The sequence below is a fragment of the Rosa chinensis genome, chromosome 5 (assembly GCF_002994745.2).
Source record: "Rosa chinensis cultivar Old Blush chromosome 5, RchiOBHm-V2, whole genome shotgun sequence".
Classification (NCBI taxonomy): Eukaryota; Viridiplantae; Streptophyta; class Magnoliopsida; order Rosales; family Rosaceae; genus Rosa; species Rosa chinensis.
This window is the reverse complement of record NC_037092.1, coordinates 25,443,377-25,514,995: the sequence shown is the minus strand read 5'-3', so window position 1 is coordinate 25,514,995 and position 71,619 is coordinate 25,443,377. Positions and strand designations below refer to the sequence as shown.

At 38.2% G+C, this 71,619-nt stretch overlaps 5 protein-coding genes, 1 long non-coding RNA gene and 1 pseudogene across 14 annotated transcripts; 1 reads left to right on the top strand and 6 right to left on the bottom strand.

Annotated features, from left to right (window-relative positions):
• The first annotated feature begins 4,101 nt into the window (after positions 1 to 4,101).
• On the top strand, positions 4,102 to 5,197 carry LOC121049176. Its single transcript, XM_040505780.1, has 2 exons — positions 4,102 to 4,879; positions 5,007 to 5,197. Exons 1-2 carry the CDS (start codon positions 4,102 to 4,104, stop codon positions 5,195 to 5,197), a joined length of 969 nt encoding a protein of 322 aa, XP_040361714.1.
• Positions 5,198 to 17,781: 12,584 nt separating this feature from the next.
• LOC112167309 (F-box/kelch-repeat protein At3g23880) lies at positions 17,782 to 24,897 on the bottom strand. Of its 6 annotated transcripts, none has more exons than XR_005810840.1 (3): positions 23,496 to 24,897; positions 18,725 to 20,638; positions 17,782 to 18,059 (listed from the first exon to the last, which is right to left on the bottom strand). XR_005810840.1 is itself a non-coding variant. In XM_040519604.1 (2 exons), the coding sequence occupies exon 1, from the start codon at positions 24,788 to 24,790 to the stop codon at positions 23,510 to 23,512; it is 1,281 nt and encodes a 426-aa protein (XP_040375538.1). In that variant the 5' UTR covers positions 24,791 to 24,897; the 3' UTR covers positions 20,716 to 21,336; positions 23,496 to 23,509. The 6 variants fall into 6 exon arrangements, 4 of the variants coding, with proteins under 4 accessions (XP_040375538.1, XP_040375537.1, XP_024160080.1 ...); XR_005810841.1 differs by having other exon boundaries at positions 17,784 to 18,059; positions 18,955 to 20,638; XM_040519604.1 differs by lacking the exons at positions 17,782 to 18,059; positions 18,725 to 20,638 and adding an exon at positions 20,716 to 21,336.
• A 4,438-nt stretch (positions 24,898 to 29,335) lies between these two features.
• On the bottom strand, positions 29,336 to 30,498 carry LOC121049175 (annotated as a pseudogene).
• A 2,695-nt stretch (positions 30,499 to 33,193) lies between these two features.
• LOC121049097 lies at positions 33,194 to 37,646 on the bottom strand. Its single transcript, XR_005799316.1, has 4 exons — positions 36,263 to 37,646; positions 35,923 to 35,978; positions 34,757 to 34,842; positions 33,194 to 33,535 (listed from the first exon to the last, which is right to left on the bottom strand). It is a non-coding gene; the product is annotated as an uncharacterized LOC121049097 (long non-coding RNA).
• Positions 37,647 to 39,870: 2,224 nt separating this feature from the next.
• LOC112167391 (F-box/kelch-repeat protein At3g23880) lies at positions 39,871 to 55,913 on the bottom strand. Of its 2 annotated transcripts, XM_040519444.1 has the most exons (3): positions 54,378 to 55,913; positions 54,321 to 54,336; positions 39,871 to 39,891 (listed from the first exon to the last, which is right to left on the bottom strand). In XM_040519444.1, exon 1 carries the CDS (start codon positions 55,644 to 55,646, stop codon positions 54,408 to 54,410), a length of 1,239 nt encoding a protein of 412 aa, XP_040375378.1. In that variant the 5' UTR covers positions 55,647 to 55,913; the 3' UTR covers positions 39,871 to 39,891; positions 54,321 to 54,336; positions 54,378 to 54,407. The 2 variants fall into 2 exon arrangements, with proteins under 2 accessions (XP_040375378.1, XP_024160175.1); XM_024304407.2 differs by lacking the exons at positions 39,871 to 39,891; positions 54,321 to 54,336 and adding an exon at positions 52,963 to 53,229 and having other exon boundaries at positions 54,395 to 55,912.
• Positions 48,732 to 51,970, bottom strand: LOC112202698 (F-box protein CPR1). The gene has a single exon (XM_024343705.2). The coding sequence runs from the start codon at positions 51,776 to 51,778 to the stop codon at positions 50,543 to 50,545; it is 1,236 nt and encodes a 411-aa protein (XP_024199473.1). The 5' UTR covers positions 51,779 to 51,970; the 3' UTR covers positions 48,732 to 50,542.
• Positions 55,914 to 57,031: 1,118 nt separating the features above from the next.
• LOC112167398 (F-box protein At4g22390) lies at positions 57,032 to 60,120 on the bottom strand. 3 transcript variants are annotated; one of them, XM_024304414.2, is made up of 3 exons: positions 60,036 to 60,120; positions 58,751 to 59,603; positions 57,032 to 57,332 (listed from the first exon to the last, which is right to left on the bottom strand). In XM_024304414.2, exons 1-2 carry the CDS (start codon positions 60,055 to 60,057, stop codon positions 58,768 to 58,770), a joined length of 858 nt encoding a protein of 285 aa, XP_024160182.1. In that variant the 5' UTR covers positions 60,058 to 60,120; the 3' UTR covers positions 57,032 to 57,332; positions 58,751 to 58,767. The 3 variants fall into 3 exon arrangements, with proteins under 3 accessions (XP_024160182.1, XP_024160181.1, XP_024160180.1); XM_024304413.2 differs by having other exon boundaries at positions 58,756 to 60,119; XM_024304412.2 differs by having other exon boundaries at positions 57,033 to 57,332; positions 58,751 to 60,119.
• Between the last annotated feature and the right edge of the window lie 11,499 nt (positions 60,121 to 71,619).

Sequence of the window (71,619 nt, the reverse complement as noted above, 5' to 3'; positions counted from 1 at the left end):
AATTATTTTCAAGAAATAGTAACATAACAAACATACCGCTGCGAATTTAAGACGGGAGAAAATTTACAATACGAGCAAAATCAGTACAATAGTCTAGGCAGCAGTATCACATTGAACAACTTCATGAATTAGAGATTAAAAATAAGAAAACAAAGAAAGTTAGCCAGATAGAAAGTTCCTAACATAGCCAAACCAAAGCAAGTCCTAAAAATCCACAGCTACAGAAAACGAATACATGAGCCTTCAACAAATTTAACTGCTCCCATTTCATATATGCACAAAGATGAATGCATGATGTTAACATTTGCGCTTTAGCAAGATGCAGGATTGTTCATAACTTATGTAGATCAAGCATACAACCGTTAATCAAAGAATGTGGGTTAGACTAAAAGACCAGGCAATGAACATTGAACATTGATATAGAGAAACATAGAAAATTGGAACTTTTAACTTTTGAAGTAATATCTATCCTCGCAATTCGGTTATATCCTGATGCCTATTCATATGTATTATGGATTTGTTTATGGTACAGATCTGCATAGTATGCAGATTGATAAAGTAGCCACATGCATGGCACATGGGGACAAATATGCAAAGACTGACTGGAATCTACCGGTTTCGTACTGTAACTAGAGTTTATTTGGATAATACCCTTATGCAGATAATCAAAATATTCTCAGAAAAGAATTAGCCTTCAACATGTGACAATTTCATCTAAAGATATTCTGTCTAAGTGATTATAATAGGACGGAATCACTGCTGTTCTTAGAAAGGTGTTGTTAAAAATTAAAATTAGGGTATAAGTCTAAAGCTGATTAATGCTAAAACATATATTTTTGTAACAGTGTAATTGGCCACAAACTAGAATTTATTTATTCAAACATAAATACATATTACAAACTCAGAGCCTCACTCTTGGGTAAATAGCTAAAAATTGTTTAGTTACTCATAACTGATTACAAGTACTTACTTGAAAGAAAATGCACACCACTTCACACAGATTTGAACATGAAGAGCACACTGCTAGCACACTACTACTTTGGCTTTCTTACTCCTTGAGAGAAAATTAATTTGCTCAATTGTCTGATGCCTTACAAACTAACTCTAAGGCTCCTTATCTAGGGAGCATAACTCAAACTGAAATTCAAAAACACATAATCTACATGATAGAAAGCTCAATTAATTTTCTACTTTTGTGAGTGCTCCAGATGATTGATGTCGATTGACAAAAACAAATTCATTCGTAATAAGGTGTTGTCACCTCTTTCTTTTTGAAAAGCAAAAGATACTCTTGTAAGCAAGTCTCATGTTTTCTTCAGTTTCTGAATTGTGGCCTAGCACGAAAGAGTTTTCATTTTCCATTATTGTTGTAGTTCCATTTTCTTCTACATTTGTGTCTTCATACATTTTGTAGTGATTGCCACTTTCTATTTTTTTGATCCACTGAAAACAGGCTAAGTAGAATCAATTTTCTTTTTCTTGAGAGATATAAAAAGATCATTGCTAATGGTCTTAGGGTGGTCATAAGCAGTTATTATTATTTTCTCTCTCTTGCTGCCAGGAATATATATTTAGTGTCTTCTTTGATGATCTTTTTGATATATTCTAAGGACAGAGCTTTCATCCAAGCAATACTAGAATTTGGTTGACCATTATATCTTTCGCATGCAGGCTGCAGATAACATCCTTGAATAATTCTCACATAGTGATATGTGGAGATATACAATCAACTTCTTTATTTTCCTTCTAGATCCACTCTGGTGGAGTAGATCTGAATCTCAGTCTGAGAATGCAATCATTTTTCCTAACATTCTTGACAGTTTTGACTATGATAGTAGGTAATCCTTTGAGATCATCATTCGTTTTTGTCAAGAGATTATGAACAAAACCATTTTCAACAAGCCAGAACTTTTGTTCTTGAGAACAAAAGAGGGTTTGGGAAAGCCAGAATTAGAATTTCCAAGGAGATTGTGAAAGTTGAACTACTCTGATTCTTTTAGTGTTAAAAGGTAATTCTTAAAAACAGTACATGACCTATCCTCCACTGAGAATTAAATTTAATAAATCTTCAAAACTACAACATAAGTACACAAACTATTTTATTAAAAAAAAAAAGTACATGAACTATTTAACCGGACCCAATTTCGATACATTTCGTTAATTACTCTATGGCGGTCGATGCCATTATTAAATAAATGAAGGGTAGAATTGTATTTTTGCCGTTTGAACTTTGGAGTCGAACTCTTTCATCTCCCTCACTAACATGTAGCCATATCCGACGGCGAGCCACCGCCAAGCTTGTCCCCAACAGAATCGAACAAGAAACTGTAAGATTTGATATGAACATCTAATGAATGCATATCAAGTGTAATAACTATTGTTTCCTAAAGAGAAAGTAATCTGAGATAATATGAGAAAACCTATTCCATGATATTCGTATTTATTTGTGAATCTAATATTTACGATTGGGAATCTAAATGGCTTGGTAACCAAGCAAAAATATATCGGATATATTTTGTTAGATACAGTAATAATGATATTAAGTAACCTATTATGGGCATGTATTCATTGTTCTGTACAATATAAATACAAGGTCCATGTGACCTCTCAAAATGCGCAAGCATACAATTCTAGCCCCATAGATAGTAGCTTTTAAGTTGAGAGGATCACAGAAGACCTTGTTGCAAGACCGATGACCTTCTCCACCACTGCGCCACTGTTGGTATGATTCATGTTCATAACCGATTATGTTATTATCTTGCTATGTTATGCTATATATATGATCTTCATCTTGTGTTTATTATTTGTGCAACTTCATGTGTAGTTTATTTTTCCGCTTACAATTGGTATCAGAGCTTTAGTTGCATGATAATAAACTGGATTAGGCTTTTTGCAATATTAAGTTTTGTGTTGCAAAATTTTCAAAAAAAATAAAAATAAAAATAAAATTCTGGAACAGGTCCAAAACTTTTTATGGCTTGCTCTTTTTATTCAAGTCTACTCATAGCCCAAGAGTGCATACGCGCGTACATCTACCCCAAAATACACCGTTAGTTGTAGAACGCTCTCTCCTCTTCAGTTTTCAGTTTTGGGGTTTTAGGTTTTGTGAGAGAAAAATTTCAATTTTTGAGAATTTGATGCTTCTGATTGAAAATTCCTTCAAGTTTCGCTACGGGTATGCCTTGATTTGATTCTATGAATGTGTATTTGTTTCAATTAACCCTCCTTTGCAGCGCAGGAGCGTCCCGGTAAGTTTTCGTTTCAAAATTGGAATTTTACATATATGCATAATTCTGATGTTGAATGAGAACCTTAGAAGCATTCCCGGCGTGCATCTAGGCTATTGTAGATGGTGACCGGATGAAATTTAAATTTTGTTTTGCTTGATCTTGAATTCTTGATTGTATTGTTGAAATTGTCTTGTGATTGAGCGATGGGTTTTGTGTTTTTCACTACTCTGTATCTTATGAATTATGTATGTATGTTGTTATGATTGAATTACTTTTGACAAGATTGTCTCCCTTAAGTGTTCAGTATCTTGTTAATTTGTAATTTGATAACAAACTGATCGTAGAGTTCAATCTTTACAATGCCAAGTTCTAAGTTTTCAGAGTAGTTTTATCGTATATGTTATAGCATCAATCTGCCATTTGATTATTTTGAGAACCATTCAGTTATAGACTTGCAACTTGTGTCTTTTATTTTTTGAATATAATTGTATCTTCAACAGAAGGATTAGACTTTTATGTTCTTGAAATTAAAACAGTGTAATATGAAATTTTAGAAACTATATTTGGTGAACTGATCTTTTCTTCTTGCTAATATGTGTTGAAAATTCAGGGATATTTTAGCTTCTAATTTTTCAGTTTTACAATTAAGAAATACAGTATATTGGATTGTCTTTGTGCCGATAGGTAAAGCCTTCCAATTGAATGTGCATTTTGGGGATCTTTTCTGTTTTCTGTGTGAAATTTTTCACTCGTTTGCTTGTTTGAATTTTCTGTGGATTGCTATGAATTTTGCATTCAAGTTTTTCAAACAAAGCCTTTAAAATTTTGAACAGAAAACTGAAAATTTTCTTTCTTTTCCTTGTTTTCAGCTATGAACTCAAGCTATTCTCTGCACAACATTGAGCCTCTTAATGGCTCAAATTTTAAAATATGGAAAGAGCGTATTGAGCTTTATCTTGGCCTCCAAGGACTTGATGTGTGTTTGAGGGAGCCTCAACCTGTTTTGAATGATACTAGTCCTGAGGCGATAATTGTGAAACACAGGGAGTGGCATAGGACCAATAGAATGGCCAAACTAATTATGAAACAAACCATGTCACCTGTGGTGAGGGGTAGTGTTGTTGAACCTAATACGGCTTTGGGATTTATGATTGCTATTGGCCTGAAGTTTAAGGAGAATGAGAAAGCAGAGATTTCAGCCTTACTAGATCAGCTTTTAGGCATGAAGTTTGACACCTCAGAGAGTGTTAGGGAGCATATAATGAAAATTAGTCACATAACCACTAGACTTGGTGAATTGGAGTTTGCATTCTCTGATGCCTTCATTGTTCACTTGGCCCTGATCCGTCTTCCTCCTAGTTTTGGCCCACTGAAGACTGCATATTTTTCACAGAAGGAAAAATGGGACTTGAATGAGCTTATAGCAATTTGTGTGCAGGAAGAAGAGCTAATTAAGAGCCATAGGACTGTGTCTGTGAATCTGGTTAACAAGCAGAAATGGAAGGGTAAGGGCAAAGCTGTAGCGTCTAGTGCTGCAAATTCTGGTGAGGGCACAAGCGGGACTAAGCCATATCAACTTAGTCCTAAGAAGGGCATCAATAAGGGAAAGAAACCTGGGATATTTAAGTGTTTTTCTGCAAGAAGGAAGGGTACATTAAAAAAACTGTAAGGGTTTTAAAGATTGGCTGGTGAAAAAGGGTAAGTCTTGGTTTCCAGTGTTTTCTATTGAAGTAAATTTAGTAAATTTTTCCCCTAGTTCCTGGTTTCTTGACACAGGCACACCCATACATATTGCAAACAATTTGCAGGGCTTCATAACAAGGAGGGCACCAAGAAAAAATGAAGTCAACATCTCTGTGGGAAATGGAATTGGAGTAGCTGTTAAAACTATAGGGACAGTTAGGCTAGTATTAGGCTCTGGAGGCATTTTTGATTTAGAGAATGTTTTTTATATCCCTTCTATGTAGAGGAATCTTATTTCAGTTTCGTGTTTAGTCAAGAAAAGATGTACTTTTTTGGATTAAATACTGTTTAGTCCTTGAACTTTTGCCCTAAAACCACTTCAGTCCCTGACCTTTTAATTTCACACGTTTAGTCCTTGTACTTCAAAATTTCGAACCAATAGGTCCTTGCCGTTACTCTCCGTCGAAATATTCCGTTAAAGCGCTGACGTGGCAGTCTCTCAGCGATAAAATGACTATTATACCCTCACATCATTTTTTTAAATTAATTAATTATTTTATTTATTATTATTTTTTTTTACGGTTGACATCATAGCACCCTCTTCTCTCTCTTCCTCCAGCACTCGTCACCGTGTTGCCACGCCGAAATCTCTTACCAAACCCTTCTCTCAATCACCACAGTCCCCTTCTTTTCCTCCTCTCTCTCTTCCTCCATCACTCGTCACCATGCTCCACTCCTACTCCTCCGTCGCCAGAATCTTAACTTCGAATTGCTCTGCATTTCCAAGCCCAGATGCAAATTGCCCATGGCTTCGGTGACAAAGCCATCGTCTCGGTCGTCGACGCCTCACCTACCTAGAGACCCAAAGCCACCAAACCAACCCGACCCGACTCACCCGCTGGTGCACCCATCACAATCCAACCCCTTCGCCGATCCCATCGATTCGCGCAGCTCCGACGACGACTTCTTCTTAGATGCCGCCTCTGATTCCCACTGTGACGTCAGCTGTTTCGATTTGTAGATCGAGATGGAAAGGCTGGGGCGCTTGGAGTCTAGGGTTTCTGATTTGGGGTTTGGTGAGGTTGAAGCAGGCGTTGAGGGAGTGGGAGCGGGCGGCATCGTGGGTTGTGGTGGGCTGAGCGGCAGCGTCGTCGTCAATGATGAGAGGGACGGTGGAGAATTGGTGGGGGAAGTTGGTGAGCTTGATTTTGCAGAAGCAGGGATAGGAGGTTTTGAGTTTTTCAGATTTGAGTTACTTTTTTTTGGGGGGGGGGGGGGGGGGGGAGTGAGAGAGAAATCGCTGGCCACGAGGCTCGAGCCAAGGGAGGGCGAGCACCGCCGAGGGCTGAGCGACGGTGATGGCGTCGCAGAAGAGGAACCCAACTTGGGGTAATTTTGGTTGTAGAGAACAGTGTGAGAGAGAGAGAGAGAAGAAAGAAAGAGAGGCCCTTGGTGAAGATCGGGAAGAAGAGAGAGAAATTTGCCTATTTCCCCGAAAAGAAGAAGAAGAAGAAGAAAAGATAAACAAAAGGAAAGAATTAATTAATTAATTAAAAAAAATGATGTGAGGGTATAATAGTCATTTTATCGCAGAGAGACTGCCACGTCAGCGCTTTAACGGAATATTTAGATGGAGAGTAACGGCAAGGACCTATTGGTTCGAAATTTTAAAGTACAAGGACTAAATATGTGAAATTAAAAGGCCAGGGACTGAAATGTTTTTAGGGCAAAAGTTCAAGGACTAAACAGTATTTAGTCCTACTTTTTTCATCAACTTATCAGGAATAAAAGTTGATTTTGGTTCAAAATCTCTTTCCTTTGCTCCTTTCATTAATGATTATTGGTTGCTTGATTGCTCTTTGCCTAAAGATGTGATGTTGATTGAAAATGGTGAATCAGACTTGAGTAAGAAAAGAAAGTTTAGTGAAAATTCTGCATTTTTATGGCATAGAAGGCTTGCTCATATTTCCAAAGAAAGATTGCAGAGAATGGAAAGCGAAAATTTGTTACCTAAGCTTGACTGGTCAGATTTTGATACTTGTATAGAATGCCTTAAGGGGAAATTTACTAAATCCAGGAATAAAACTTCAAATAGAAACACTGAACCACTTCAGTTGATCCACACTTATATTTGTGGACTATTTGCAAACACCACCATCTGTGGAAGCAGATACTTCATCACTTTCATAGATGACTTTACCCGTTTTTGCCATGTTTTCTTGTTGTCTGAAAAATCTCAAGCCTTAGAGAAATTCATTATCTTTAGAGATGAAGCAGAAAAAGAATTGGGGAAAGAGATCAAATCAGTTAGATCAGATAGAGAGGGAGAATATTACAGTAGATACACTGAGGCAGGACAACAAAAGGGGCCTTTTGCATTGTATTTAGAAAAACATGGAATCCAAGCTCAATATACTACACCCGGAACACCAGAATCCAATGGAATTTCAGAAAGGAGAAACAAGTCTCTTTTAAACATGGTTAGGAGCATGATGTGTACCTCTGGACTACCTAGATTTCTTTGGGGTGATGCACTGAAAACAAAAAATTATTTGATAAATAGAACCCCGAGTAAAGCTGTCCCAAAAACACCTTATGAACTGTGGAAGAATAAGAAGCCTAGTGTGAATCACATTCATGTTTGGGGATGCAGAGCTGAAGCTAGACCTTACAACCCTCATATTGGAAAACTAGATCCCAAAACAGTTTCAGCCTATTTTATTGTTTATCCAGAAAGATCTTTTGGTTACAGATTTTATTGCCCTGATCATAGCCCCAGAATTTTTGAGACAAATAGAGCTGTTTTCCTTGATGAAATAAACCATTCCCATGCTTTCGAAGACCTTGAGCTTGAGTTTCAAGAATTGCCTGACGATGAAACTGAAATGTCAAGCACACCACTTGACTTCAATATCCCTGCTGAACCTGTTTTGCAACCTCAACTTGAAGTTGTGCAACAAGTTCAACAACCAGCTCAAAATGTTGAACTGCCAAATCCAATAGATATTGAAGTAGAACCTCAAGTTGGTGTTGTGGGGGAGGGACAAAATGAAAATGTAGTTGCAGGAGAAGCTCAAAACGAGCTTGCTGCTGATAACCAGGTTTTAAGAAGATCAACAAGGGTTAGAAGACCAACAATTAATACTGCAGAATATGAAGTGTACCTGCAGGAGGCAGATTTGGAGTTTTCTAATGATAACGACCCTTTGGTTTACAAAACCAAGAGATGTGCAGATGGCTCCATTGAGAGACATAAGGCTATGCTAGTAGCAAAAGGCTTTACACAACAAGAAGGAATAGATTTTAATGAGACTTTTTCACCCGTTTCCACAAAAGATGCATTCAGAATTATTATGGCTTTAGTGGCACATTTCGACATGGAATTGCACCAAATGGATGTGAAGACTGCCTTCTTGAATGGAGACTTAGATGAGAGATATACATGAGATAGCCTGAAGGTTTTATTGAGCCTGGAACTGAACACTTAGTTTGTAAACTCAATAAATCAATTTATGGTTTGAAACAAGCCTCACGACAGTGGTACCTTAAGTTTGATGCATTTGTGAGTTCTTTTGGTTTCGTAGAAAATTTAGTTGATAAATGTGTGTGTATGAAAATCAGTGGCAGGAATTTTATTTTTCTTGTGCTTTATGTGGATGATATTTTATTGGCAAGCACTGATAAGGAGCTGCTGCAGGAAACCAAGTCTTTCCTTTCAAGTAATTTTGATATGAAAGACTTCGGAGAGGCTTCCTATGTTCTGGGAGTAGAAATCATTAGAGATAGAACCAAGCACTTGCTGGGACTATCCCAGCACAATTACATTTCAAAGATTTGAAGAGATTTGAAATGCATAATTGTTCTCCAGGACAAGTGCCTATGTCTAAGGGTGATAAACTGAACAAGAGTCAATGCCCCAAAAATGATATTGAGAAAGAAGACATGAAGAGCAAACCATATTCTAGGCTTGTGGGGAGCTTGATGTATGCTCAGGTCTAGTATAGACCTGATTTGGCTTTTGCAGTAAGTATGTTAGCTAGTTTTCAATCCAATCTAGGACATGAACACTAGATAGCTGGGAAGAAAATCTTAAGGTACTTGTAGAAAACCAAAAGTTATAGCTTGATTTACCGAAGAGTGAATGAGCTTGAAGTTGAGGGTTTTTCGGATGCAGACTTTGTAGGGCAATATTTTGATTATGGAAAGTCAACTTCTGGCTATGTATTCATGCTTGCTGGAGGGGAAATAGCATGGAAAAGTGTAAAGCAAACGCAGACTGCAACCTCCACTATGATGGCAGAGTACATTGCCATCTATGAAGCAACATGTCAAGGCTTGTGGCTAAAGAATTTCTTGCAGCAGACCAAGTTGGTGAATTCAATTATTTCTAAACCATTGAAAGTACACTGTGACAACTCTGCTGCAGTTTACTTTACCAAGAACAATAAAAGATCAACCAACTCTAAGCATATTGACTTGAAATATTATAGTGTTAGAAAAAGGGTAAAGCATAAGGAGCTTGATATTGTGAAGATTAGTACCCAGAATCAGTTGGCTGATCCATTCACAAAACCCTTAGCTGTTGCAGCTTTCCAAACTCACGCACGAAGTATTGGCATTCTGCCTACTTTAAATACTGAAGTTTAGTGGGAGTTAGTGGGAGTATTGCCAAATTCAGTGGCAGTTCTGTTTTTGTTTGCGCTGATTTTAAGTTTTTTGATTTATGTTTCAGTTTTGTATTTTGATTGAGTTTTTCTTAAAAACTTATCAAGTTGTATTTGACATTTGAATTTTACAAGTCAATAAAATTCAGTTTATCCATGGTTTTTAAGTTAAATATTGTTTTGCTGCAGCATTTTCTTTTGAATTATGTTTTGATCCGTTTCTAACTTTTACCATATATGTATACATTCAGCAATTAGTTATTATGGATCAAAATTTTGATAACACATTATGATCAGTTATAATCATTGACTGAGTGTTGAGGTTCTTGCACATTGAACCATTAAGAGGACCATGTACAGATGCATCAAGAGTTAAAATTCACATTCATTGGCATTGTACATATTAAGTGATAATTCTAGTGTCTCATGTGATGCATGATCATGGAGTTTTGTAATTGCAGAGGGATCAATTTTTACAATTTTGAATCTTTTCTGTGGTTCTTCAACATGGTTGTATATTGACAGAGATTTGGTTAGATCAAGGTACTTATTTTATCTCTGTGCACACTTTGGTTGATTACTATGTCTATACTGAGCAATATTCTTATTACATGGATTCACTAGATGTTCAAGTGGGAGATTGTAAGACTTGATATGAACATCTAATGAATGCAGAATGCATATCAAGTGTAATAACTATTGTTTCCTAAAGAGAAAGTAATCTGAGATAATATGAGAAAACCTATTCAATGATATTCGTATTTATTTGTGAATCTAATATTTACGATTAGGAATCTAAATGGCTTGGTAACCAAGTAAGCATATATCGGATATATTTTGTTAGATACAGTAATAATGATATTAAGTAACCTGTTATGGGCAGGTATTCATTGTTCTGTACAATATAAATACAAGGTCCCTGTGACCTCTCAAAACGCGCAAGCATACAGTTCTAGCCCCATAGATAGTAGCTTCTAAGTTGAGAGGATCATAGAAGACCTTGTTGCAAGATCGATGGCCTTCTCCACCACTACTGGTATGATTCATGTTCATAACCGATTCTGTTATTATCTTACTATGTTATGCTATATATATGATCTTCATCTTGTGTTTATTATTTGTGCAACTTCATGTGTAGTTTATTTTTCCGCTTACAGAAACAAGCCCCAATCAGGAACAAATCAAGCCCTTGGTTCTCACTCTCTCTGCTTACCAAGACGGGTCATTGGAATATTGATGGGTCTGGGTTTTGCTCAGAGACCTCGTAATCCTCGAAAGCTCTGGGCTTTGGACCTGGGCATTGCCTAAATTGGGCTTCGTTGGTGTTATTTGGAGCTCCGGCGAGGTGGGACTGGGTGCTCCGTCAGGTTTGATGACGACGACCCTCTGGTCGGTGATGATTTCTTCGGCAGAGTGGAGAAGAGATAAGCTGTCAGGTCTTCTTCCTCTTCAGCGAAGAACTCAAAGGTCTTGGTTTTGAAAGCGAGAGCGAATTTGGAAAACATTTCAGAGATTTGAGGAGGTTTAGAAGAGCCATCCATTTGCAGCATTGGAAAAAGATTCAATATTTGTTTTACCTTCTGTAAGTGTTTTGAGTAAATGGAATGCAAGAAAATGAAGCAAGAAAAACAGAGCTAGAATTCTTGGGTTCTAACTACTTCTGCTTGTGCTTGTGGGAAGTGCTTTGAATGTCCTGGAAGGAAGGTATTGTGGGTTTAGCTTGCCGCTGCAGGACTACTCTCTCTCTCTCTCTTTTTGTTATGTCTTTAATTTTCAGATTTCAAAATCATGGATGGTGGATTAATTCCATATTGGGCTCTGTTGAAAATGTTCCTTCGCTATGATTTGAATCCTGCACTCACAAAGCTCTCAAATTTTCGTTGGAAAAAATAAGAAGCAAATTCTAGGTTTGGGTTTTTGTGCTTAATTGGGTTTTGGGTTGTGTAAAGTTTCGAGCTTTTTCGGAAATGGAGGTTTCTGTGGTTCAAAGCTCTCAGGTGAAGATTGGAAGGGCTGAATTAGGGCACAGGGAGTTGGGGTTTTGTAAGTTGAGTGGTGGTTTGAGGACCGATAACGTCTCCGCTGCTGTGAGAATTGAAATGAAATGGTTTTAATTAGGACCAGGTTTGGTTGAGAGAGAGAGAGAGAAGATACTTTTTTTTGTTTTTTACTGCCCAAGGACGAAACTGCCCTTAAAATATGACAGAAAACATATAAACTAATCAGGTAGTTAACGGAATGTATCGAAATTAGGTCGGGTTAAATAATTGTTGTAGTTCTGAAAATATATTAAGTTATTAACCTTAATTCTCAATGGGCAATAGTTCATGTACTGTATCTTTTCCCTCTTTACCAAGGATTCTCCTACAACAATTGAAGACTGCTTATTAATTTGTTGGTGAATTTGGGGGGCAAGGAACAACCTAGTCTTCAACAACACTCTTGCTTCCGCAAACAGCATCTCTCTTGCTGCGACCTCTATTGGTTCAAACTTCAAAAGCATCAATCAGTCTTCTGCAAAGAAAGTCCCTTCCTCCACGACTTCTATTCATTGGAATTCTCCTCCAGCTGGTTATTTCAAGCTCAACTTTGATGGTTCGATCAAGAATCGCAACCATGCAGCTGCGAGGTACATCATCAGAGATTCTAACGGTAGCCTTCTCTTGGCGGGAGCTCGACGGCTTGGTGCTACGCCGAAGGTTGTGCGCTCAGAGATGGTTTAATGCAGGCTCTTTTGTATAACGTCTCAAGAATTCAAGTTGAAGGTGATTCTCTTCTCATTATCAACTGCATAAAAAAAAACTTGTACCCTCCTTGGAAGCTCAAGTCCCTCATCCAAGACATTTTCAATCAGGCTGCGAAGTTCCAGACCATTTCATTCTCACATGTTTTTCGCGAGGCCGACTTTGTGGCAGATGCCATTGCCTCAACGGATCATGACCTCTCTTCTGGTTTGGTTCTGTTCCTGCTGCGGCCTCGTTCGCCTTACTGCTAGATACTGTAAATCTTTGATGCCCAAGGGGCTTGGTTTTGTAATTTCCTTTTCTCCTCAAAAAAAAAAAAAAAAAAAAAAGAAGAATTTGCAAGATGTGATTGAGAACTCTCGATCAATACAATTAAAAAAAAAAAAAAATTCATGTACTGTTCTTAAAAATTTTCCGTGCTAAAATAGGGACTCTAGCAATTTTAGGATCTTCAATATATTGAATTTTAGACTTTTCAATCATGTTGGCACTTTGTTGTTCGGTATTTTCATAAAGTTCTTCAACAAAGGGTCTAGCATTCTCATGAAGTTGTTCAGCTAAGGCAAACAAAGCTGGAAGCATGAGTCCACTATTTCTTTCCTGAAAAGCAAACATATACAAGCCCATGTTAAAGAAACCTATGCCTTATTTTTTTTTTTTTTTGCCTTTTACATAAAACTCGCCCAAATATAATATAAGTATGATATAAGGATCCTTCTCTAAGTATATAGTATAGATTTTTATTTTTATTTTTTTAGAATAATTTGTCAACTTACTGGTAGAATTACACATAATAATCTATTCACGTGAAGCTGATGAAAAATAGTCTTTTTCTAAACAACTCAACCTTTTTAGAGGGGCAATGAAGCATATCCAGAACTGCCCCACATAACAAGGAGGCGTTGGTAATGTTTGTGCTTTTGGTGATATATATTAAGCTACAAGAGACGCAGACTCCATCTCCTTAAGAAGAGCGTTTCGATCGATCCCTTTTAACAAAAGAAAAATTAAAAATCACAAATTCATACCAAAAACAAGAGCCCAAACCCGACTGAAGTAGACGTACGTCAATCCAAAAAGAAGAAACTCTAGAGATATTTGCAGCCACACTCAGACTGCCGCCGCCATCAACGTTGATACTGCCACCGCCACCGCCACCAAAAGTCTACGCTGGAGGATTCAGTATGTACATAAGCTAAGTTACATTTAATAATAGTTGGGCAAGCAGTACCGGGCGGTTGTCGAACCGTCCCAGGGAACTTTTACACTACATTATGTCATTATCAGGGATATCAATGTGCTACATAAATTTTTACATATGTAAATACATGATATACTTTGAATGAGTTTAAGATAATCCTTAGTATCATAATGCGGATGCCCCTCATGAGCTAAACTAGATCCTGGTTTTTTAAGCAAACAGAACAATTAAGTGTGCATCCGATTCCCAAACGATTGAAGAATGTCCAACTCAAGAGTCATTTTAAGTTTGATCAATGTAGAAATCTCAACATGGGGGTATTGCCCCACGGAAGATGTACAATACTCTAGTATCTTGTATTCCAAGGTGAATGGAAAGGCAGCACCAAATAAAAATAATTTTGCAATGAAAAATAGCTGAAAGAAATTAAAAAAATGAAATAAAAAAATAAATTAGTTTACACATTTGCCCAACGTTGTCAATAATTTTATTTATTTCTTTTTTCTTTTTTTCGAGGAGCTCCAAAGAACCCAGACGACCTTGGGTCTAGGGTTTGAGAATTTCTTCTCGTCCGGCGGCTCTCGAGGCTGGTGCTGGTTTCGCCTCACCGCTAATGGGCTGCTACCGGACGGGTAATTGAGTGCGATTTGCTCAGGGAGTTCTGGAGGGAGGTTTTGACTAGAGGTTTTGGCTGGATGGCTTGGCGGCAGGTTCCAGGTGGGATCTCTAGGTGTTCGGTGCTCTGTGCAAAGGCGGTGCACATTGGCGTGGGATTTTTTCTGAACTCGTGGCGGCAAGGGGTGGAAGAACTGGAGGGCGCTGCGTGGTGTTGCTTTCTTCAGGTTTTGGTGCTCTTCGTGGGGATGTTGGGTTCGGTGCCGGAGCGGTCTGTTACAGTGTGAAGACGGCGTGGCAGGGCGCGATGGACTGGCAGCATGGATCGGGGAGGCGGGATCTGGCATAGCTGCCCAGAAAACTGTTCACGGTGGAGATGGCGGTTGGGCTTGTTTGAGCTATTCCAGCAGGCCATGCGTTGGGCCTTCCTGTTGGGCTGTCCTTTGGGCCTAAGGCTCAGCTTCTGTTTTGGGCCTTTATTTAGTTTTTTTTTTTCTTCTAATAATTCCTTACTTTTATAGGATCCTATGCTCATTAGTTCTTAGTGAGCGCTAATGAGTATTAGTTACTTTGCCTACTTGCCTATAAACTATATATTTGTCATAGTTATAGACTCACTTTAGATAAGTGAGTGATAAGTTCAAATATAATTGGTCTATCCTATGTATCACTATGGTTTTACCACGAAGCCTTGTCCTGCCCATTGTGAGGCTTTAGGGTGGGTATGTAATGACCTTCTTGGCATGAGTTTTATCAATAGAATTACCATTGTAAAAAAAAAAAAAAAAAAAAAACGTTGTCAATAATGATCACCTGCTCCTCCCTCGCTCTCTCTCTCTCTCTTCCTTGCGCCACACATTACTCGCATCTCATTGAACTGCAATATCCCTTCATCAATTGCTCAAATTACACGAGCTACTTAGATGGCATCAAGATCGATCATGCCGGGCGGAAGTTATGTTGGAAAAATTGAAAAGGAATATTGCTGCAATAATAAACTGATATATCAAATCTTGTATAAGAACAAATAGAAAGTTAAGACAAACCTTTTTCTGATACTAATCGAGGCTAGAACTTGGTTCTATTTCCTTAAGACGAAATTGCCTCCCTCGTCGGTGCTTGAAGGGTAATTGGAATTGGCAAACGTCTCCCAGGAATTCAACGATTAACTTTTTCTAGAAGAAGCACAGCAATCTAGAAAACGAAAGAACACAAATTGTGTGGTACTCTCTTGTATGATAGAATGGTTTTAGGAGAAACTTTTAATGGAAAGGAATTCCAAGATCGATTGATTGTAGAAAGATGAAATTGATGCTTGTTTTATAGGAATCAAATGTCTGTTCGTGAAAGAACGTGTTTACTGATTTAGATGCATCAGTTGCATTGTTTCAGTAGAACTCTTTCAACAGATATGTTGTAACTTCTTGAAGACAGTTACAAGATATTTAACTGCCTATAATTTCCATTCAAATAAAATTAAATATTTAATAAATAAATATTTAAATTTCTAACAAGTTATTCACATCAAATCGATCTAGTGATTGGTGAAATCTTACATGCATATGTAATAAGGTGATAGAAAGAGGGGAGATCAAAGAGAGAACGGATCAGAAAGAAAAAGAATGGGAAGAGGAGACGATGTTGGTTATGAGATCTTTTTTTATTTTAATCATTGCATGTTTGAAAAAAAAAAAAATTTAGGTGTGAAATACGAACGTAAGGTGTAATGAGTAAATCGTAGCGATGTTATTAGTCACACCCAATTAGTACGACAAGTGTTCTCGAAAAGAAGGAAATTATTTCCAAACTAAGAAATTTCATTACTTCATAATCAAAGAGAAAAAAAAAATCAAAAAAGTTGGAAATTTTATTGGTCCACCTAATCATTTCCTACTAAGACGGTTCTTGCTTTGCAAGCTATTGATTCCTATAAATCCATCCTCGAAAAGACCAAAACCCTACTCAACAACATTAGTTTCTTTAATTCACCTGGCAGCAGTATTCTTCACGTAAGTTTAGGGCAAAACAATTCTTTTACCAGCAAAAGAATCAAGTATTTCCATTCATGGAGGATGGTTGCATGCTTCTTCCAGGCCAACGGTTTTGCCCTATGGAAGGTGAACTACTCATGTTCTGCCTTAAGCCTAAGGTGAACGGGATGGAAGTGCCCGGCAACGAAGAAGTTATCTGCGAGTTGGATCTTTACGGTGACCAAGATCCTTGGAAGATATGGGACAGATTCGAAGCAAGAAGGGCCAACGACTTGAGGAGGAACAAAGATCTCTATCTTCACCCAAAAGAAGAAGAAGACTGCAAGAAGCACACGTACAAGCCGAACAGTTGGGAGTGGCGGTACTTGGAAAGGCCAGAACGCAGCCAAGGAGATCTTCTTGATCAGAATCAGCATCCAACATCTACTCTTCTTGGTTTCAAGAAAACCTACACCTACAAAAACAAGGGCTCTGTGCATCATGGTTGCTGGATCATGTATGAGTTTGAACTTGATAAGTCACAACTCCTGCACAAGAAACAAGTTAACAAGAATGAATACGTTCTTTGTTTACTTAGGAAGAATGATGTACTACCGGAAAACAAGAGAAAAAGGCAAGAAGAAGAGGAGATGCTTGAAGATTATGTCGAGGACGAAGATGGAGATAACATCGATCCTGAATCAGTTAGTGAGGAGCCACAAGAGAAATGGCAGCGTCTTCTACCATGCACTGATATTGTGCCAGCACCATCAATGGAATCTGAACAAGAACAATTCTTGATAAGCGACCAACAATTCTTACAGTCAGCACCATCATTGGAAGCTACACAAGAAGCAGTACCCACAGCATTAGAAGTTGAACCCCTTTTCTTGCAAGTGGATGAGAATATGGGACTGCAACAATGCGAGGCTGATCAAGGAGCATCGTCCTTGGAGTTGGCTGAATTAGAAAAGTGGTTTGAAGCTGAATTTTATGCTGAAAATGTTGCCTCGCTAGTTGATGAGAATTCAGGATTGCAACAATTGGAATCTGAACCTCAACTAGGAGAAGAAAATCTGGAGCAGCAGCTTGATGCACCATCAATTGCAGCTGATGACCTGCAGTCTCACCCAGACGAAAATCCGATGCAGCAAATGGGAGCTGAAGCCAATGTGTATGGAGGGAACTTGAGTGACGCTATGCTTGGTGAAAGCTGGCCTATGTCTTTTTTGGAAGATCTAATGATTGATGAGCAGCCAAATACCCTGGAAGTAGGAGAGTGGAATGCTGCTTATTCAGATTTTGAGTACTTTGCATTTTAGTTTACAGTTTTTCTCTTTTACATCGATATCTGAGAGAATCGATTCATGTAAATCTCATGGGGTTAAGGCATTAATTAAGTCCCCCCTTTTGTATCTTAAACTAATGATATGGGTGTGAGGGCCAAACCCCCCAGCTAGACTGGGTTCCAACCCCGTTAAAAAAAATTCGTCTCCTTTACATGATGAAAATACTGTTCTGACCAATATATAGGCTGAGGATAAAACATGATGTGAAATTTGATAACTTTGAGTGAACTATGGATTCATTTCCATTGTTTCTTATCTGCAATAGAAAATAGAATACAGTGGTACTATCAAATTCATTTTAATGCCATTCCTCGTTAATTGAAAAGCTGAATCGTATTCCACAAATTTATTTGTTCTCAGAATCATACAAATTACATATAAACATTTCAACTGAATATGGAAAAGCAAAGACATAAGAATCAATGAACGGTTCTTGAGTAGCAAAGACAAAATTCTGGCCAATTCTCTGGACTCCAAAAAGTTCCACATTTGGATGCAGCTGAGTAACTTTAACTTGCAAGCACACAAGAGAGCATGTAACTGATATCTGCTTCAATTATCACATTAAGTATAATACTACAGTCATTTACTCCTGAAATCTCCCTGAATTAGAAAGAGAATATAGTTGATAAGGCCTGATAGAAGATTAATATTAACAGCAACATGAAGGTATACTCTAAATATCAATAAAAAAGGAAACATGCAGAAATTAGATTTAAAAGTTATAGCCATTACTTTGTCATAATTTCAGTTTCCCATGTTTCCTTAGCTTATAAGTTAGTCAAACAAAGAAAACAAAAAGAAGAAAAAGCCTCTGTATTAGTCAATGCAAACTATTAAACAGTTGACATCAGTAGTTAAGATTTCCTATTACTTCCTTGGGAAGCAAATGAAACTTCCATTTCTTGCTTTGCATCAAGAAGCATAAATTGGATAACTCTCTATTGTATGGGTCAACACTATATTTGGAAAAGTATTTATTCCATGAACTACTGTACAATTCTCTACTTCTACTGCAACAGCAAATAAAAGCATATATGTTCTAACTAAACTATAGTAGCTCCAAGAGTTACAGGAAAATTTTGAGAAATTTGCCTGGATGTATTTTTTTTTTCCGCCAGATTTATTTTAGGGTTTTTTGCTTCATGTTCCAGCCATCCCACCCTCCCCCTTCTCTCATTGTTTTTTCTTTTTCCTTTTATTGATTGAAATTTTTGGAGGTTTGTTTAAAATTAAAAAAAAAAAGAAATTGAAAGAAAGAAAATCACCTAAGACAGGAAGTCTTGTAAAATAATACCAACAACTAGTTGCCAGCAAATTAAACACCCAGTAAGCAAAGAACAAACCAACTGCAAGGCAAAGAGAGGTACTAATCAGCTAGCATAAAGCGGCTGTGCTAAAATGCAATGGTCACATGTCACATAAACTAGCGGCATATGCATTTGAACTAGAAGAAAACATAAAACAGAGGCAGCCAATGCTATGCATATCATCTTACCTATTCTTGCCCTCAGCAACAAGCTGCATCTTTATTGTGGAGCAAGACAATTCTCTCTTTAAAGTACTCAATAGAGCATACCTGGCCTCCAAAAACCAAAGATTTTTAAACTGTTTGTTCACAAGGTCAAGTGAAACAAATTCCTGGACATTTGCTCAAGATTTCCAAGGCATGTGACATGGAGATGCTTCGACGACGATAGAAACCATGGAGATGCAGTCTAAATATTACAAAGCAAAACGTAGATTTACTGTTTCTAGTACTGCATAAACTAGAGTTACAAACATTAGTTTGTCTTGCTTCCAGTTCCCACGTTGGTAGTTTTTAAGGTATCACTTTATCAGTTCATATGTCAGGTTATGTTATGATCCCTATTCAACTAAAAAGATAAGCAACCGAGCTCGTAAGGGGATAATAGATTATGTCAGAGTAACCGCAAACAATGTAATATGTCTACGACATCGTCCCCCATTTGATACGTACAATACCAGTTAAGCATTAAATCTTCATAAAAAAATCATAGTTTGTTCAAGTTTCAAAGATCTACTAGTCATTTGTCTAAAAAAATTTAACAAATCGTGCCACAGTATTACAAATTTGTAACAGAAGAAAACGTTAAACAGACAAAAATGAAAAACCCAATATGTCAGTCAGTCCAAAATATTGTAGTGATATCAGCAGTCATGAACACTTTCCTATTACTTTCTCCGGAGAGTGCAGGTTATTTCCTCTTCATTCTTGGCATAAAGAAATGGGTAAAAATCACAAATAGTACTTGAACTATACCTCAATCTTATCAATGGTACCTAAACTTTATTTTTTATCACAACAAATACCTGAACTATTCGGGTTCTTTTGTAATGGTGCCTAGACCCACATTCGGTCACTATTCCGACTAAAAATAGCATATGAGGCGATCATATTGATGATCTTTGGCGATTTCAAGGGCTGCGATCATAGTGATGATCTTTTTGGTAATAGACTTGCCTTGAACTTTTTTTTTTTTTTTTGGGTTTGTCTTTTTTGGCCGGAATAGTGACCGCAAGTGGCTTTAGGTACTATTTAAAATGAAATTGAAAAGTTCGGGTACCGGTTGTGATTAAAATTGAAGTAAAGGTACCATTGATAAAATGAAGGATAAGTTCAGGTACCATTTGTGATAATAACCCTAAAGAAATCTAGTGAAAAATGAACTATTGTATAAACAAAGTCTAAATTGGAAAGTAGCATCAATTGAAAAGAGTAGTGAACAGGTCTATGCTTCAATTACAACAGTTAATAACATGTTATACCAACTACACTACCACACTATTATAGTAGCAGAAACAGTTGCACAGTCCCCTATTTAAGGTCACACCAAAATGATGTCGCGAGCATAAAGCACAAAACAACAAGCACTTATACAAGGAGCAATGTAACCTTTTTTCTTAATATCTTTATACTGAAGCCTTGTTTTCCAACATCTACCATCAGTGAAACTAATTATTTTGTTTTATACTTCTTGTTCTCCAAACTAATTTTAAACCACAGCAGAGTTTAATTTGGTAAGACATTTGCCTTATGAGACAACACAAGCAGGAAAGACAATCAATTAAGACGAGAAAATGAGAAGAAGAGAGAAACATTACCAACATCAACTTGACAGCAAAACACCCAGAAGCTAAGTACAGAACCAATTGCTAAACTGCACAGCAAAGAAAAGTTATAACGATTGGTCATTCATCTGAATATATAATGGGGCAAAGGTACTAAAGCCACATACAGAAAATCAAACTTTATTGATGTCATGAATATCAATGTTCATAGGTCATACAGAATTAGCGGCATATGCATTCGGGATTCGGACAAGAAACTAAAAACAACAGGAAACCAAAGGTATACACACAATCGCCAAACCAATTTTTTCCCTCAGTAAGTAGGATCCCAGTAAGAAACAATAGTTCCTGTCAGGCAAGACGAGGTTCACTTATAAGAGTCAACAGAGCAATAGTGACCTCCATAAACCCCAAAGTCTTTATATTATCTGCTGACAAGGTCAAGACGTCAAGTGAAAATTCATAGCTATCTTCAAGCACCAACACTTCACCTATCTTCCTGAAACACAATGCCTTGGGTAAATTTCTCTGTGGAACTTCTGCACTGAGACTCTATCACTGTGCAAGAATCTTGCAGTACTCATCAAAACCATGGTTATCATAGATTTCATCTAATTCTGTGGATGAGGTACCTTCACAAGATTCAGGCGACATGGCGAGGGTCTTCGGCAGATCGACGGCGCCGATGAACTGAGAATTGAAATTTCGGTATTTGATCTGAAACTCTGCTTGTTAGAGTGAAGTGATGGATAGCCGTTCAAAATGGGAAGCTTCCCACCAATTTATGCTGTGAATTACGTTTTACCGCCATTGGTAAGTATAAATGGAATTTTCACATTGCAATGAATTGAATTGCATTTCTCCTTAGAAGTTTGGGTTACTTAAACTTTATAAATTTAATACCGTTGTAGCTATGAACTGTCACAAAATGATCACAAGAAGTTTACGAGCAGACATAATTGTAAGTCTAACATGATGTTTTATAGCACTTCAGATTAGTGTGGTACGCGGCGAAAAAAAGTACCTAGTTTATAAATACAAGTTTACTGATTACTACATATAAGTGCTCTATTTGTTTAAGCAATGTTTGAATGTGCGAGGGTAGTCTCTTAGAGTACCATCCCTTTTGAGAATCAAGGCTTTAACATATACAAAGTAACTCTGAAATCAAAACCAAACCAGAATGAAATATGCTGCGTATGATAACGTCAACGATGAAGAGGTTGTGTTAGGTATACACAACAAAGGGTCATTTATGTGAATTATAAGAGAAGGATATTGAGGAAAAATCACGTCCTTTGCTTCCCCTAGTGAACTATGGCAACGTCCGTCAAAAACATGAAAGATAAACATTGACACACTAAAATGGTTCTTTCTAACCGATAGCAATATTACAAAGATATAAACAACATTCACCATAATCCAGGATAGAAATTTCACATTACAGGCGAATACAGAATACCATTAGGATAAACTAAGCAACAGATATTAGAAAGACCCTAAGACAGTAGATAGTGACTTCAGAAATTCTAATGTTAGACAGACCAACATCAGTGCAGAAATCCATTTTTGCGAGAAAATCGCATTTCAGAGAACGGAAAACAGACTCATTAGACAATATATCCCACCTGCAAATAGTTGAATTGAATGATGTCAACATTCATGCTTTAGCAACATATTAGATATATGTACACATACATATATTTGTGTGTGTGTGCAGGCATTCAAGTTCTAGTAAATCAGTTTGCAAAGGTTGTGCATACTACTTTGAGCCAACTTACACAGCATGAGTAATTGAAGTGAAGAACTGAAGATAACTCAGGCAGTTTTAAGGTTGAATACAGATCAATGTAGAATGAATAGATGCTCAAGATTTCCCAAGGTAAAATGGAGATACTTTGACCCACCAAATGAGGAAAAAATACAAAAACCATGGACATACAGTCTAAACTATAGAAATGAAAGAAAATCTGCAGAAATCAGAGATATATGTTCAACCACTACCATGTCCTACTTTCAGATCTTCACCTTTTTGATTTTTGAAGTGTCACCTTAACATCTCTGGTCTAATGCTCATTTCATCATGTTACGTTATACTGATTGATGCCTATTCAAATGGCACTTCAAGCTATATAGCTATAATAATTTAAAAAGACTAGTACACATCATCAGCTATTCAGCTGCCACTTAATATGATTGGCTAACGTGGTTGGAAGATATGATATCCTCCGCCATTTAATTCTTGCAGTACCACCAATGCCTCATCCTGATTTTACAGCACTTGGCTAAGAAACTAAATCAGCAAATAAAAACAGGAACCTTTGTTGCAGTGTCAAAAGAAGCAAAGGATGTAGTTAAACACATGATTGAAGGAAATAAAAAAGAAAAAAACACCAAATTACCGCAAAGGCGCAAAGTATTGTACTTGAGTAAACTTCTTCTATTACTTATGGGGAGGACTAGTGTAACTTCCTCTTCATGCTTTGCACAAAGAAGGCTTTCAAAAAATTGAAAGATCCTATAAATCAAAGATACATCCCTTTTACACTTTCAGAAGAACGGCAAATAATAACATGTTATATCAAGTCAACTGAAGTAGCATAAACATCTACTATATCATTATATTTTATTATTTTTACTTTCAAGTTCTTGTTTACAGTAGGATTGCATCATTCCTATGAAGCTAGTTAGAAAGTTTTGTTTTGAGACAACAGAAGCAAGAAAGACGATCAAGGATACCAAAAGCAAGTTGACCAAAAAACACCCAGAAAGCTAAGAACAGAGGAACTATACAGCAAAGTGAAAATATAACACTTGGCAAGGGTACTAAATCAATGAGCATATAGAATATCAAATTCAGTGGTTGTAGGTCATATAAAGTTAAAAGCATATGCATTAAACAAGAAGATAGTGAGGGGAAGCCAGTTCTATAACATATCTGCTTACCTATTCTTTTCCCCTCAGTAAGAAATTGCATCTTTCCTGTCGAGCAAGACAAGGCTCTCTTCATACGAGTCAACAGAAGAAACCTGACCTCCAGAAATCCCAAGATTTTTAAACTGTTTGTTCCCAATGTCAAGTGAAACCAACTCACGGTCATCTTCAAGTACCAACATCACTTCACCATTCCTCCTAAAACACAACGCCTCCGGCAAACTTCTTTTGGGACCTTGTGGAGTGAGAATCATCAATTTGGTCCACGACTTCTCAATGCAATACTCCTTCATCACCCATATATCAAGAAAACAATCAGACTCACTCTTACACCTCACAAACAGACCAATGGATTTTCTATCACCCGAAGCACACAGCCGCAACTCCAATGACTTGTCCGCTTTGAAGCACTTGGGCAACATTATCTCACGATACGACTCACTTCCCACATCAAATGCCACAACAAAATGGCTATAATGATCATCCACACAACGGAGAGCCAGCCAGTGAAGTGTCCCATTAACAGAAGCCTGGACCCAGGAGCCAGGCACTTGACATGGAGGAAGAACACGAAGCATGCCCCAAGAACCTGTGGCTAGTGAATAAACCTGAGCTAAAGTCGTCGGGAGCTCATCAGGTTGATCCAAAAGAGTGGTCACCCTCACAACCTTATAATCATTACCAATAGCATCATAACCGAGACCAAGGGAAGCATCATACCCACCGTGAGTCGCAAACCTAACACTGGGCTTGGAAAGGGTCACATACTTTCTTACACAAGGGTTCCATACAACAAAGTTGTAAGCATAACGCCCCAAATCATCAGCCAGCAAAACTAGCCCATCACAAGTACCCACAACACGAAGACACGGATTGACCATTTTTTCCTTAAGACCAATTGGGAACTCAACCTTGCAGTAGTGACTGACATCATTGTTATCATAACGCAAACAGTAAGAGTCTTCTTGGAACCCAGAAATGTGAACTCTTCCAAAAGGGGTGGAAGTGCCTTCACTGAAAATAGTGTGGAGGAGAATGAGGTGGGTGGCATTTTGGTCATTGAAATTGAGAGTGTGGGTGAGGTGGGTGCGGATAAAGCTTGGGTCTTTGATGGTGGACCTCCAAGACTTGCAGACAGAGGTGAATTTGATCAAGGATTTGATGGGTAGTCTGATTAGGATGTTGGGTATGATTTCTTTGGGGAGAGATTTGAGCCAAGTTTGGAAGACATGAGTGATGGACAAACAGAGCTTAGAGGCGGATTCAGGGCTCAACAGAGACTTACCTTCGTAACAATCCTCCCACATCTTGAAAATGAGACTGAGAGTGAGCCTTAAGAGACGAAGTGAGAGTGAGAGAGCGCCGTTGCCTTGAACCTTGAAGGGAAATGTTTTGGTCCGAAAACCCTAGGAAATATGAGGCCTCGTATTTATGTGCTGAAGCCAAATAGGAAAATAATTATTCATAACTGCAAAAGCTTTCCCCCAATTTGTGTGTATCACAATGGGAATTCTGATTTTCTTCTTGGCTTTAATTTCACCACCTTCGTTTATTATTAATTCTCGAGGGTCATACATAAGGGCAAATATACCCACGCTTTTAGGGTGCCTCACCGCTGTTACTGGTGACAATTTTTTTTTTTTCATGTTCTTTAAAAGAGGATCAAAGGATTTCACTCCTACCCTCATGGTGACTCGAACCCATGACTTCGTCATTAGGTAGTAGGTGCTCTAACCACTGAGCTAACACCACTTCGTCACTGGTGACAGTTGAAAACAAGATCGTTAGATATCCATCCAAATTAATTAACTTGATATCAATGGCGGACTTAGAAAATTAGTTATGCGGGGGCGAATTTAAATCGTAATAACTAACGAAAATTGAAATCCTTGTCCACCCATTTCCAGAAAATAATTTATGCATAAAACATATGAAAATGAGAAATTTTATATACACACCCCAAAATACACATCCCTATAATTTTATATTTCAAATCAGATTTTATAGGTAGAGTAAATGACCAAAATAGACATCTATATATTAGAAGAAAAATAATAATAATAATAATCATATCTTCCTTATATGATTCTATAATTATAAACACAATAAATTTCTATACATGCATCCTCATTTAAAACAAGAATAAAGTTAGAAACCATCTAATCTAAATTTTCCTTAAATAAATTGTAATTAAATGGGGTGAGAAACCATATCATTTAGAATTTCAAAATTAATGGCATTAAATGTTTTTAAAACAAATCGTTTTACTCCCATTTTTAGTTTTTTCTTTTTTTTCTTCTAAAAGTTATGATTAGTCAATTTATTATCTAATATAAAAAATCACAGGTATAAAACTTTGTAATTGTTAATTTGTTTGACCATTCAATGACAATTTTGTAGTTCCGCTATTGTGGAGAAACTACTAATACAGTCTTGGATGAATGTTTGACTCAAAATTTTATACTTGATCAATATGGTGTTTGGTTGATGAGAACTTAAATAATACAAAACCTATTTCTAAGCATCTATTTGAAGGGAACAATAATAATTCCTCATGGATTTCTCAATAACTAACACAAGTAATTAATATGGTCAATTATAAAATACTAATATGTTAATATATACTAATCAAATTAAATAATAGCCTTAATGTAGTTAACTAATCCCAAAAATAGCAGACTTTATTTTGGGTGTGTGTGTTTGGTGGAGTGGTAAGGCTTTGGTCTCATATATAAGAGGTCAGGAGTTTGAGCCCCATCAAAGGTGGGAATGGGGTGGGGTTTTTTTTTTTTTTTTTAAAAAAAAAAAAAAAAAGGTTTTTTAGGTTAAGGATATTTTAGGTAATTTGGGTTGTGTATTTAGTAAAATATTAAAATGAGTAATTAAATGGTAGGTGTATTGAGTAAGGAGTGTGTATTAAGTAATTAGGGGTGTGTATTTAAAACTTCTCTATGAAAATAAGGAGAAATTTTTATGATATTAGATTAAACATGCATGAAATCATCAAAATCATGACACTTATGGGGGCAAAAGCTGCATAATACACTTTCAAATGCATAAAATTGTCTAAAGCTTCTATATATATCAGTGTGTCTATGATGATGCAATGTGGGCGGCAGCCCCCACTAGCCTTATATATGCTAGGTCCGCCAATGCTTGATATCTTACCATTATAACACTTGGTCATGGAATTCCATTAAAGAAATTTGAGAAAAAAAAAAACTATATTCCTTAATCAATAACATTACAAATTCAAATGGTGGCGTTCGATGACCAAAACAGGCGTCCCAAAACAAGAAACAAGGGGAAGTAAAGATACTCTCTAGCAGCTACCCTGGATCAAGAGAAACGCTTGTATATAGTGCCAAAAATACTACTACATTGTAAACCCCATATTCAAAAAGGTCTTAACTCGATCTACATTAACATGGATCACGACTCTAGCTACCATATTCAAGGTTAACCACCACCCCACCCACCCCGGCCACAACAAGGTTACACATTTTCACCTACTTTCTAAATTAGGGGTCTTTAGAGCAGTTTAAATTGGAAGTAGATAGAAAGGAGGAATGGAGGATCCCAAATTGCTTTTCCATGCCATTTAAGGTTCATGGTGACTTGATTATATAAGTTGACGGAAATGAGTATCTTTGCCTTATAGAGTTTGATCACTTGATGACATCAACTCATACAAAGAGTTGAGAGTCTAGCTATGTCTTGTTCTTTTGCTCTCTTTACTGACTGACAGTTAGATTGAACTTTAAAGAATACTGTTAGAACTTATAACCGATCACACTGAGAAATTGCATCTAACTATATCATATAGAATCCAAGTCCAAATCTCTCTCTCTCTCTCTCTCTCTCTCTCTCTCTCTCTCTCTCTCTCTCTGTTGTTACTAGGCTCGTCGTCTAGACAAACAAAAGTAAAAAAAAAATACTTAAAATATGGAGCAACAATACACTAGGTGCGCGCATTGTGAACTTCTGCCAAAGAAAAGGTTGCATTTTTTCAATTATTCATCGGCAGTGACATAATCGGCCCCTCAATGGTGTCAAGATCATTCGGGTCAGAAGTGATTGACGTCAAATCTGGTTTTTGGTAAAAACTTGCCTTCATTGTCGATAAGGTGATAGATAGAGGGGAGATCAAACAGAAAGATTAGGGAAGGGGAGACGTTGCCGGTGGACTATGGCAATGGTAATCTTTCTTATTTTTAGTCATTGCATGTCAAAGTAATATAGAGATTTTAGTCGTGAAGATATGGATTTAAGGGAATAAATTGTAGGGGTGATCTTGAAAAGAAGTACAACTGTACAAGTGATCATGAAAAGAAGGAAAGTATTTCCAGCTAGCCTTACAAATTTCACTAGATAGTACTTCCCGCACGATGCTGCGGGTTTGTGTCCTTTTATTGTTCTCAAATTTGTTCGTAACAGAATCACAGTTATAAGTTGATTAAAGTTAACTGCAATGCTGTCATTTTACATATTACAAAAGCTGGTGTTTTAACCACACATACATATTTCAAACATAATATTAACCGATATTGTTTAAATAGACATTTTAACTGCAATATTTCCACAAATAAAATGTTCTAACCACAATAGTATATTTACAAATTTCATTAGACATCAACACCAATGAAGATCCATAGATCATGCAACAGAAAAAATGATCAATTACTGCAAAAGAAATTGTGCTTGATGAATCATCTTATAATTGTAGGCAACTCTCCATGACCAATTACTACTGCAAGTTTAAGGATTAATCACAGAAACTTAACTAAGTGATGTATTTCAGCAGGCAGTGACACCGAAATCTCTCCAGCTTTAACAGTTGCAAAGGGTAAAAAATGAGCAGATATGTCATCAGACATAACAAAATATCATATTAAACTCTTCAATTATACAAAATAAACAATAGCAGATCTTAACCAATTGTCCATCATGTTTTTTCAAATATAATAACAAACCACTACAGAAACATTATATCAATCCCCTCATATTTAAACCTCATATGCAGAAAATTTTTGATGCTGCACTGGTCTCTTGGTAAACTGTGAAAAGTTGGTCATACTTCATCTGCAAATCTGATAGTTCAGCCTACAGCTTTTCATATTTAGACAGAGATGGACCTCCTAACTTTTGTTGAACTAACCTGCCATATTGAAACTGATCACCTACCCAGGTTTAAGATTGAGCCACAATGTTTCGAGCCCTGCTTGTCCCTTCCCCCTCTCCTAGTTCAATCAGAATAGGAAACAAATCTTTCAAATACTTCCCGCACGCATCGTGATAATAAGAATGCCCTATATATTCTATTAGTAAAGCTTTAACGTTGGTCTCAAAATGGAAGTTTTTTGCCTCTCTGCTTTAAGATAGCGCAGAAGGTTTTTTAGGGCCACTAGGTTAACATTTCTCTAAGCTTATCATGTAGCTTATACGTCGTATTGTCATAGATAACCATGATAATATATTTCTATCTTGGAATGAGATATTAGGAAGAAAACCCAAAACTATGAATGAAATCAAAAGCTAACATCTCAGTTGCAACATGTACTGAAGTGACTCAGAATTGATATGCTATTAGGTTCGAGTATATTGCATATTTCAAGTAACTATATACACGTAACAACTCATATGTGCCTTTAGTATAAGTTATAAGAAAAATTGGAAAAGATAACAGCATTATCTTCACATAGCAATAGGTGACTTTGCCAAAGCACTGGAAGAGAGTGCTAACTTTAGAGTGAATACATAAGAAACATTATATAATCACATCCTTATTGTTGACAGAACTAAGATCAAGAACAAATCTAGCCCACTTCATCTAAGCGACTTAACCATACTCATCACTCGAACAGTGTGCTAACTTTAGAGTGAATATATAAGGGACATATTGCATACCCTTGATCAATGATCACATCAAAGCATTGAACTATAGGAGTATGAGATCCAGATGCTCTAATGCCTCCCTTTTGTCGACATTGTTCCTGCAAATATGTATGAATATATAGCAAAAGGTCCAAAAATAAATCATTATCCAAAGTAAAAAGAGCTAGAGGCAAGAGTTATGAACAACTCTACCTCAAGAGAAGGGCAACTGCATCAAAGAATCCCTGCAGTAGAGTTGCTAAAATGTGTTCATTTTCATCGTCACCTCCAGTCACAAAGAAGTGAAGTTCCTGCACAAACTTATATATAACAACGTTGCACTCGAACATGATTACCTCCGCTGCATAAGATACAATAGTAAATTATGAAGACTGCAAATCTGATGTTATAACATGACTTTCTGTAGCATATCGAAAAGAAAAAAAAAAATCACTGGAGTGGCACTGTATGTACTTCAATAATACCATTGTTACATATCTTCTATCCTTCCATTTGTCTTTAGAGTCTTAGTAAGCACAGCTTTTTCAAATGCTAGCTTTGCAACATTTGTTGGCCAATCATCAGAGTAATACTGAATGACCACACGCATCCTTTCAGAGTCTCGAAGAAAAATGTTCTTCACAAATGGGCTTGAATCCAAAATGAAATAAAAATCTGATCAAAATAGTACGTGTAAAGATCACTCCAAAGTAATCTTATACGCAGTTAGCCTAATGGATCCATTCAATACAAAACATAAGTTGTAATCAAATGGTATCAAGCTTCTATTCATCAATGCAGTCCAAATTCATACAGGAATGCAAGGTCTAAAGATTCTTAGGCGATCCTTATCAGCATTGACAACAACACTGTATCCTTGGATCTTAAATTTTGATTGAACATTGCTCACGATTTGTAAGGTGCCAAATTGATTCAAAATCAGCATAATTTCTTATACACATCAGTTGGTGACGTCATGTATCAACTATCAAGCTTGTAAAATACATAAAAGATATGAAACTGGGGAAGCACGAAAGAAATATAAAATTCAAACTGGATCGTTTTGCTCCTAATCAAAGATATAAAATACATTCTTGAACTTAGAGTTTGACATTTAGATGCTCAAACCAAGCGAAGTCATAATCTCAATGAATGATTATCAATTACCTCTTTCCTATGGTGGTGCGACCCAAAAAACTAACCCGGGAGAAATACGATGAATACAAAAATTTTAGGCTACGTTACTCATACAGCTTCAATGTCAGTCAATCCCCATCCTCAATTTGGCCTCAGCAAGCACCTTCCTTTTCATGTGAGGCTCCTCTTGATCTAAAATACCAAATCATCAATTGAATGTCATAATTAATTAAAGCATGTAGATACAGAAAATTAGAAGGGGCTAAATGAGTGAAGAAGACCTGAGTACGTTTTAATGGCTCGCCGGAGTATGACGGGGAAGGTGAGGCAGTGCTAGGACTACTCTATACCACCCTTTTTCCAATTAAAACACAAAAAACCTAGAAAGCAAAAGGCATTTAACACCCCAAAAAGTTCCAAACTTTCCTACCCATTCGGGCCATTTCACTTCAAAACCTCATAAAACCCATAAGCCAAAAAAAAATCCAAACTTTAAGACCGGGATTACCTTTTGATGATTTGAATACCAGAATACCATTCTCGACCAACAGAATGCCTTGGCAAGATCAATTAAGCGCATGCAAGAACGAATCATACAGTGAACTCGGAGGCAAGAGAAAGGAAAAATTCAAATTTGGGCACAAGCTGATGATCAGCTTTTATATTTACCAGAGAGCTTCCCGTCTCCTCCTCCTCCTCCTTCTTCTTTCTCTTCTCTGACGAAACTGACCAAGACCCAAAACTGAAGCGGCAGAAGAGACAAAAGCGTCACAGTAGAACCCAATGTTTATCTGTTTTGAGGGTAAATTCGGAAAGGAAAAAAAGAGTTGTATCACAGAGTGTGACAATCCCATTTTACTTTTGTATATTTATTATAATTACTTAATGATTAAGAAATAGATTAATAAATATCAATATTTAGAGAAATCTGATTGGTCCACCTAATCATAGCAGTAAGTCGGTTCTCGATCTGCTTGCTTTGCACGCAATTAGTTTCTATAAAATCCATCCTCCTAAATCCAAGTCTGTACATTAGTTTCTAAAATACGCTTAAGTTTCTAAAATATGCTTTAGGGCCAGGGCAAAACAATTCTTCTAGCAGCAAAAGAATTTAGTTTTTCATTCATGGAGGGTGGTTGTATGCTTCTTCCAGGCCAAAAGTTTTGCCCCATGGAAGATGAACTACTCATGTTCTACCTTAAGCCTAAGGTGAACGGGCTGCAAGTGCCCGACAACGAAGACGTGATCTGCAAGATGGATCTTTACGGTGACCAAGATCCTTGGAAGATTTGGGAGAGATTCGAAGCAAGAAGGGCCAACGACTTGAGGAGGAACAAAGATCTCTACTTCTTCACCCAAAAGAAGAAGATGACTGCAAGAAGCACACGTACAAGCCGAACAGTTGGGAGTGGCGGTACTTGGAGAGGCCAAACCGCAGCCAAGGAGATATATCTTCTTGATCAGAATCAGCATCCAACATCTACTCTTCTTGGTTTCAAGAAAACCTACACCTACAAGAACAAGGGCTCTGTGCATCATGGTTGTTGGATCATGTATGAGTTTGAACTAGATAAGTCACAACTCCTGCACAAGAAACAAGTAAACAAGAATGAATACGTTCTTTGTTTGCTTAGGATGAATGATGTACAGCTGGAAAAGAAGAGAAAAAGGCAAGAAGAAGAGGAGATGCCTAAAGACTATGTCGAGGACGATGATGGAGATAACATTGATCCTGAATCGGTTATTGAGGAGCCGCAAGAGAAACGACTACGTCTTCTACCATGCTTTGATATTGTGCCCGCACCATCATTGGAAGCTGAACAAGAACAATTCTTGGTAAGCGACCAACCATTCTTGCAGCCAGCACCATCATTAGAAGCTGATGAACAAGAAGCAGTACCCACATCATTAGATGTTGAACCACTTTTCTTGCAAGTGGATGACAATATGGGACTGCTACAATTCGAGGCTGATCAAGGAGAATCGTCCATGGAGTTGGCTGAATTAGAAAAGTGGTTTGAAGAAGAATTTTATGCTGAAAATATTGCCTCGCTAGTTGAAGAGAATTCAAGAGTGCAACAATTGGAATCTGAACCTCAACTAGGAGAAGAAAATCTGGAGCAGCAACTAGATGCACCATCAATTGCAGTTGATGACCTGCAATCTCACCCAGACAAAAATCGGGTGCAGCAAATGGGAGCCGAAGCCAATGTGTATGGAGGGAACTTGAGTGACGCTATGCTTGGTGAAAACTGGCCTATGTCTTTTTTGGAAGATCTAATGATTGATGAGCAGCCAAATACCATGGAAGTGGGAGAGTCAAATGCTGCTTATTCAAATTTTGAGTTCTTTGCATTTTAGTTTACAGTTTTTCTCTTGTACATCGATTCCTTTAAAGAATTGATTCTTGTAAATTTCATGGGTTAAGGCATTAAGTGCCCACGCGGCCCCCCCCCCCCCCCCCCCCCGCGGTTGTATCTTCAACTAATAATATGGGTGTGAGGGCCAAACTCCCCACCTAGACTGGGTTCCAGCCCTCGTTCAAAAAATTTCATCTCCTTCATTCACATGAAAATACAGTATCTGACCAATATATATAGGATGAGGATAAAACACGATGTGAAATTTGATAAGTTAGAGTGAAACATGGACAAATAATCACGAAACATAAATATTTGTATGTATGTACAGTCAAAATTTTCTCAGTATCATTACCATTGTCCCTCATATGCAATAGAAAATAGAATACATTGTGGTAGTATCAATTTCATTTTATTGCCATTGGTCATTAAGAAAGCTGAATCGTGTTTCGCAAATTTACTTTTTCTTGTCAACTGAATATGGAAAAGCAAAGACATAATAATGAAAGATTCTTGAGTAGCAAAGACAAGATTCCAGCCAATTCTCCAGACTCCAAAAAGTTCCAAATTTGGATGCAGCTGAGTAACTTTAACAGTTTAACTTGAGCAGCATGTGATTGATATCTGCTTGAATTATCGCATTAAGTATACTACTACAGTCATTTACTCCCTCATATCTCCCTGAGTTAGAAAGAGAATATAACTTATAAGACCTGATAGACAATTCACATAAAAAGCCAATACTGCTAGATATTAGAGGCATGTAATGCAACATGGAAGTAGTCTATATATTAATAAATAAAGACTTCTGCATGAAGTTAGATTTATAAGTTATAGCCCTTACTTTGTCATAATTTCAGTTCCCATATTTCATCAGCTTAAATTAGGATCGATGATCGATGGCTATTGAAATTGAAAATAAGAAATGAAGCTTTGTGGCCATAATAATATTTAAAGTAGCAATTAATTAGCCATCATAAACTGGCACATAATGTGATCAATTAACCTGCTTGGGAAAGGGTGAAATTACCATCATGCCACATCCTAAATATGCAGCACTTGGCTATGAAACTAAATGAGCATTTAAAAAAAAAACTTTGTTGCAATGTCAAAATTTAGCAGTCACATTACAAAAAGCAAGTGAAGGATGAAGTTAATCAAACAAAGAAAAGAAAGAAGGAAAATCACTATTTTAGTCAGTACAAAACTACAAACTATTATATAGTTGACATCAGTAGTTAAAAAAATTTCACTATTACTTCTGTGGGAATGCAAATTAAACTTCTGCTTCATGCTTCACATCAAGAAGGTTTAATTGGGTAACTCTATTGTATAAATCAACGCAAAATTTGCAAAAGTTTCCATTTCATGATCTACTGTACAGTTCTGTACTTCCACTGTAACAGCAAATAAAAACATATTTAATTGAACTATAGTAGCATCAAGAGTTATAGGAAAATTTTGAGAAATTTCCATGAATGTTTTTTTCCCATTTGGCTTTTCGCCAGTTTCTTTTTATTGATTCATTCAGGATTTTTCGCTTCAGGGTTTCCCCCCACCCTCTGCCATCTCTCATTGTTCTTTTCGTTTTTGCTTTCTTAGATCAAATTTCCCTCATAACGTTGTTAATTATAAAGGCAAGAAAGAAAATCACTAATACAGGAAATCTTATAATATAATACCAACAGCTAGTTGACAGAAAAACACCGAGCGTGCAAAGAACAAACCACTTGCAAGGCAAACAAGGTACTAAAGCAATCAGCATAAATAATATCAAACTCTGTGGCTGTGCTAAAATGGAATGGTAATAAAGTCACATAAATTAGCCGCATATGCATTTGAACCAGAACTCCAGAAGAGAACATAAAACAGAGATAGCAAGTGCTACGCATATCACCATACCTATTCTTTCCCTCAGTAACAAGCTGCATGTTTTTTGTTCTGCAAGACAATGCTCTCTTAATAAGAGTCAACAGAGCATACCTGACCTGCAAACAACTTCCAAGAAGTTTGAACTGTTTGTTCACAAGGTCAAGTAAAATGAATTCCTGGAAATTTCCTAAAGATTTCCAAGGCATGTGACGTGAAGATACTTCGACAACAATAAAACCATGGAGATGCATTCTAAATATTACAAAACAAAACATAGATTTACTGTTTCTAATATTGCATTAGAGAGTTACAAGTTACAATAATTAGTTTGTCCTGCTTCCAGTTCCCACATTGGTAGTTTTTGAGGTATCCCTTTATCAGTTCATATACCAGGTTATGTTATGATGCCTATTCATCTAAAAAAAAGAAGCAATCAAACTGCTAAGAACATAATAATTTATGTCAGAAGTACACCTGAGTAGCAGCACAGAATGTAATATGTATATGGCATCATCCCCCATTTTACATCATATAATGATCTACTTTGTTTATGTTTCAACTATCTACCAGTCATTTGTCTCATAACTTTAACAAAGCATGTTAGTATGTTAAACATTTATAACATAAGAAATAAAAAAACTCAATATGTCAGTCAATGCAAAGTATTATTAGTTGATATCAGTAGTCATGAAAAATTTTCCTATTACTATCTCCGGGTTGTGCATGCAACTTCCTCTTCATTCTTTGCATAAAGAAATCTAAAGTGAAAAGGAACTATTGTATAAATCAAATCTAAATTGGAAAGTAGCTTGACTAGCATCAATTGTATGAAGTAGCGAACAGGTCTATGCTTCTATTACAACAGCTAATTAAAACATGTAAAATCAATTACACAATCACTCTAGCATACTAGCAGAAAGAGTTGCACAGTCCCCTATTTACTGTCACACCAGCGTAGACAAGGAGCAATATATCTTTGTTTATTACTATTTTGTTTCTAAAGCCTTGTTTTCCAAACATCAATCATCAGTGAATGAAACTTATTATTTTGTTTTAGACTTCTTGTTTTCCAAATTGACTTTACACCAAAGCTGAGTAAAATTTGGTAAGGAACTTGTCTTATGAGACATCACAAGCAGGAAAGGCAATAATTTAAGACAAGAAAATGAGAAAAAAGAGAAAGAGAGAAACATTACCAACATTAACTTGGCAACAAAACAACCAGAAGCTAAGTACAGAACCAACTGCTAAACTGCACAGCAAAGAAAAGGTATCACGATTGGTCATTCATCCTGAATATGTAACTAGCAAAGGTATTAAAGCGGCATAGAGAAAATCAAACTTTATTGCCGTCATAAAATTCAATTTTCATAGGTCATACAGAATTAACAGCATATACATTTGAAAAAGAAACTAAGAACAATAGGAAACCAAAGGTATAAACAATCACCAAACTGCTTTTTTCCCAAGAAACACCATATTTCCTGTCAAGTAATACAAGGCTCTCTTCACAAGAGTCAACAGAGAAATACTGACCTCCATAAACCCCAAGAATTTTAACTTTTCTGCTCATAATGTCAAGTGAAACTAGTTCATAGCTATCTTCAAGTACCAACACTTCACCTATCTTCCTGAAACACATTGCCTTGGGTAAATTTCGTTGTGGAACTTCTGCACTGAGAATCATCAATTTGGTCCACGAATTCTCCATGCAGTACTCTTTCAGTACCCATATATCAAGAAAATAATCGGTATGACTCTTGCGCCAATCAGTGAAGACAGCAATGGATTTCCCATCTCCAGAAACAGATATTCTCAATGCCAACGTCGGATCCCATTTCAGACTCTTTGGAAACATTATCTCTCGAAACCACTCACTGCCCACATAAAAAGCCAGAACAAAATAGTTGAAAGTATCATTTGTCCGGTGGATTGCAGACCAGTGAAGTGCCCCATTTACAAAAGCCTGGGCTGGGGAGCAAAACATTTGACACTGAGGAAGATCAGAACAAAGCCTGCTCCACGAGCCTGTGGCCAGTGAATAAACCTGAAATAGAGTTGGCCACCCATGGAAATTCTGATATTGATCCGAAAGCGAGACAAGTCTCACAACCTTATAGTCATTGCTTATGGCATCATAACCAAAGCCAATAGAGGCATCACAACCACCTCGCAGCACAGCAGGTTCAGGAAGGTCTACAAATTTTCTTATACAAGGATTCCATATGATCAAGTTGTAACCATGACACCCTAATTCATCCACAAGGCATACTAGTCCATTACAATCTTGCAATTCAATCACTAGGAAAATTGAGCATAATTGAGCATAATTTCCTCAAGATCACTAAGCAATTCAATCTTGCAGTACTCATCAAAACCATGGTTATCATAGTACAAAGAGTAAACGTCTTCCTTTTCACCTCTAACGAAATCTCTGTCGAATAAGCTGCAAAATCTTTTACTACAAACACTGTGGACTAGCAGGAGGTGAGTGCCATTCTGGTTATTACAACTGACACTGGCTAAGATGTGCATCAATAAAGCTAGGGTTTTGGATCAAAGATTTCCAAGACTTGCAGACGGAGGTGCATTTGATCAAAGACTTAATAGGTAATCTAATTAGGATATTGGAGATGATTTCTTGAGGGAAATAATCCAGTCCTTCCTCAGATTTCAATTCAATTGCAGCAATTCTATGGTCATTCATGGCGGAACCAACTTTAGAGACGGAGGCGGGGATTGAGAGAGGGATGTACCTTGGCAAGATTCCGGCGAGAGTGTTCGGCAGATGGACGGCGGCGATGGAGTGAGAAGGAGGCGTCGGAGTCGGCGAAAACCCTAGAGAGGAGAAGGGGAATCGAAATTGGGATTTTGGTGTGAAACTCTGAACTCAAGGTTAGCATGAAGTGACGGATTGATGAAAAATGGTTCGTTCAAAAGGCCAAAGGGCAAAGCTTCCCCCCAATTTGTGCGGTGAAATACGTTTTACCGCCATAGGTGAGTTTGGACTTTTAGTTTACCCGGTTGTAATTTTAGCACCATTTCTTTTCGCTATCGCCAATTTTCACATTAAAAGGATCAAAACTTTATTAAGAAAAATTATTGTATTGTCCTTAAAAGTGGAATAATTGTTTTTTTTTTCATTTACAATATCGTAAGCATATGAGCTTTTTGTTCTCGGATTCTATAAAAATTACAATTAGAAAATATCACGTAGACGACAAGTGGAGTTATTATTATGAGTAAAAGATGCAGTTGTAAGTCCAACATGACAAAACTTCTATGGCACTTGGGGAAACTTTCTATTCTCCTTTTAAGTACACGAAAAGTGGTGTTATTATTATGAGTAAGAGATGCAGTTGTAAGTCTAACATGACGAAACTTCTATGGCACTTGGGGGAACTTTCTATTCCCCTTTTTAGTACTTTCAAATCATATGTAGAACAATTCTCAAAAAAAAAAAAAAAAAAAAAAAAAGCAAGTTTTCCTCACCCTGTGAAATCAAAACCAAACCAGGAGAAATGCGCTGTATATACTATATGGTAATATGAATGAAGAAGAGGTTGTTGGGTAAGTTTTTGGTTTCATTTGCTAAAAAGTATAATTACAAATTTTAGATGTGGATGGGTGCAAAAAGTTTGCTATATATCCACTTTAGCAGCTGCCATCACCTGTATCCGAACTGGCTCAATATTTCAAAGCGACAATTAGGCACACCTCCAACCCAATAGGGATCATATATGTGAATTATTAGATAGATATTGAGGAAAAACAATTCTTTCGTCAAAATATGCTTCTCCTGATGAACCATGGCAACGTCTATACATAACATGAAAGATAAACATCGACGCACATATGCACCACGAATAGCAATATAACAAAATACATAATTAACATCCACGATAAGTAAGGATAGCAATTTCACATTACAGGCAAATACCATCAGGATAAACTAAGCAACGGATATTAAAAGACAGTAGATTGTGACTTCAGTATAGCAGTTTTATCGCACTTCACAGCTACAGAGAGCAGACTTGAAACTCATTAAACGTATATCCCACCTGTAAATAGTTGAATTGAATGATGTTAACTTCAGCAGCATACTATCTACGTACATATATTTATGCACATAAAGAAAAACGAGAGTCCAATAATGATGGATGCAAGTATGCAACCATTCAAGTTTCAATGGTTCTTACATACATCTGATAGCATACTCTTACTACTTTGAGTCCACTTCGTACAGGCATGAAAGATTGAAGTGAAGGTAACTTGTGCAGTTTACGGTTCGAAGATAGACGTAGATAGAATGAATAGTTGCTCAAGATTTCCAAAGCATGAAGCCTGTAAGATAACTTGGAGATACTTCGACCCAACAAAGGGGGTAAAAAGAAAAAAAAAAAAAAAAAAAAAAACCACTACAGGTACATACAGTCTAGATATTAAAAATGAATTTAAAACTGCAGAAATTAGAGCTATAAGTTATGCCACTACTGTCTCCTACTTTCAGTTCATGCTGCGGGTTTTCAAAGTATCACCTTATCCCCTCTGGTCTAGTGCTCATTTCATCTGGTTATGTTATGCTGATGTTTATCCAAATGGGAATGTACTATAAAGCAAAGCTAAATTGATTAAAATATCCATTGCATGAAAATTTGTATAGTTCTAGACTTTTAGCAGAACAGCAAATAATAATGTGTTATATCAAGTACACTTAAGTAGCATCATCAGCTCCACAGAGACCACAGTCCCTTGCATGGCACTACCAAGCGGTGCTACATAAAACACGAAACTGCAAGCAGTGATATATAATAGGTGCAGCATAACCATGGATACCTTTAACATCTTGTTTAAATTTTTTTATTTTCGCTCCGATCTTGTTTATTGGAGTAGGATTGCATCTTTCCTATTAAAATAGTTACAAAGTTCTGTTTTCAGACAACATAAGCAAGAAATACAATCAACTAACTACCTAAGACAGGAAATTATACAAAACAATATCGAAAGCAAGCTGACAACAAGACACCCAGAAATCAAAGAACAGAGCAACTGTATACAAAGAAAAAATTAACACTTGACAAGGATACTACTAAATCAATCGGCATACAGAACACTAAACTTTGTTTTGAGCTAAAATTCAGTAGTCACATGTCAAATAAACTTAGCTGCATATGCATTTAAACACGATGCCAGTTATATAACTTATCACCTTACCTCTTCTTTCCCCTCAGTAAGAAATTGCATCCTTCCTGTCAAGCAAGAGTAGGCTCTCTTCATACGAGCCAACAGGACAACCCTGATCTGCAGAAATCCCGAGATTTTTAAACTGTTTGCTCACAATATCAAGTGAAACCAATTTATGGTCATCTTCAAGTATCAACACCACTTCCCCACTCCTCCTAAAACACAATGCTTTGGGTAAACTTCTTTTTGGACCTTGTGGAGTGAGAATCATCAATTTGGTCCACGACTTCTCAACGCAATACTCCTTCATTACCCATATATCAAGAAAACAACTAGTCTCACTCTTGCACCTCACAAACAGACCAATGGATTTCCTGTCTCCCTAAATACACAACCTCAACTCCAATAACTCATCCAGTTGGAGGCTCTCAGGCAGCATTATCTTTCGAAATGACTGATCTCCCACATCGAATGCCATAACCAAATACTTCATTTGACGATCATCCGTCCAACGGAGAGCCAGCCAGTGCAGTGCCCCATTGACTAAAACCTGGACCCGGGATTTATGCACTACACATGGAGGGAGAGGACGAAGCATGCCCCAAGAGCCTGTGGATAGTGAATAATACTGAACTAAAGTCCTCGGGTAATGATCAGGTTGATCCAAAAGAGATGTCACTCTCACAACCTTATAATCATTACCAATAGCATCATAACCCACACCAATGTTAGCCTCATAGTTACCGTGTGTCGAAAACCTAACACTGGGCTTATGATGCAGAACAGATGGCAGCCCAATTCGAAGAACAGCTGGATCGTGCTAAAGGAGGAAAACGAAAAGTGACTAGTAGACACGAAACAGCTCGGTGTCTGATTGGGACGTGCCTTACCTTTTCGGAAAGGGAATAGCGCCAGAAACTAGGGCTAGGCTCGGGTCGGGCCAGGCCCGAAAATCAGTGAGACCGAGACCGAACCCGAAACTGTCGGTTCGGGTTTTTTGTAAACTGAAAACCGACAGAAACCGAACCCATTCTGGCCAGTTAGGTTTTCGGGCTTTTCGGGCCCAAAATGCCAGTTCTGCCTGTGCTATTCATCTTTTGCCTGTTTTGGTACTTGGAAGACTGGAATGCATATCAAATTATAATGCTGTGAAATAAACTCATTAACATAACTGTAATCAATTTGCAATAATCAAGTTTAGCCACAGTTTACAGTTCACAACACAAACTCAAGAGTCCAGAAAACAATCCAAATTGTCCAACAGAAACATAAACACAATTTGCAGTTTTGCACAAATAGTCAAACTGTCCAACTAAGAAATAACTGAAGCTGCACTGCTCTAGGCCTTTAGGTGTGCTGTAAGCTTAAACATCGAATTCCATAGAAACCCAGAAGAAAACTCAAGTCTGCAATTCAACAACCACCCAAAAATCACCAATAGTAAAAGAAAAAACAACAAATCAAGCACAACAAAAAGAAAAATATCAAACAGGCAAGAGATAAAAACGAAGAGGGAACCTTTTCGCGATCCACAGGGCCAGTGCCCTATCGCTGCCGATCGGTGCCACACCGTTGCCGAGCTGCTAGTTTCTCAACACATCGTTCCGGAGAGGGTTCTGATTATGGATTCCTTTCAGAATCGGAGTATTTGCCTTCGGCGAGTGTCGTGGATGGGTTGGGTGCTGTTCTGGAGTTGCTGGAAGTGGTGGTGGTGGTTCTGGAGCGGAGGAGCCGAGTAGGATTTCGATTTTTGGAAATGGAGATTGGAGAAGGAGCTTGTAATGGACGGAGAGATAGAGATAGACAACTCAAGAGAGGGGTGAGGGAGGGACTGAGAGGGAGATTTCGATCAGCTGCAAATCGGGCTAAGATGGTCGATACCATCGAGAGAGGGAGTGAGGAAGGCTGAGGTCGATTTAGACTTTAGAGTTTTAGACGACTGGAGTCTGGAGGAGTGTTTTAGACTTTTAGGGTTGTGTATTTTTTATTTTTTAATATTTAACATATTATTATAACATCCAATTACGGAGCGACATGTGGCATATGCTAAAGATACGGGTCAGTTCGGGCTTTCGGGCCCGGAAAATATGAAGACCGAGACCGAACCAAAAAAATGCAATCGGGTCGGGCTTCAGACTGAACCGAAAATTTCTATACTAAAACCGAACCAAATCGGGCTTTTTTCCTCTGTTCAGGTCGGGTCCTCGGTCTTTCGGGTCCGGACGCCCAGCCCTACCAGAAATAAGACTCATTGCTTTGCCATGAGCTGTGGCCTTTTTCGGGCTTTCGGGGTCGTTTAGGGCCTCAAAACTGCATTTTTCTATTTTCCCCGTTTTTGGTTTTCCTAGTTATTTTTGGGTTGTTCTCGTTTTTACCCATGGGCTTTAGGGTTTCATTGTTAGTCGCCCTAAGGTTACTTTTCTCTTATTTAAGCAGCCGCAAGCGGCTGCAGAACCCATCTTTCAACTTTTAATCAATAAAGTAGAGAATTTTCTCTTTTATCTCTGGTGGACTCCAGAACTCTTTTGTTAGGTTTATTGCTGGTAAACCTAGTTATCAATCCGACTGCGTCAGCTTAAGAAGGATCACATACTTTCTTATACTAGGGTTCCACAAAGTTGTAAGCTTCATTCCCTAAATCCTCAGCAAGCAAAACGAGCCCATCACAAGTATCCACAACACAAAAACAAAATTCTTCATTCTGTTCTTAAGACCAATTGGAAATTCAATGCTGCAGTACTGACTGACTTCATTGTTATCATAGTGCAAAGAGTAAGAGTCTCCTTTGGACCCATAATTGTGGAGGAGAATGAGATGGGTGGCATTTTGGTCATTGAGATTGAGAGTGTGAGTGAGGTGGGTGCGGATAAAGCTTGGGTCTTTAATGGTGGACCTCCAAGACTTGCAGACAGAGGTGAATCTGATCAAGGATTTGATGGGTAGTCTGATCAGGATGGTGGGTATGATTTCTTGAGGGAGAGATTTGAGCCAATTTTGGAAGACATGAGTGATGGACAAACAAAGCTTAGAGGCGGATTCAGGGCTCAACAGAGACTTACCTTCGTAACAATCCTCCCACATCGTGAAATTGAGACGAAGAGTGAGCCGCCTTAAGAGACGGAGAGAGCGCCGTTGCTTTCAACCCCGTATGGAAATGTTTTTGGTCCGAAAACCCTAAGAAATATGAGGCCTAGCTCGTATCTATACGCTGAAGCCGAATAGGAAAATGATTATTCAAAATTGCAAAAGCTTCCCACCAATTTGTGTGTATCACATTTCACCACTATAGTAATTCTGATTTTCATCTTGGCTCTAATTTCACCACCTTCGTTTATTACTAATTTTCGAGGGTCATACATAAGGGCTTATATACTCAGGGCTTTAGGGTGCCTCACCGCTGTTATTAGTGACGGTTGAAAACAAGACAGCCAGATGTTCGTTCAAAAGAGCTACTTGATGTCTTACCATTCTAACACGATGTCATGGAATTCGATAAAAAATATTTCAGAAAAAGATAAACTATATTCCTTAATTAATAATATTATAAATATGAGAATGATACTGTAAATTCTCAACTCTAAACCGTTCCTCTCCATATTTCTTAATATATAGGGTTATTATCACAAATAGTACCTGAACTATACCTCAATTTTATCGATGATACCTGAACTTCAATTTTGATCACAACCAGTATCCGAACTTTTCGATTTCATTTTAAATGGTACCTAGAACCACTCCGATCACTATTCTGACTAAAAACGGCATGGGAGGCGATCATAGTGATGGTTTTTGATGATTTCGAGGGTTGCGATCATATATAGTGATAATTTTTTGGTAATAGACTTGCCTTGAACTTGTTTTTTTGTTTTTTGTTTTTTTAGATTTGGCTTTTTTGGTCGGAATAGTGATTGAAGGTGGCGTTAGGTACCATTTAAAATGAAATCGAAAAGTTCAGATACTGGTTGTGATCAAAATTGAAGTTTAGGTACCATCGATAAAATAGAGGATAAGTTCAGGTACCATTTGTGATAATAACCCTATCTAATATGAAACCAATTGTTACAGTCACCATGAGTCACCCAAACTCTAATCGAAATATTCGCTCTTTTTCACGGACAACTCATAAACCACCAATATCGAGAGTCGTGATACGTATTCGTAGCCAACATTAACAGAGAGTACTTCACCTTCTTCCACGCATAATAACAAGAATAAGATATGTAGTTCCCTAAGAATAACGTCATATTGTCATAGCGAACAATAGCAAAGCGTCAACCCAATAACCCAAAACCATAACTCAACATGGTAGAGACTTGTTTGAACCAACCAAAACTCTAAAAATTAAACCATAACAAAAGTACCTATGCTACCATGATCCGCAACCCACTTCCAAGAGTCTGATACCAATCTTCTAATATGTTTATCAACAGGGCCAATACCGCCGTAGAATGATGGAAAGCAGCTTCACAAACCAAAACCTTGAAAAATAAATTAACCTTTGAAAACAGAAAGGAAAAAAAAAAAAAGAAGTTCAAATGGTGGCACGTTCGATGACCAAAAAATGCGTCCCGAAACAAGAGCAACGCTTATAGTGCCAAAAATACTTAACTACATTGATTCAACAAGGTCATAACTCTACCTTAACATGGATAACAGGTCTACCATATTCATGGCTAAACCCCCTAGCCACAACAAGGTTAAAAACATTTTCACCTCCTTACCAAATTAGTGCTTTTTAGAGCAGTTTGGTGCAGAAAGGAAAAAACAAAAGGACAAAGAAAAGAACAGAATACTCCTCTAGCTCAGAGCTCAAGGGCCATCTCTTACAGAAGTAGATGGAAAGGAGGATCCCTACTCAAATTGCTTTTCCATTTAAAGATCATGGTGACTTGATTATATAAGTTGATGGAAATGAGTATCTTTGTCTTAGAGAGTTTGATGACCTCAACTTATACAAAGAGTTGAGAATTTCATGTAAATAGCCATGTACGTCTTGTTCTTTTGCTCTCTTTACTGACTGACAGTTGGATTGAACTTTAGAGAATACAGTTAAAACTTATAATCACACTTAGAAATTGCATCTAACTAGAACATATAGAATCCAAGTCCAAAGATCTCTCCCTCTCGCCCCCGCCCCGCCCCCCGCCCAACCACAACTTCTACGTACAGTAGGGTTTATTGAACTTTTGTTGCTAGGTTGGTCGTCTAGACAAACAAGTGTTAGTCTTACGATGACACCAATGACTTAAGATATGGAGTAGCAATATACTAGGTGCGCGCATTGTGAACTTTTGCCAAAGAAAAGGTTGCATGTTTTTTCAATTATTCATCGGCGACCTAATAGGCCATTCATTTCCTCGACATTGTCAAATATTCATGCCAACGCAATGATCACCAACTCCCTCGCTCTTTCTCTTCCACTCTCTTTATTTCCTTCCCATCAATCCACGTACATGTCTCTCTTCCTAATGCTTACGCCACACCCTACTCCACATCTCGTTGACACTGCAGTACCACATCAATTTCCCAGATTGCACGAGCTACTTAGATGGCGTCAAGATCATTCCGGTAAGAAGTGATTGACGTCAATAATCTGGTGGTTGGCGAAAGCTTGCCTTCATTGTCGATAAGGTGATAGATAGGGAAATATAGGGAAGGGAAGACGCTGCCGGTGGACTATGGGTCATGGCAATGGTATCTTTTTCATTTTTGGTCATTGCATGTCAAAGTAGGATACGGGTGATATGGACTTAAGGGAGTTATCTGTAGGGGTGATCTTGAAAAGAAGTACAACTGTACAGGTGACCTTGAAAAGAAGGAAATCATTTTCCAGCTAGTCTTACAAATTTCATTACTTAATGATCAAGAAATAGAAAAATCAATATCAATAGTTAGAGAAATCTGATTGGTCCACCTAATCATGTATTAAACGCCTAGCAGTAAGTCGTTTCGATCTGCTTGCTTTGTAAGCAGATTGAAACTAAAATCCATCCTCCTAAACCCTAGTCAGTAACATTAGTTTCTAAAATACACTCGCAACACTCTTCACGTACGCTTAGGGCAAAACAATTCTTCTAGCAGCAAAAGAATATAGTTTTTCATTCATGGATGGAGGTTGTATGCTTCTTCCAGGCCAAAGGTTTTGCCCCATGGAAGATGAACTACTCATGTTCTACCTTAAGCCTAAGGTGAACGGGATGGAAGTGCCTGGAAACGAAGAAGTTATCTGCGAGATGGATCTTTACGGTGATCAAGATCCTTGGAAGATATGAGAAATATTCGAAGCAAGAAGGGCAAACGACTTGAGGAGAAACAAATATCTCTACTTCTTCACCCAAAAGAAGAAGAAGACTGCAAGAAGCTCACGTACAAGCCGAACGGTTGGGAGTGGCGGTACTTGGAAAGGCCAAAACGCAGCCAAGGAGATATATCTTCTTGATCAGAACCAACAGCCAACATCTACTCTTCTTGGTTTCAAGAAAACCTACACCTACAAGAACAAGGGCTCTGTGCATGCTGGTTGCTGGATCATGTATGAGTTTGAACTTGATAAGTCACAACTCCTGCACAAGAAACAAGTAAACAAGAATGAATACGTTCTTTGTTTGCTTAGGAAGAATGATGTACTGCCGGAAAAGAAGAGAAAAAGGCAAGAGGAGATGCTTGAAGATTATGTCGAGGATGACGATGGAGATAATTATATCAATCCTGAATTGGTTATTGAGGAGCCGCAAGAGAAACGACAACGTCTTCTACCATGCACTGATAATGAGCCAGCACCATCGTTGGAAGCTGCACAAGAGCAATTCTTGGTAAGCGACCAACAATTCTTGCAGTCAGCAACATCATTAGAAGCTGAACAAGAAGAAGTACCCACACCATTAGAAGATGAACCACTTTTCTTGCAAGTGGATGAGAATATGGGAGTACTCCAACAATTCGAGGCTGATCAAGGAGCATCGCCCTTGGAGTTTGCTGAATTAGAAAAGTGGTTTGGAGCTGAATTTTATGGTGAAAATGTTGCCTCTCTAGTTGAAGAGAATTCAGAGAATTCAGGACTGCAACAATTGGAAGCTAAACCTCAACTAGGAGAAGAAAATCTGGAGCAACAACTTGATGCACCATCATTTGCAGCTGACGGGATGATGAGTGACCTGCAGTCTCACCCAGAAGAAAATCCGGTGAAGCAAATGGGAGCTGAAGCCAATGTGTATGGAGGGAACTTGAGTGATGCTATGCTCGGTGAAAACTGGCCTATGTGTTTTTTGGATGATCTAATGATTGATGAGCAGCCAAATACCATGGAAGTGGGAGAGTCGAATGCTGCTTAATTATTCAGATTTTGAGTACTTTGCATTTTAGGGGACAGTTTTTCTCTTTTACATCGATTCCTAAGAGAATCGATTCATGTAAATTTCATGGGGTTAAGGCATTACGTCCCCCCCCATTGTATCTTCAACTAATAATATGGGTGTAAGGGCCAAACCCCCCACCTAGACTGGGTTCCAGCCCTCGTTCAAAAAATTTCATCTCCTTCATTCACATGAAAATAAAGTATCTGACCAATATATATAGGCTGAGGATTATGTGAAATTTGATAACTTAAGAGTGAACCATGGACAAATAATCATGAAGAATGTTCAGATATGTGTACTGTACTTGTTTATGTCAAAATCTTCTCAGTATCATTACTGTTGTCCCTCATATGCAATAGAAAATAGAATACATTGGTACTATCAATTTCATTTTAATGTCATTGCTCATTAATTGAAAGACAAATCGTGTTCCACAAATTTACTTGTTCTCAGAATCGTACACATTACATATGTTTTAAATATTTTTTGACTGAATATTAAAAGCAAAGACATAAATAATTATGAAAGATTCTTGAGTAGCAAAGACAAAATTCCAGCCAGTTCTCCAGACTCCAAAAAGTTCCACAATTGGATGCAGCTGGGTAACTTTAACTTGCAAGCACACAAGAGAGCATGTAACTGATATCTGCTCGAATTATCACATTAAGTATACGTACTATTACAGTCATTTACTCCTTCATATCTCCCCAAATTCTCTTTCTAAAACTGATAAGACCTGTAGAGAATTCATATTAAAAGCCAATACTGCAGATATTAGAGGCATGTAATGCACATGGAAGTAAAGTCTAAGTATTAATAAATAAATAAAATACGCACAAGTTAGAGTTAAAAGTTATAGCCATAACTTTGTCATAATTTCAGTTTCCCATATTTCATCAGCTTACCGTCATGTGATCAATTAACCTGGTTGGGAAAGGATAAGATTACCATCATGCCAACATTCTGAATATGCAGCACTAGGCTATGAAACTAAATAAGCATTTTGAAAAAACTTTGTTGCAGTGTCAAAATTTAGCAGTCATGCCACAAAAAGCAAGCAAAGGATGAAGTTAATCAAAGAAAGAAAAGAAAGAAGAAAAGGCAGTATGTTAGTCAGTGCAAAGTGCAAACTATTATATAGTTGACACCAGTAGTTAAAAGACTCTAATTATTACATGGGAATGCAAATGAAACTTCCACTCCACGTTTTGCATCAAGAATGTATAATTGGATAACTCTATTGCATAGGTCAATGCTAAATTTGAAAAAGCAACCATTTCATGAACTACTGTACAGTTCTGTACTTCTACTGCAACAGCTAGCAAATAAACAGTCTAATTAAGCTATAGCAGCATCAAGAGTTATATCGAAATTTTCGAAGGATGTTTTTTTCCCCATTTGGCTTTTTGCCAGTTTCTTTTTATTGATTGATTCAAGATCTTTCGCTTCGGGGTTCATGATAGTTCTTTTTTTTTTTTTTTTTTTTTTTTTTGCTTTCTTAGTAAAAATTTCCTTTGCAACATTCAGGTTAACTACAAAAAGCGAAAGAAAATCACTAATACAGGAAATCTTATAATATAATACCAACAGCTAGTTGACAGAAAAACACAGAGCAAGCAAAGAACAAACCAATTGCAAGGCAAAGAAGGTAATAATGAGAGTGTAAATATTACAAAACAAAACATTGATTAATCAGCATAAATAATATCAAACTCTCTGCCTGTGCTAAAAGGGAATGGTCATAATTAAGTCACATAAATTAGCCACATATGCATTTGAACCAGAACTCTAGAAGAGAACATAAAACAGAGGTAGCAAGTGCTATGCATATCACCACACCTAGTCTTGCCCTCAGTAACAAGCCGCACCTTTCCTGTTCTGCAAGACAATGCTCTATTAATAATAGTCAACAGAGCATACCTGACCTCCACAATCCCAAGAATTTTGAACCCTTTGTTCACAAGGTCAAGTAAAAAGAATTCCTGGAAATTTGCTCAAGATTTCCAAGCATGTGATGTATACTTCGACAACAATAAAAACCTTGAGATGCAATGTAAATATTACAAAACAAAACATAGATTTACTGTTTCCGATATTGCATAATGAGAGTTACAACAATTAGTTTGTCCTTCTTCCAGTTCCCACATTGGTAGTTTTTGAAGTATCACTTTATCAGTTCATATACCAGGTTATGTTATGATGCCTATTCATCCCACAAAATAAGCAATTGCTTCCTAATGACGTAATAATTTATGTCAGAAGTACACCTGAGTAGCAGCACAGAATGTAATCTGTGTATCAGTCATTTGAGTTTCATCAAATAAAGATATACTTTGTTTGAGTTTCAAAAATCTACCAGTCATTTGTCTCATAACATTTAACAAAGCATGTTAGTATGTTAAACATTTGTAATAGCAGAAAAGGTTAGACAAACAAAAACCCAAAATATGTCAGTCAATGCAAAGTATTATAGTTGATATCAGTAGTAATGAACACTTTCAATTACTTTCTCCAGGTTGTGCATGCAACTTCCTCTTCATTCTTCACATAAAGAAATCTAAAGTTAAAAATGAACTACTGTTATAAATCAAATCTAAATTGGAAAGTAGCATGACTAGCATCAATTGTATGAAGTAGTGAACAGGTTTATAATTCTATTACAATAGCTAATTGTAACATGTTATATCAGTTACACAACCACACTAGTACACTAGCAAAAAGAGTTGCACGGTCCAAGGTCACACCAACTTGATGTTATATAAAGCAGAAAACTAAAAGCACTTATACAAGGAGGAATATAACTCTGTTTATTACTATTTTGTTTTTAAAGCCTTGTGTTCCAAACATCTATCATCAGTGAATGAATCCAAATTAACTTTACACCAAAGCTGAGTAAAATTTGGTAAGAAACTTGTCTTATGAGACATCACAAGCAGGAAAGGCAATAATTTAAGACAAGAAAATGAGGGGGGAGAAAGGAGAAAGAGAGAAACATTACCAACATTATCTTGACAACAAAACAACCAGAAGCTAAGTACAGAACCAACTGCCAAACTTGCACAGCAAAGAAAAGGTATCATGCTTGCTCATTCATCCTGAATATATAACTGGCAAAGGTATTAAAGCGCATACAGAAAATCAAACTTTATTGCTGTCATAAAATTCAATGTTCATAGGTCATACAGAATAAGCGGCATATACATTTGGTGATTTGGACAAGGAACTAAAAACAATAGGAAACAAAAGGTATACACAATCGCCGAACCGTTTTTTTCCCTCAGTAAGAAACACCATATTTCCTGTCAAGTAATACAAGGCTCTCTTCATAAGAATCAACAGAGCAATACTGACCTCCATAAACCCCAAGAGTTTTAACTTTTCTGCTCATAATGTCAAGTGAAACTAGTTCGTAGCTGTCTTCAAGCACCAAAACTTCACCTATCTTCCTGAAACACAATGCCTTGGGTAAATTTCTTTGTGGAACTTCTGCACTGAGAATCATCAATTTGGTCCACGAATTCTCAATGCAGTACTCTTTCAGTACCCATATATCAAGAAAATAATTGGAATGACTCTTTCGCCAATCAGTGAAGATAGAGATGGATTTTCGATCTCCAGCAACAGATATTCGCAAAGCCAACGACGGATCCCATTTCAGACTCTTTGGAAACATTATCTCTCGAAACAACTCACTGCCCACATCAAAAGCCAGAACAAAATAGTTGAAAGCATCATTTGTCCGGCGGATTGCAGACCAGTGAAGTGCCCCATTCACAAAAGCCTGGGCTGGGGAGCAAAACATTTGACACGGAGGAAGATCAGAACGAAGCCTGCTCCACAAGCCCGTGGCTAGTGAATAAACCTGAAATAGAGTTGGCCACTCATGGAAATTCTGATATTGATCCGAAAGTGTGACAAGTCTCACAACCTTGTAGTCATTGCTTGTGGCATCATAACCAAAGCCAACAGACGCTTCACACCCACCGTGCAGCACAGCAGGTTGAGGAAGTTTTACAAACTTTCTTACACAAGGATTCCATATGATCAAATTGCAACCATGACACCCTAATTCATCCACAATGCATACTAATCCATTACAAGTACCGACCACACGGAAACACGAACTGAGCATAATTTCCTCAAGATCACTAGGCAATTCAATCTTGCAGTACTCATCAAATCCATGGTTATCATAGTACAAAGCGTAAAGGTCTTCCTTTTCACCTCTAACGAAATCTCTGTCGAATAAGCTGCAAAATCTTTTACTACAAACACTGTGGACTAGAAGAAGGTGAGTGCCATTCTGGTTATTACAACTGACTCTGTGGCTAAGATGTGTATCAATAAAGCTAGGGTTTTGGATCAAAGATTTCCAAGACTTGCAGACAGAGGTGCATTTGATCAAAGACTTAATAGGTAATCTAATTAGGATATTGGAGATGATTTCTTGAGGGAAATAATCCAATCCTGCCTCAGATTTCAATTCAATTGCAGCAATTTTATGGTCATTCATGGCGGAACCAACTTTAGAGACGGAGGCGAGGATTGAGAGGGATGTACCTTGGCAAGATTCCGGCGAGAGTGCTCGGCAGATGGACGGCGGCGATGGAGTGAGAAGGAGGCGTCGGAGTCGGCGAAAACCCTAGAGAGAAGAAGGGGAATTGAAATTGGGATTTTGGGGTGAAACTCTGAACTCAAAGTTAGCGTGAAGTGATGGATTGTTTGTTCAAAAGGGAAAAGCTTCCCCCCAATTTGTGAAGTGAAAAACGTTTTACCGCCATACGTAAGTTTTGACTTTTAGTTTTAGCACCATTAATTCCTTTCATTATCGCCCAATTTCACATTGAAAGGATCAAAGGAACCTCTAATTTTTTTTATTACATCTCCGTCATTTTTAAGTGGGATGATTTTTTTTCTTTCTCTTTTCATTTATAAAATCATAAGTTCATGAGAGTCTTGTTCTCGGATTCTATTGAATTACAATTGAAAAATGTCATGTACACAACAAGTGGAGTTACTATTTGAGTAAGAGACACAGTTGTGAGTTTAATACGACGAAGCTTTCTATTCCCCATTTTTATACTATCGAATCATATGTAGAACAATATAGAAGATGCTAAATTCTGTGGTACGATCGATAGAAAGTTTTCTAATGTGCATCGGCTAATAAAGGGTATACTCAAAGAGTGAAGACTATAAAGATGGTCCTCCAAGGCCAATGTTATTTAATCTCATTTTTTTAACTTTTAGCGCGACATATAGTCCAAAAAATAAATATTAGATTCATTCAATAATGCACCGGCTCTGTTTGTTCAAGTAATTTGTTCTTAGAAATCTAAAATCTAAGCAAATTGGAGTTCGAAACTTGGATTCCTTCTGGAATGGCTTTAACATTGGCATATACAAGGTACTCCTTGCCCTGTGAAATCAAAACCAAACCACTTTAGCAGAAGAGATTGTTGGGTATTTCGTTTCATTTGCTCAAGTATATTACAAATTTTAGAAGTGGATGGGTGCAAAAAGTTTGCTACATCCACTTTAACAGCTGCCATCACCTGTATCAGAACTGGCTCAATATTTCAAAGCAACAATTAGGCACACCTCCAATGATCCCCAATAGGGATCATATATGTAAATTATTAGATAGATTTGCGGAAAACGAATTCTTTCTTCAAAGATATGCTTCTCCTGATGAACTATGGCAACGTCTATATATAACATGAAAAATAAACATCGACGCACATATGCAGCACACTAAAACGGTTCTTCATAGCCATATAACAAAATATATAATTAACATCCATCATAAGTAAGGATATCAATTTCACAGTATAGGCAAATACCATCAGGATAAACTAAGCAACAGACATTAAAAGAAAGTAGATAGTGACTTCAGGATGGCAGTTTTATCGCACTTCACAGCTACAGAGAGCAGACTTGAAACTCATTAAACTTATATCCCACCTGCAAATAGTTGAATTGAATGATGTTAACTTCAGCAGCATACTATCTACATACATATAATTATGCATATATAGAAAGAGGAGAGTGCAATAATGATGGATGCAAATATGCAATCATTCAAGTTTCAATGGTTCTTACATACATCTGATAGCATCCTCTTACTACTTTCAGTCCACTTACGTACACAGGCATGAAAGATTGAAGTGGAGGTAACTTGTGCAGTTTACGGTTCAAAGACAGATGTAGAATGAATAGTTGCTCAAGATTTCCAAAGCATGAAGCCTGTAAGATAACTTGGAGATGCTTCGACCCAAGAAAGAAAGAAAAGGGAAAAAAAAACTACAGGTACATACAGCCTAGATATTAAAAATGAATTCAAAACTGCAGAAATTAGGCTATAAGTTATACACTTATACCACTATCATGTCCTACTTTCAGTTCATGCTGGGGGTTTTCAAAGTATCATCTTCTCCTCTATGGTCTGGTGCTCATTCCATCAGGTTACGTTATACTGATGTCTATCCAAATGGGAATGTACTATAAAGCAATGCTAAATTGATTAAAGCATCCATTGCAAGAACCTTTTTATAGTTCTAGACTTCTAGCAGAACAGCAAATAATAACGTGTTATGTCAAGTACACTTAAGTAGCATTACCAGCTCCACAGAGACCACAGTCCACTGTAAGGCACTACCAAGCGGTGCTACATAAAACACAAAACTGCAGGGATTGATAGTAGGAGCAGCATAACCATGTATTAACTTTAACATCTTGTCCAAATTTTTTTTTTTTTTTTTTTTTTTCAGCTCTGAGCTTGTTATTGGAGTAGGATTGCATCATTCCAATTAAACTAGTTAGAAATTTCTGTTTTCAGACAACACAAGAAAGAAATACAATCAACTAACTACCTAAGACAGGAGATTATATAAAACAACATTGAAAGCAAGCTGACAACAAGACACCCAAAAAACTAAGAACAGAGCAACTGTATACAAAGAAAAATAAATAAATAAATAAACACTTGACAAGGATACTACTAAATCAATCAGCATACAGAATACTAAACTTTGTTTTGCGTTAAAATTCAATAGTCACATGTCAAATAAACTTAGCTGCATATGTATTTAAACAAGAAGCCAGCTATATAACTTAATTATCACCTTACCTCTTCTTTCCCCTCAGTAAGAAATTGCATCCTTCCTGTCAAGCAAGAGTAGGCTCTCTTCATACGAGTCAACAAAACAAACCTGACCTGCAGAAATCCCAAGATTTTTAAACTGTTTGCTCACAATCTCAATTGAAACCAATTCATGGTCATCTTCAAGTATCAACACCACTTCCCCGCTCCTCCTAAAACACAATGCTTTGGGTAAACTTCTATTTGGACCTTGTGGAGTGAGAATCATCAATTTGGTCCACGACTTCTCAACGCAATACTCCTTCATTACCCATATATCAAGAAAACAATTAGTCTCACTCTTGCACCTCACAAACAGACCAATGGATTTTCTATCTCCCGAAACACCCAACCTGAACTCCAATAACTCATCCAGTTGGAGGCTCTCAGGTAGCATTATCTCTCGAAATGGCTGACCTCCCACATCAAATGCCATAACCACATACTTTATTTGATGATCATTCGTCCAACAGATAGCCAGCCAGTGCAGTGCCCCATTGACTAAAACCTGGACCCGGGAGCTATTCACTAAACATGGAGGGAGAAGACGAAGCATGCCCCAAGAGCCTGTGGCTAGTGAATAATACTGAACTAAAGTCCTTGGGTAATGATCAGGTTGATCCACAAGAGATGTCACCCTCACAAGCTTATAATCATTACCAATAGCATCATAACCCAGACCAATGTTAGCCTCATAGTTACCGTGTGTCGAAAACCTAACACTGGGCTTAGGAAGGATCACATACTTTCTTATACTAGGGTTCCATATAACAAAGTTGTAAACTTCATTCCCTAAATCATCAGCAAGCAAAACGAGCCCATCACAAGTACCCACAACACGACAACACGAATTCTTCATTTTGTTCTTAAGACCAATTGGATATTCAATGTTGCAGTACTGACTGACTTCATTCTTATCATAGTGCAAAGAGTAAGAGTCTTCTTTGGACCCATAATTGTGGAGGAGAATGAGGTGGGTGGCATTTTGGTCATTGAGACTGAGAGTGTGGGTGAGGTGGGTGCGGATAAAGCTTGGGTCTTTGATGATGGACCTCCAAGACTTGCAGACAGAGGAGAATCTGATCAAAGATTTGATGGGTAGTCTGATCAGGATGGTGGGTATGATTTCTTCAGGGAGAGATTCGAGCCAATTTTGGAAGACATGAGTGATGGACAAACAAAGCTTAGAGGTGGATTCAGGGCTCAACAGAGACTTACCTTCATAACAATCGTCCCACATCGTGAAACTGAGACGGAGAGTGAGCCTTAAGAGACGGAGTGAGACTGAGAGAGCGCCGTTGCCTTAAACCCTCTTTGGAAATGCTTTTGGTCCGAAAACCCTATGGAATAGGAGGCTTTGTATTTATATGTGATGAAGCCAAATAGGAAAATGATTATTTAAAATTGCAAAAGTTACCCACCAATTTGGACATTTCACCACCATAATAATTCTGAATTTTATTTTGCCCCCATAATTTCACCTATTTTGTTTATTTTCTTCAGACATCCCTGAAAGGCTGTTGAGATGTTCATTAGAGAGGTCACACATAAGAGCGTTTATATACATCTCAGATTTTGGGGTGTCTGGCTACCGATATTAGTGACAAGTGAACACCAAACTTCTATTGCGTAAGCACATACCCACCTGAGAGAACTACCCGAAGTCTTACCATCCGACAGTTTACCGTGGATGTTCAAAAAAAATTTTCTTAAAAAAAAAAAAAAAAAACTTTATTCCTTAATCTATGTCCTGTAGGAATTGCCTTCCAATCACCACTATGGCCCCAAACAAAGCTTAGAAACCAGTCATACTACGGTACTGCTTAATGGAGACTACTTGATGAGTGACTGGGAGGAGCTAATGAATGATGAGTAGCTAAATACCATGGAACTTGGTGACTTGAATGATGCCTACTCAGAACTTCAGATTTTGGGTACTTTGCATTTTATATTTTTATTAAACCTTTTTTTTTTTTTTTTCATAAATCTCTAAGAGAATCAATTCATGCAAATTTCACGGGGTTAAGGCATTAGGTCCCCTCATCGTAAGTTCAACTAATAATATGAGTGTGAGGGCCAAAACCCCCAATTAAACTGCTTATAGCCCGAGTGTAAAGAATAGAGAATGAAATCCACACTCTCAAATTTATAATCTACTCTAGCTTTTTTTTTTGGTTAAAATTCTTATAAAAAAATTAATTTACCGAAGACAAATTATAAATTAATAAAAAAAGAAATATAGAGTATGAATTGTAAAATGAATAATATAAATTTTCCCCCTAGAGATAAGTTGGAGTGAGCCATGGACAAAATAATCATGAACATATATCAATATTTTTGTACTTGTATATGTCATATTCCCCCCAGTATAAATTTCATTACTAGTGTCATTGCTCATTACTCAAAAGCCGAATCATGTTCCACAAGTTGACATGTTCTCAATGTTCACAAAAAAAAAAAAAAAAAAAAAAAAACCTTTCAATTGAATATGGTAAAGCAAAGACACAAGAATGAAAGATTTCAGAAGTAGCAAAGACAAAATTTTGGCCAATTCTCCATATTCCGAAGGAACAACATTTGGATGTAGTTAAGAAACTTTACCTTGCAAGCATACAAGAGATCATGTAAATGACTAAGATAGAGGGTAATCTATTTCACCAGCATTTGATATATTCTTCAATTATCACATCAGTATACCAATAGAGTCATTTAATAATGATAAGGTCTGATAGAAGATCCACAGTAAAAGTGAATCCTAGTTAGGATTACTTATCCATATTAGATATATGCTAGATAGATACATGGATGGAGTTCAAAAGTTCAGTTGGTAGATGGAGCGACTGACATAACAAAATCCATACAGCAAGTTATCGCATTTCACAGCTACAGAAAACAGTCTTGAAAGTCATTTGCCCCTATTTCTGACCTGCACACAGTTGAATAAATGATGTTAAAATTATGCTTTAGCAAGCTATAGTATATATATGAAGTCCCAAAAGGGATGCTAGATGCTGGCACAGGAAGTGGTAGTAGATCATTCTCCAAAGGTTTTTCCACATATTTGTATTAACACAGCATAGGAGAGTGAAGTGAAGGGAACACATGCGATTCACAGTTGATGACAGAGATGTAGGATGATAACTAGCTCAAGATTTCCAAGGCAGTAATGTAAAATGGAGGTAATTCAACCCGAAAAAGAAAAAGAAAAAACCATGGAGATACAGTCTAACATTGATAAACAAATAAAATTTAGAGTTATATTTATAGTCATTACTATGTCTTAATTTCAGTATCCCACATTTCATCAGCTTACCTTACAATGGTGCCTATTCAAATAGAAAATAAAAGAGCATGCTTTGTGCCCATATTAATATTAAAAGTAACAAGTAGCCATCAAAAACTGCCACACTATGTAATCAATTAACCAGATAATATGGTCAGTTAACTTGGTTGGGAAATCATCCACCACCAATTCATTCTCACAGTACATACCGCCAATCTCTCATCCTGAGTTTACAGCACTTTGGTTAAGAAACTAAATCAGCATATAGAAAATTAATAAAACTTTGCAGCACTGTTGCAGTGTCAAAAACTAGCAGTAAGAGCAAGCAGAGGATGTAGTTAAACAAATGAAAACAAAAAAGGGCCAATATGTTAGTCAGTGAAAAGTATTGTAGTTTTCTGTTACTTCTCTAGAGTGCAAGTATATTCCTCTTCATGCTTTGCATAGAAGGCTTTTGGAAAATGAACTATCCCTGAAATCAAAGCTATATTGCATTAACTGTTTTACAGTTCTACACTTCTATTACAACAGAAAATAAAAACATGTTCTGTCAAGTACAATGCCGTAGCATCAACAGTTGCATGGAGACCACAGTTGTCTAAGGTAATACCAAGCTGATGCTATAAAAAAAAAAAAAGCTGCAAGCACTGATAATAGGAGCAGTGTAACCATGATATGACTAATTCCTCTATTACGTCTTATTTTCCAAATATATAGTATAGTATTTTGTTCTAAACTTCTTGTTTATTGGAGTAGGTTTCCTAGATTCCTATTAAACTTAGTTAATAATTTGTGTTGTGAAATAACAGAACAAGAAAGACAATCAGCTAAGACAGGAAAATGCTTGAAACAATATTAATAGCAAGTTCACAACAAAACACCAGAAAGATGTGGACAGAACAACTTATGGCAAAGGTACTAAAGCAATCAGCATACATACTATGAAACTTTGTGGCTGAGCTAATATTCAATGGTCATAGGTCATATAAAATTAGGAGCATATGCATTATAACTAGAAGATAACATAATCAGAAAAGTAAGTTCTATGAATTAATAATCACCTTACTTATTCATTGCCTCAATAAGAAACTGCATCTTTCTTATCGAGCAAGACAAGGCTCTCTTCATACAAGTCGACAGAGCAAACCTGACCTCCAGATATCCCAAGAGCTTTAAACTGTTTGCTCGCAAGTTCAAGTGAAACCAATTCACAGCTATCTTCAAGTACCAACACCACTTCACCATTCCTCCTAAAACACAATGCATTGGGTAAACTTCTTTGCGGACCTTGTGGGCTGAGAATTACCAATTTGGTCCACGACTTCTCAATGCAATACTCCTTCATCACCCATATATCAAGAAAACAATCAGACTCATCCTCAAACCTCACGAACAGACCAATGGATTGTCTATCTCCGGAAACAGACAACCTCAACTCCAATGACTCCTCCATTTTGAACGTCTTAGGCAACATTATCTCCCGAAATGACTCACTGCCCACATCAAATGCCAAAACAAAAAAGATAACATCATCACCTTCCCAACGAATAGCCAGCCAGTGAAGTGCCCCTTTAACAAAAGCCTGGCCCAAGTCGGGAAGCATTCCACAAGGAGGAAGATCAGAACGAAGCCGGCCCCAAGATCCCTTGGCTAGTGAATAAACCTGAGCTAAAGTTGGACATGTATCAAACATGCCCTGTTGCTCCAAAAGGGTGGTAAGTCTCACAACCTTATAGTCATTCCCAATAACATCATAACCGAGACCAAGGGAAGCTTCATACCCTCCGTGTGTGGAGAACCTAACACTGGGCTTAGGAAGGATCACATACTTTCTTACACAAGGGTTCCATATAACAAAGTTGTAAGCATAAAGCCCTAAATCATCAGCAAGCAGAACGAGCCCATCACAAGTAGCTACAACACGAAAACAAGGATTGATCATTTCTTCCTTAAGACCAATTGGAAATTCAACCTTGCAGCACTGACTGACATCATTGTTATCATAATGCAAGGAGTAAAGGTCTTGTTTAAACCCTACGATGTGACGAACCCCAAGAGGGTAGGAAAGGCCTTGACTGAAAACAGTGTGGAGGAGAAGGAGGTGAGTGGCATTTTGGTCATTGAAATTGAGAGTGTGGGCGAGGTGGGTGCGGATAAAGCTTGGGTCTTTGATGGTGGACCTCCAAGACTTGCAGACAGAGGTGAATCTGATGAGGGATTTGATGGGTAGTCTGATTAGAATGCTGGGTATGATTTCTTCAGGGAAAGACTTTAGCCAATTTGTGACCACATCAGTTATGGACAAACAGAGTTTAGAGGCGGATGCAGGGGTCAAGAGAGACTTACCTTCATAGCAATCATCCCACATCGCTACTAAGTCGGGGACTGAGACTGAATGAGCGTCGTTGCCTTAAACCCTCTCTATGGAAATATTTTTGGTCTGAAAACCCTATGGAATAGGAGGCTCTGTTTTTATAGGGTAACCCAAAATAGGAAAATGATTGTTCAAAATTGCAAAGCTTCCCACCAATTTTGCTGTGAATTATATATTCACCACCATTAGTAAATCTGATTTTAATTGCGCACCCTGTTAGCTTCTAGTTTTACATCCAGAGTCCATTTTATTACAGTTGCATCCTTTAAATTTTTGATTAAGTTTCATCTAATGTCTCTTGACTACTGTTTTTCTTCTTCTTTGTAAGCTCACGAATCAAGTTTTTTTTTTTTTTTTAAAGCATGGGGTGTCAGTTCATTAATAGTAAAGGAGGAAATATTATAAATATGACTCACCTGGACTCCGGACAACGACATAAAAGAGTCATGAATGAGTAATCTAAAGGAACCTAGACTACACAAACATAATGTAACCATGAGATGAAACTCAAATGCTGCAGAACAAAATCCGACACTACTAAGATGACCTCCGATGACAATTAAAAGATCATCTCAATTTACTCATACTCCCAAACCCCACCCTAGTCAGGGCACTCTTAAGAGTGCTTTCCTTCAGTTCAGGCACTTTGCTAGAGGATGAAATCTCCACCATGCAGCCTTCCCCAGAAGGAGAAGCCGAGAAGGAAGATCAATTGCCTTAAAGTTTCTCTTACGGCGAGGTTTGACTGCCTCACCAGTCAACTTCCTAAGCTTCAAACCAATTGATTTGGGATTATTCTTGCAACCTGGGGGCTGGCCAACCTTCGCCTTCTTGGCAGGAAAGACTAGGAGAATCTCATTAGTATTCCTCAGAGCTAGTTCCTGTTCAAAATCCAGAACCATCGATTCAGTGGGAGGGATTACAGTATTAGACCTCTTACGCTTTGAATATTGCACCAAAGCCACAGCTGCAGTTCTCTTCTTCCCAGTGATGGGAACATCAGCATTATCATCGACCATTACTGGCTTAGGGACAGTAACTGAAGCCGGGATCTTTGCCACATGTGTAGCTAAAGCCAACCCTGATATACCTAGAATGAGTGATCTGGGCGTAGCAGAAAACAGATTCGGCATTGGAGACCGAGCCAAAACCTCCTCCAAAGTTAGAGTAGACTGACCAACGGATGATGGAGCCCTAGCCGAATTAGGGTTAGGGTTATGACCAATGGTGGTCACTATCGCCTCTGGCGGTCTAGCACAACCCAAACGTTGATGTTCCAACATCCCACAAACATGGCAAAAACCGACGAGGTGTTCGTACCTAAATCTCACAGTGGCAGATGCTCCAGACTTGAAGTCAAAGATGGACGGAGGGAAAACTTGTCTCACTGGCTCCTACAAGGCATGACTGATCCGAACCCGCGCCGCCGTACCCTTACAAATGCCCGGCCTGTTAAGATTCACCACCTCCCATAACATGGCTCCAATAAGTGCCACTGCTCCCTCGGTGACAAGAGCCGGAGGAAGTCCCATGATCTCAACCCACACAGGCACCGAAGAAAGGGGAACAGAAGTAACATTCTGCAGTCCATCGAACTCCACCATAGTAAGAGCCCACTTGCCAAAGAACCATGGACCATCGTCGACAATCCTCGACCGATCCTCCATATGAACAAACTGAAAAACAAATCGATCCTGGTGTGCCCGGACAGACAGACGATTACCAAGCCCCCAGAGAGAGGTCATGGTACCCATGAAAGCCTTTGGATCAGCACGGCGCTTGGCCGTAATAGAGAACAATCTTCCCACTGCAAAATGATGGGAGGACACGGCAGCAGCCCCGGCCTGGCAGAAGGATGTACGACCATCCTTTGAGATAGCCAGAGCAGCAGCAAGACGAGCGGTGACGTGATCAACCATGGTATGGAGATAGAGAGGGTACTGAAATGAATAAAGTTTGAGAAAAACTCTAGCCAGAAACCCTAGCAGAGAACCCGACCCGAAAACCTGCTCACCAATCGAGTTTGATCGCCCTAAAACACAAAGAGATTTTTATATTGAGGTCAAAACTTATCTATATTATTACTAAGAGAAGAGAGCTTGCCCTCTATAACTAATTAGCAATTTACCCTTTATATATTAAAAGACATAAATAATCAATTGGAATAATAAAGTCAATTTACAAAATAAAAAATAAAATGAAATAAATGGAAAGTGGAAACATGATGGATTTGTATGAGGAAACTCTACTTCCAGAAATATAACTCTATAATGAAGAAACATCATCATGCACAACTTTCCCACTATGTTGCCGCATGGAAATAATCCAATGACACTCAACTTCATCATGCCACTAGGAGGCTGCATCCCTAATCAAGCAAATAACTTGCCACCTCGCTAGGCCAGACAAGGCACACTGAGTGTACAATTTGGGACAGAGCCCACGTTGCCCTACCAAAATATAATAGGGACTTATTGCCGGCATAAAGCCACATACATTTTACTAAAAGTAAAAAACAATAAATCAAATAAGAAAAATAATATGGGCCCAGAGCAGAAGCTCAGGCCCAAATACTACCAAGCCTAGGCCAAAGATAACAGCTTCAGGAAGCATAACCCCACCATCTCGCCGACACCCTTGCCTCCAGCCACCGGCAACATCACCACCGCCACCAACTTGACACCGAGTGATCAAAGTCCTCCCCCTTATGTCGGCCATAGGAATCGCTGCACCCAAGATCGAGCACAAATCGAATACAACAGATCAGATCCAACTGATCCGATCTCACAGTCGATCCCAGTGCTGTCGCCACACCGTGGTCACCATTAAATGACCGTCGATCTCACAATACCAACCTAGGCTGGCCTAGCCCTGACCGTTTGCGCTTCGCTCTCAGGTAAGGCGACACCGCCCCAGCCTCTAATTGCTACCATCCTTTCACATCAGACCCTCTGATCGATCAAGACAACATCGTTGTCCCCCCACGGCCTTCAGTCTGACTGGGTCACTCTCCACCAGACATTCGACCCTCTCGGGCCCATCCGATGACTCCGCCGCCAGGACGCATCGTCGGACGGAGCATAACTCTCTCAATGCTAGGTTTTCTCCTCAGTCTTTTTTAGAGTTGTTTTCCTTTCCTTCTAGTTTTGAACGAAGCAAATACCACTAATTTTGGTTTTGGATCTTCCAAATCGATTGTACGCAATATGTTAGTATAGGTTATTGTATATTGGCATTCCTAATACAAAACCTAGAGTCTTAGGTCTAAGGTAGAAGTGCGTCAATCATTGGAGTGAAGACCTAGTCAAATGAAAAGGAAGATCAATGCCCCAACATACTCTCCCGGTTACTTCACAGGTAAACGCATTGCATTTCATAACCTTTTGTGTATAAATGCATACTGGGATTGAAAACGGTATTACAATTGATCTGGGATTGAAAACGGTGTTGCAAGCCCAGCGGAATTAGTTTGTGTCCTGCTTAATTGTCTCTTATCTGCAATGAGGATATCTTTTTAGTGAAGGCAATTAATTGTTGAGTCTTGTAAGCATATCATAAAATCAGGTCTTGTTTATTGGATTTTCTTCTAGGAAATATCCTTTCCATTTAGGAGTCTTAACTCTCCAAGAGGAGGAGGAGGGAGGGGGGAAAGGTCTAGACAATACATATAGGCAGAAAAACCATTCATTATGTAGGATTTTTCAATTTTGTGCGACAAAGAAGTTTTTTAATTACATTAGAAAAACCATGAGCCTTATAGAGAGTGTCATTAATTTACTTGTTCCATGCTTAAGTAAATTGGTTAGTCAAACAAACTCATTTTTCATCACCATTTTCATTCTGCATATCGAAGAACCCACGCGATCAGTTGGGGTGTCATTGATTGCAAACTGATTGAGAGCCAAGGTCAATGCTTGTCAATCCAAGAAGATTAGTGGTAGTGCTTCAATGCTGGAGAAGAACAATGTCAGTGTGATTAGACAACCATCTAGAGAGAGGTCTAGTAAGAATAGCCAAGGTCAGCGCTATTGGTTGTAAGTCAATTTTACTTAAATCTTTCCATTAAGTGAGTTGATTTTCACTAAAGCCTTCAAGAGTTAAGACCGTGCAGTTGTTACCTCATTTTGAGGGTTTTACTGTGCAAACAATTCATGTGTTTGTTGTGTTGTGTGATTGCTCTTCTGTGTTCTTTATTTTTTGCGATTCCTTGTCTCGCTTCAATCCTGAAAAATAAACTGTTGAGTTTTTAAAAAGTTGTGAGTTTTATCAGGTCAGCCTATTCACCCCGCTTTAGGCTTTTTAGTTTCATCCTAATATTTTCACAATAGAAGTTGTCATGATAACTAGCGACAAATGTAGCCTGTGTAGCCTGCTAATACACCGATATTGTTTTAACTACTTATAATATTGAGTTTAAACTAGAAATATCTTGATAAAATGATAAATTATAAAAACAAATTTGTCATCTATTCCACTCTCCGACAATTACAAGAGCTTTCTGATAAAAAAAAATAAGGGCAAAATACTGTTTAGTCCCTGAAGTATGACCTCGTCCTCGTTTCAGTCCCTGCCTTTCTAATTTAATCCCAAAAGTCCCTGAACTCAAAATTTTCAGTCCAACTGATCCATTCCCTCCATTTTATTCGGTTGCCTGCTGACATGTCAGTTTTCGACTTGCCAGCTCAGCTCCACGTAAGATGCCAATTTTGTAAAGTGACGAAAATGACCTTGCTTCAGTTTCTTCCAAAATTTCCTCCAAAATGGTAGTCTCCTGAGAGAACTCGAGGAGAGAGAAAGTAGATCTAGATTTCTCTCTCTCCTTCACCAGTGAATATCTTGGCACCACCATGCCTCACCTTCACCACCACGGTGTCCACCAGTCTCTGGCGACTCAAACCCAGCTCCCACATCGTCCGAAGCTGCCGGAAAATGACTCACGCACCGATGAAGCGATACCTAGAATTGCTTTGGACACCCAAATCTTTCTGGGTTTACATTCGACGAAGAACACGGCAAACCCAAATTCCTCAACTCAGCCAATTTCCAAAAATTTCCAGACTTTAACTCCGACTTAAGGTCACGAAGAACACGGCAAAGCCGAAACCAACCCAAAATCGCAACTTCTCCAAAACTGATCGAATTCGAAAATCACTTACACCGGCCAGCTTGTAAATTATGGAGAGCATATCGTCTTTCATATATCAAGCAAGCCCAACCGCCACCGGAGATGCCAAAAAATGTCCCGAAACAGCCTAAGCAACCCAGAAACGAAATCATCAAAACATGATCAAATTCAAAATCTAATTACACGGGATTGTAGAGCATGACGAGAAGATGAATTTTTATGCCCCCAATGGCATCAAGGAGGCCGGAGCAGCCGAGAGGGAGATCCACGCCAGCGAGAAATCGAAGAGTGGGTTTGGTGTCTGAGCTTCTAGGGAGCTGAGAATGGGGTCGCAACTAGCGTATTTGTACTTGACGCTCAAGACGACGTTGTCGAGAGCGACACCGGCGATGATGTTGGTGGAAATCAGGAGGAGGAAGAGAAGAAGAAAGCTCCGGCATGAGGTTGTGAGAGTGAGCGTGACTGTTTTCATGGCAGAAGACAACGTTGCTAAAATTGAAGTTGAAGAAGAGCTTGGTAGTGGTGGTGGATTGTTTTTGGATGGTGAGCTTGGTAGTGGTAGTAGAGAGCTCGGTTGTGGTGGATTTTGGGAGTAAAGAGAAAGAACGAAGAGGAGGGGCATTTTCGTCACTTTACAAAATTGGCATCTTACGTGGCGTTGAGCTGGCAAGTCGAAAACTGACATGTCAGCAGGCAACCGGATGAAATGGAGGGAATAGATCAGTTGGACTGAAAATTTTGAGTTCAGGGACTTTTGGGATTAAATTAGAAAGGCAGGGACTGAAACGAGGGCGAGGTCATACTTCAGGGACTAAACAGTATTTTGCCTTATATAATGTGAGAGCTTTAACGTTTTCTAATAATGAAACTTCTATTATTCCTACATTTTGAGCTAGACCACAACAAGTATTTTGGATATAGATATTATATTAAGAGAAGAGGTATTGTCAGCCGAAATTAAAAAAATGTACCAAATTAACCTTGAAATATTATTAAACTTTTTTATTTTTGTCAGGCAAAGAGAAATATCGATCATTAGACCAACTAGGTCTCTACGACAAATATTAATTCGCCAAAAAAAAAAATTGTTGATGCAAACTTTTGAAAATTAACTTTAACTAAAAAAAAAAAACAACAAACAAACAAACAAAAAGGCAAATAGAACTGCTTTCGGTTTAGCTATCTTATTGCTTCATTGAAACCATAAAAAAAGGTCTTTTACATCGAGACTAAACGATAACATATATGGAAAACAAAACAAAAATGTATGCATGCAGCTATTGAGAACAAAATCTAGAGATTAATGGTGAGCTCAGATTAATGGTGAGCTAAATATAATTGTCGTCATCTATCACAAATCTCCCGGTTTGTTAAGATGAGCAAACTAACGAAACATCTGATCAGAGTTACCAGGATCGCTCACTTGTGTGGCGACCCGCGTTCCTGATCGTACGTACCGAAACGTGGTACATCAGCGATCCAGATCGTTAAACCTAGCGATCCAAACATCTCTGCCTTCTGCGTCATATCAGCAACTCAACATCTTTTTTTTTCGTCCTCTTCAAGGCGATGGGAAGCCTCTAGTCCTCGACAACCCAGTTTCTTCCTTATTCTCCTTCGCAGCTCATTCCTTTTTCTGTTTTGTTCGGCAGAAATCTTTTTTGTTTTACTGGGTTTGCAACGGTGGAGCTCTCAACGAAGACCTCATATTTGTTTAGGTTAATTTTTTAATACTAGCAGCCTAGGCCCATTTATCTATGATTAAGGGTTTTGTTATACTAGATCCAGTTATTGAATATATGGATAAGGCAAAAAATTCTTTTCTTTTTTTTTTAATAGAAAAAATTAGTGTCTCTAATTTCATAAATTATTAAATATAATAATTTTAATATCCTAACGTACGGCACACCATAGACATAGCGTACCACGTACCCGTACCGCGTTCCCGTACCGAAACGACCCGCGATCCAGGTAACTGTTCTTCTGCTACTTCATGGGACACATCTGAATCTGCTTCTACCATTTCGCGAGGCCTAAACCATACTTCCGTACCATCCTCACCGTCAGCCCGAACCAATCCACGTTTTCTCATATGTTCAGACAAGGGGGTTGATGAATTTGAATCATCATCCTTAGAACAACGACTGAAACAAGCACCCATGACGTGTGTGTATGAGAGATCTCTCGAGCATTATAGGTAGAAGAAAGGATTGGTTGAATTGTATATCTTTAGCCATGAATTTGGCTGCTGCTTTTATAGAGGGAGTAGTACTTTCATATTTAGTAAGTATATATTGTTCCATGGCTTTTCCTCTTTTTGGATGGATTTTCAATATATTTACTTTGATTGCGAACTTCTGTTAGGATTCTCAGGAATAGAAGGAAAAAATAAGGGGGGGTGTATTGTATATTAGTAGAACTTTTAAAGAAATTTATGGAATTTAAAAGTTTGAATGTATTCAATATAGACCCAATGGATGAATCTTGACCTAGCCGCTCGCTCTGCTAGGGTTTTCGCAGAAATTTTCTTCAACCAAAATCTCCAAAACTTTTCTCTGGACTCTAATGCAGACTCCTGCTGGCACTATGGCTGTGCGTCCTCCTGCTGATTCCGCCAGGGTGTCATTGGGTGAGGCGGGGCGGGCTGCGCTGCAAGATAACAACTGGTATATGGTTGGGCGACTGCTAGGGGCGAAGTGGCGTTTTCCTGGTTTCAAGGGCACCATTGCTTCGATCTGGCGTCTCAAATCCGGTCTTTCTGTTCATGATGCCGGAGATCGCTTCCTTTTCCAATTCACTTATGAAGCTGATCGTAATAGAGCGCTGTATGGCTGGCCGTGGTTCTACAGAAACACAATGCTGTTAGTAGGGGAGTATGATGGCGTTAGCTCAGTGGAGAAGGTTCCTCTGTGGAAGATGGAGACATGGATTACGGTCCAGGGTTTGCCATTAGCCCTTCGCAACAAGCATGCCTTAAACCTGATTGGATCTACGGTTGGTCAGGTTATTCGTTTTGATCAATCGACTCTTCGTAGGAAGGAGGAGGAGCAAAGGATCCGATTGGTGATGGATACGCGTCGGAGGGTGCGTACTTGGATGCTCTTTGAATTCTCTCCCATGGTGCAGCCTGAGATTACTCTTATTTATGAGAAAGTTAAGGGTTTCTGTAGGGACTGCGGTTTATTCGAGCATGAGGCTTCAGGGTGTGATGGTTTCTTGCTGACAGAGAAGGAAGCGATTCAGAATGGACCTCCAGCAGCGGCGATGGCCGGTTTGTCATTAGACATGGGTGCTCTCCCTCTGGAACCAAAGCCAGCTCCGATGACGGAACCGATGCCTTCTGCTGAGATTGGGGGAATGGTTATGGAACTGGAGGTGCAACCGGATGGTGAGCTGCATGATTCCCAGTTGCTGGGAGTGGTGGAAGCCCATGCGGCACATGGAAGTGACGTGCTGCATGGTTCCAAGATTGATGGAAGTACAATATGTGAATCTTTAGGCTTGATTGAGAACAATGGGGTCAACTGGCTCAAGAATTGGCAGAAGCTCTTCCCAAGTGGTGCTAAGTCAGCCACCCTGCCAACCAACTGTTGGACCACAGTGAAGAAAGGCCTCTTGAAGCCGGGGGTTGATTTGGGTTCGACTAGTTTGGTTGCTGCTGGTACCAAGAGAAAAGCAAAATATGATTTGCTTAATGCGGGTAAGAAGATGTTGTCGCTTCCAGCCCCTGCTCTCAGAGTGGATGACAACATTGCTTTGGTCTTACAACATACAAATGGGCAGCTTATAATCTCGCCCACGAAAAAGAAGAAGTTGGGTCGTCCTCGGGGTAGTAAAAATAAGCCGAAGGCTGCTCGGAATTTGGATCCTGAGCTGCCTGCAAGGAAATCTCGTAAATGGAAGAGTCATACTGACTCTGGTACTGCGCATGAATCCGCAGGTAGCTTGTCCAAGGACGAGGTTATTGCTGAGGTTGAGGCATTGGATACAAAAGGTGATGGAGTTGAGGGTGAATTTTCATCCTCTTCTCCTAGTACTATTTAATTTCTTTTTCAGGTCACATGAGCTATTAACTCTGTTGTTCTTTTAATCCTTCGGAGGTCTTAGTTCTTGTTTAGAATAAAAGTGCCTAACTTTAAAAGGTGGGTGTACTTGGAGTATTTGGTTTCTTATTCTATCTTTAGAGTAGGATTTTAAAGTACTCTGTAAACGACGTTTTATGACGATCCTTAGGGGTATGTCGTTTTGTACTGCTTGCTAAATTATAATGAATTGATGACCTTTTTACTCAAAACAATATAGACCCAATGGAATTGGGTTGTTCTTTATTCAAAATCAAGAAAACACTGTGCTAGGGTTTTCTCCCTAGCCGCGTTTTAGCAACATCGTCGTTGGAGGCGAGCAGTGGTATTTTGACGTCTTTGGTCGTGCACGGCACTCACAGTACGACCTCGAGCCAAGGTGAGGTCGATGGCTTCGTGGGAAGACAGACGGGATCTGGACCTGAGTTTCAAGGTGGGACTCCAATCGTGAAGACCTGTTGCGCGCCGGAGGGTGGTGCTCATCGGGGTCTGCCAAGAAGAGGATCGGCGGTGGTGCTTTCTGCCAGATTGGACGAGCCTCGGTTCGCCGATCTTGCCTGTGGGTGGATTTCGGGTCGGCTGCGTTAGGATCTGCAGTAGAGGGTGCGCGGCTTGAGCGTCGGCGGTCTCCTTTCTGCCGGTGGTGAGGATGATGTGGACTGGGCGACCACCGGAGGGAGGGGAAGAGACAGCAACAGCCTGGCCAATACGCGTTAGGGTTGTTGCCCTTTTGCTCGGGTTTGGGCCTGGGTCTAACCTTGGGCTTATGGGCTCCATGATGTGGGCCAGAAGGGAGGGTGTTTTACCACCCTCATTTGTCACTTAATGAGTAAGGTGGGCCTAGCCTGAGGTGTGGACCTTCTTGGGCTTTCAGGTCGACTTATGGTCCATGACCAATCGTTTCGGATCAAGACTGCTACGGGAGTTGGTAATTATCTGGAATAAGATTGGTGTTTTTTTCTCAAGCGGCTTATGGATAAGGAATTGCTCCTACTTGTTTGCTAGGAAGTGGCTTCTCTGTTGGTACCGCAATTGCGCGCTTGGCTAATGGGGATGCTAGTCAATGATTTTGCCCTAGAAGGCACAAAGTTGTTCTTTGTTTATGAGTTCGCTTACAAAGCGGGCTCAAAATTGTCTTGTAATGAGTTTACATTGCTTAGATAGGAGCATGGTTGTTACCCCGCCATTTTTCTGTCTTTAAGTGTATGTTAGACTCTAGCTGGTTGGCTGGTTATTTATTGATATTAACCTTCTATTTCAAAAATATAGACTTTTAGCCGTCTATGTTTATTCAATTATGATTTTTAAAGACTTCATGAATTCCACCAAAGTTTAGAAGTATTCAATTAGGACTTTTAAAAAAGAATGAAAGTACAGAGGTATTTAAAATATCATTCATATATACTTATGGAATTAAAAAATCATGGATATATAATCCTAAGTCTAGGAGTGTTAACTACATCCCGTTAGGTCCGTATTACCAATGTGTTTTGTGTGTCTAAACTCTCTTACTTGCACAGTACTCTAAAGATTATGGAGATAGGATCCAGCTCCTCTGCAGTGCAGACTGCAGAGGGTGTGCAGTTATGTAAATTTACTAAAATCTGGAGCTTCCAAGTGATCTAATGTCTAAAATATAGTCACATTAGCTCATATCATTGGGTCTTTTTCTTCTCAACTTTCCTAACGCTACAGTGAATATAAAAAAAAAAAAAATCCTTGAAGACAAAAAATAAAAAAATCCGAACAAACGAAGAACTGACGAACTAAGATTTTCTTCAGATGCAGTTGTAGTAGAGAACAAAGAACACAAATGCTAATGATCACCCTTAATTCCTTAAATCGTTTCATGAAATAGGACCTGATATAAAATTATATATTATGGCAACTGCCTTAATTCTCATGCCATTTCAAAACAGATGTTGTTCATTACCGTCTTCATGTGACGTCCCGAACCCGAATTTACCAGTTTACAAGTCTTTCGATGGGTAAACGACTTTTACATTTACTTTTTGGCTCCGTTTCGACATTTTGGGGGGCCCTAAAAGTTGACTTTTTGTTCGGGTCAAAATTTGAGAAAATTTCCTTCATGAAAGTTGTAGAGGACGTTAAACCGAGCGCGTGCATATGTGGTACGTAAAAATCGGAGTTCGTATACGAAAGTTATAAGCGAAATGGTAAAGTTACTGTTTATGGTAACTTTCTATAAATAGGACGAGTTACTGTGGTAACTCGTCATTTTTCTCTCTCCCCGATTTTCTCCCCCTCTTCCCCCGCGTCGCCTTCTCTCCTTCTTTTTCCGATTTCTTCACCGTCCGGCGTCCGATTGACTTGATTCCAGTTGTCCTT

Bases quoted from the DNA above. Each gene is read 5' to 3' on its own strand.
- LOC112167309 (XM_040519604.1), bottom strand. From the start codon at position 24,790: ATGTGGGAGGATTGTTACGAAGGTAAGTCTCTGTTGAGCCCTGAATCC.
- LOC112167391 (XM_040519444.1), bottom strand. From the start codon at position 55,646: ATGTGGGACGATTGTTATGAAGGTAAGTCTCTGTTGAGCCCTGAATCC.
- LOC121049176 (XM_040505780.1), top strand. From the start codon at position 4,102: ATGAACTCAAGCTATTCTCTGCACAACATTGAGCCTCTTAATGGCTCA. The intron at 4,880-5,006 runs GTACATTAAAAA...TTCTTGACACAG, and splicing joins TTTTTCTGCAAGAAGGAAGG to GCACACCCATACATATTGCA.
- LOC112167398 (XM_024304413.2), bottom strand. From the start codon at position 60,057: ATGTGGGATGATTGCTATGAAGGTAAGTCTCTCTTGACCCCTGCATCC.
- LOC112202698 (XM_024343705.2), bottom strand. From the start codon at position 51,778: ATGAATGACCATAAAATTGCTGCAATTGAATTGAAATCTGAGGCAGGA.